Source organism: Nomascus leucogenys, chromosome 22a, assembly GCF_006542625.1.
Source record: "Nomascus leucogenys isolate Asia chromosome 22a, Asia_NLE_v1, whole genome shotgun sequence".
Classification (NCBI taxonomy): Eukaryota; Metazoa; Chordata; class Mammalia; order Primates; family Hylobatidae; genus Nomascus; species Nomascus leucogenys.
The window spans coordinates 56,843,437-56,900,592 of NC_044402.1; the positions used below are offsets into that span (position 1 = coordinate 56,843,437).

Genomic DNA, 57,156 nt, shown 5'->3' on the forward strand with positions numbered 1-57,156 from the left:
GCCAGTGCGAGACTCCGTCTGTAAAATAAATAAATAAAATAAAAATAGAGTTTTATCTTACAGTTTCAAGCTTCTACTTGGAAGTAACACGTATGGAGGCCCCTAGGGCCCCTAAGGTCTAGAATCCCGCCCGTGCGAGCCTGAGCGCCTTTCCTCCCTCCTTTCCTTCCGCAGGCGTCCTCGCCCTCCACGCCTCTTCTCCGCGGGGGCGGCCTGGGGCGCCGGGTCACGTGGCCGGGGAAGAGGGTTTATCCCGCGGCCTCTCGGAGCTCCGCCGCTGCTCTGCCGCCCAGGCCCATGGCCGCATCCCTGGCGCTCGTGGCGGGGGTCCTGGCGGGGGCGGTGCTGCCCCTCTGGAGCGCGCTTCCGCAATATAAAAAGGTGAGCCGGGGAGCGCGCCCAGCCCGCCGCGACCGCAGGAGAGGGTGGCCCCGCCGCCGGGGCAGTGGAGCCCGAAGGCGCCGGGCAGCCTTAAAGGGAGAGGTGGGTCCGGAACCACATCCAGGCGGGTAGCCTGGGGCATCCTCAGACGGACTTCAAAAGCCGCTTCGCTTTGCCCTGGCGGCCTCGGAGGGGTGAGAAATTGGCCTATGACCAGCACCCTCGCCCTCGCCACCTCCCCCGCCCGTGCCCCTTCCGATAGCCTCAGTCCTGGGCTCGCTTCCCTCCCCAAAGTGCTCACAGCCAAACCCCCCCTGCCTGCTCTGGGTTCTCCCCCTCTTCCTCCGCCTCCCCTCACTGTCTAGTAATTCTTCCAGGCACGAGGGCTCTCCCCTTTTCTCCTCTTTCTCTCCCTCTTTTTCGAGCCCGCAGCCCCTTCATTCTCATCCCCCAACTCCGCCCTGCAAAATGGGACTTAAGAGTACACACCCTATGGGACTCATGGAGGTGAGGGGGGTCCAGAAACGGAGAGGCTGAGGGAAAAGTGCTAATCCCCCTCTCCTCCTCTCCTCTGCTCCCCTGGGTCCTGCTGAGGGGCCGGGGTGGGGCTGGGGGGGAACCAGCCCCCCCAGGGAGTGACAACCTCATGACTTCTCCTGGACCCCTGGGCTCTTTGGCAATGGTGGGAACCCTCCCCTACCCTCCCACACAACTCAGGGATTGCCCCCAGCCTGACAGACATCCTGCCTGTCCCCACAGAAAATCACAGACAGGTGCTTCCACCACTCTGAGTGCTACAGTGGCTGCTGCCTCATGGACTTGGACTCTGGTGGAGCCTTCTGTGCCCCCAGGGCCAGAATAACCATGATCTGCTTGCCCCAGGTGAGGCCCTAGGATGGGGCAACTTCTGGCAAGTAGAGAAGCGGCAGAGGAGGTTAAAAAAAAAAAAAACACCTGGCCCCACCTGTTTTTTCACCTCTGTCTGGAAGTGCCCTTCTTCTTCTCCACTTGGCAAACTCCTATTCATGGTGCAAAACAACTCCAGCCACCTCCTCTGAGAAGGCTTCCCTCCTTGGAGCTCCTGTACCCTGGGGTCAGACCCTCAGCAGAGCATGTATCTCCCTAACTGGCCATGTCTTTTCTCTGCCTCTCCCAGTAGTTGGAACTCTTCAAGGGCAGGGATTGCATCATATTCATCTATGAAGCACCTACCCCCAGCTTAGTATCTGCACATAGTAGGTGCTCAATAAATGCTTATTTTTGTTTGTTTCGAGAAGGAGTCTTGCTCTGTCGCCCAGGCTGGAGTGCAATGGCATGATCTTGGCTCACTGCACCCTCTGCCTCCTGGGTTCAAGCGATTCTCATGCCTCAGCCTCCTGAGTAGCTGGGATTACGGGGGTGCACTGCTCTGCCTGGCTAATTTTCATAGTTTTGGTAGGGATGGGGTTTTGCCATGTTGGCCAAGCCGGTCTTGAGCTCCTGACCTCAGGTGATCCACCTGGCTTGGCCTCCCAAGGTGCTGGGATTATAGGCATGAGCCACCGTGCCCGGCCAATAAATGCTTGTTGAATGAATGAATATCTCTTCTCTCACATCACTGAGGCAGGGTAAGTAGGAAATGAACTTCCCCTTACTAGTCCCCATCTCCTTGCCACAGTGACATGATTTCTTGAGAGGAGCATGGCACTGTGGTGGCAGGACTACAGCTTTGGAGTTGGACCTGAGTTTAAATCCTGAGTTTTCCACACCCTATCTTTGTGACCTCAAGCAGGTCATCATGGCTCTCTGAGCCTTAGTTTTCTCATCTACAAGGAGAGGCTAAAGTACCTGCCCCACCAGGCTGTTGGGAAGATTATGTGGTCTTGGCAAGGAGAGTGTGCCGTCCAGCATGGTTGTCACTCGCTTTTAGGAATGCAGGGAGCAGAATGCTCAGTACGCCCTGTTCCTGTCTACCTGGCCCGGGGCCCAAACCTTTCTAAGATGGATGGGCCCCGCCTCTATGTCCTTGTGTGGGGAGTTGCCAATGCCCTAAGGAAGCATTAGGGCCCCTACCGTGGCCTGACCGTACAGCTGAAGTGGCTAGAGGGTTTTTATTTTTTTATTTTTTCAGACAGAGTTTTGCTCTTGTTGCCCAGGCTGGAGTGCAATGGCGTGATCTTGGCCCACTGCAACCTCCACCTCCTGGGTTCAAGCAATTCCTCTGCCTCAGCCTCTGGAGTAGCTGGGATTACAGGCATGCGCCACCATGCCCAGCTAATTTTTGTATTATTAGTCCATGACCATGTTGGCCAGGCTGGTCTCAAACTCCTGACCTCAGGTGATCCACCCACCTTGGCCTCCCAAAGCGCTGGGATTACAGGGGTGAGCCACTGTGCACAGCCTAAAGCGTCTTTTTATTATCACCACTTGATCTGCCCTATCTCATTTAGTCCTCACAACAACCCTAAGAGGTGGGTTACTATTACTGTCCCCATTTGACAGATGAGGAAACCGAGCTGGAGAGGTTCATTGACTTGCTGAAGGTCACGCAGTTATAAGCTGTAGAGACAGCCCAGCTCTGTCTTACTCCAGGCCTGGTACTCTTGGTTCTGGTCCCCAAGAAGTTTAAGTCCCCATCCTTCCTGCGTCCTGGTGACTCCCAATTCTCTTACCCACTCCCTGCAGACCAAGGGAGCTACCAACATCATCTGCCCTTGCCGGATGGGCTTGACGTGCATATCCAAGGACTTGATGTGTGTCCACCGGTGCCATATGATTTAGAGGAAGATGCAGGCTGGTGACTGCTCCCTTGGGGCCGTAGGCCCTGGGTGCCACCAACTTGCTCCAAATCCAGCTCCTGAGACATTAAAGTCACTTCCTGTCCTTGGCCTCTGTCTGTACTTTCTGGGCGAGGGGACCTGGTGGAGATTGTGCCAGTCCAGGGGGCAAGCAAAAGGAGAGACTGGAGGCATGAATGAGCTTCTCATGGGATTTGGCCCTGTCCAGAGGTCAGGGTAGAACTGCAGGAAGGGAATGGCGCAGGGAGGGTGTGGTGGAGCAGGGGCTGGGTCTGGGAAAGGGCCGATTCTCTGGTTGGAGGGCTGTGTGGGAGAGACGGGATTGAGGAATATGCCTGGAGAGTGTACGCTGGGGTGCCTATGGAGGGGTGTGTGGTAGGGAGAGACTAGGTGGAGGTATCTGAATGTTTTGTGGGGCGGGTTGGGGGGCACAAAAGGTCAAAGGACAAAAAGAGGTCATTAGAGAGTTGGTGAGAATGTGCAAAGTATAAATGCAGAAATGCCTGTGGTGGGAAAGGGACCTGGTGCATGGATGCCTCCGCTCTCTCAGGTATTGTTGGTTCACTGCATGGACAAAGAAACTGAGGCCCAGAGAAGCGACATGACTTGCCCTAGGTCATATCATTGGGGTAGCAGTGAGGCCTCTTTCTGCTGCAAGTATCTTAAAAACCAACCCAAATTGGTCTAGGTGAGGAGGGGATTTACTGGTGATCGGAAATGGAAGTCCAGAGGTCAGGCAGCCCTTAGGTAGGGCCAGAGCCAGCAGCTCTCGGGCTGAATTCCTTCCCAGTAGTCACAAACATTCCAGGTGTCACCTAATAACAGGTAGGATTTATTGAGCACTTCCTATGTTGCAGACACTGTGCAAAGTGCTTTCTGTCTCATTTAACTTAAAAATTTAAGACAGCACCCAGGCTGGAGTGCAGTGGCTCGATCGCAGCGTGCTACAGCCTCAATTCCCTGGGCTCAAAAGATCCTCCCATGTCAGCCTCCCAAGTAACTGGGACTACAGGTGTATGCCACCATGCCCAGCCAATTTTTTTTCTTTTTAATAGAGACAAAGCCTCACTATATTGCCCTGGCTGGTCTCGAACTCCTGGGCTCAAGTGATCCTCCTGCCTCAGCCTCCCAAAGTGCTAGTATTACAAGCGTGAGCCACTGTGCCTGGCCCAAAGTGCTTTCTTAACTGTATTGACTCATCTTTTTGCCACAACAGGGCTACAGTGGGTGTTACAATTATCCCTATTTTACAAACAGGGTATTGAGGCTTCTAGGGTAAGGGTTGGAACTGAGACTTGAACCCAGACAATCCTGCCCCAGAGGCCAGGCTCTTAACCACAAATCCACTATGTACATCAATACTGTGCCTTTCAGAGAAAGAAAACATCTCTGTTCCACAATTCTCAGCAAATACCCTAAGATCGGTTCTGATTGGATTGGCTTAGTCTGCCTGAACTAATTATTGTGGTGGAATTTGCTGATTGGCCTAACCTGAGTTTTGTGCAGGATGGGAAAATTCTGACGGGGTTGGGTGCTGGTTTTACATGGTGTTCCCACAGCTGGGAGGACACCCACATGGTCGGTGTGCAGGATATTTCGCTGGACCCTAGAAAAGCCACCACGACCTGTGGGCCATGATGCTACCCCAATGGCTGCTGCTGCTGTTCCTTCTCTTCTCCTTTCTCTTCCTCCTCACCAGGGGCTCACTTTCTCCAACAACATACAACCTTTTGGTAAGAAAGCTGGAGAGTGCAGTCACCTCCCCCTCCACTGTCCTAAGGCCTGTACTATTTGGAGAGGTGAGTGGGCATAGAGGCTAGTGTGGGAGAAGGCCAGAAGTGGGGGCAGCAGGGAGTGTTGGGTGGAAGATGTCTCGGAGGAAAGAGAAAACACCCTGGTCCTGGGAGCTGTGCCAGGGCAGTGCCAGGTGCTGCTGTCACAGAGGTGAATGTGAGAGAGCCCCCCTGCCCATGCGCACATGTGGTAAGGGAGACAGATATTCACTCATGCAACACATTTTTATTGAGCACCTACTATATGTAAATTATTTTTCTACATTTAGTGATAGGGCTGTGAGCAAGAAAGATAAAAATCCTTGCCCTTGTGGAGCTGTCACTCTAGTGTGTGAGGCAAAGAAGTAAAACATTACAATAGATGCTATTAATAATAGCATCTATCTCAGGTGATAAGCAAGGAAAGGGAAAATAAGAATCGGGCTGTGGGAGTGGTAGTGTGAGAAGGGTTTGCAGGTGTTTTTTTTTTTCTTTTTCTTTTTTTTTTTTTTTTTTGAGACAGAGTCTTGCTTTGTCACCCAGGCTGGAGTGCAGTGGGGCAATCTCGGCTCACTGCAACCTTAGCCTCCTGAGTTCAAGCGATTCCCCTGCCTCAGCCTCCCGAGTAGCTGAGATTACAGGCACCCACTGCCACACCCAGCTAATTTTTTTTTTTCCTGTATTTTTAGTAGAGACAGGGTTTCACCATATTGGTCAGGCTGGTCTTGAATTCTTGACCTCAAGCAATCCACCCGCCTTGGCCTCCCAAAGTGCTGGGATTACAGGCGTAAGCCACCGCACCTGGCCAGGGTTTGCAGTTTTAAATGGGGTGCTCAGGGAAGAGTTTACTAAGAATGTGAAATTTTAGCAAAGACCTAAAGGGAGGGAAGTCCTTCCTAACAGGCAAAGCAGGCAGGTCTCTGGGAGAAGAACATTCCAGGTGGAGGGAACAGCCAGGGCAAAGGTCTGGGGGTGGAAATGTGCTGGCATATTCAAGGAATAGCAAAGAGGAGTGAGAGAGAGGAAATCATGGGAGATGAGCTCAGAGAGATAAATGGAACAGAGTTACAATATTCTCATTTATTCAACAGTTATGCATTCAGCACCTGCAATGTGTAAGGATTTTAGTCCAAGGGGGCTAAGAAATACAGCAGTGAACATGAGAGCAGAAGATCCATGTCCTGGAGCTGAGGTTGCTAGCAGGAGGAGATAAATTATTTTTAAACATATAAATAAGATGATTTCAGAGAGTCATAAGCGTTGTGAACAAAGTACAACCAGGTGATGGGGACTGCTCTGCTGGTGTCCAGGAAGTCTTCAGCTGGAGGCAGGAGGGGGAGGCAGCCAGGCAAAGAGTGCAGGACAGGGTGCTCTGGGCAGAGGGCCAGCAAGCGCAAACGCCCTGGGGCCAGGCCAGGTGTGGATTCAGAGCCCCAGTGATGGCTCTGAATCCAGAGAATGGCATTGTGGGAATTATCTTTTAAAAAAGACTCCTCTAGCTATTCTGGGAAGAACTGACTTGAGGAGGTTGGGGAGGTGGAAGTGAGAGTGGGGATGGTGAGGGGGCACCTGGGGGAGGTCACTGGCAAGGATGGAAGCAGGGAGGCCGGGAGGCGGCTATAGCCAATCCTCCTTTCCTGCTTTATTTTCTTTATAGCACATAACCACACATAATAGGATTATACATATATAATATAAATATTACTTATTGTTATGTGTATAACATATATGGTAAAAATTACACCTTACTAGATGTCCAAATCTTGAGTTTACATAGAAATCAATGGATTTGAACCTATGCAGACCCCTTCATCACTACCATCAGAACAAGATATAGGACATTTTCATTACCCCAATAGGCTCACTCTTACTCCCCTAGTCAATAGCACCAAAGGCAACTGTCTCCTGACTTCCATTATTATAGATTAGTTTTGAACTTTGTATGATGAAATCACACAGTATGTACTTTAAAAAAAAATCTGGGCCAGGCTCAGTGGCTCATGCCTGTAATCCTAGCATTTTGGAAGGCCGAGGCAGGTGGATCACCTGAGGTCAAGAGTTCGAGACCAGCCTGACCAACATGGTGAAAGCCCTTCTCTACTAAAAATACAAAATTAGCTGGGCGTGGTGGTGCATGCCTGTAATCCCAGCTACTTGGGAGGCTGAGGCAGGAGAATCCCTTGAACCTGGGAGGCAGAGGTTGCACTGAGCCAAGAAAGCACCATTGCACTCCAGCCTGGGCAGTAGAGTGAGATTTTGTCTCAAAAAATAAAGGGCTGGGCACGGTGGCTCATCCCTGTAATCCGAGCACTTTGGGAGGCCGAGGCAGGCGGATCACGAGGTCAGGAGATCAAGACCATCCTGGCTAACACAGTGAAACCCCGTCTCTACTAAAAATACAAAAAAATTAGCCAGGCATGGTGGTGGGCACCTGTAATCCCAGCTACTCGGGAGGCTGAGGCAGGAGAATGGCGTGAACCCGGGAGGCACAGCTTGCAGTGAGCCGAGATTGTGCCACTGCGCTCTAGCCTGGGTGACAGGGTGAGACTCTAGCTCCAAAAAAAAAAAAAAAAAAAAAAAACACTTATTTTGCTCAACGTTTTGTCTGTGATACCCTATCATTTCACTTATGTATCTCTTCCCTGTCTTCCCTCTCTAGAGCTGTGCGTGTCCAATAGTGCAGTTACTAGTGTGAACCCAAAATATCTGAGACAGGTCTCAGTCAATTTAGAAAGTTTATTTTGCCAAGGTTAGGGACATACCCATGATACAGCCTCAGGTGGCCGGGGTGCACCTTGCTTTTTTTAAATTTTTTTTTGTTTTTTGTTTTTTGGGGTACAGCTTGCTTTTATACACATTAGGGAGACATAATACATCAATCAGTACCTGTAAGATTTACATTTGTTCGATCTGGAAGGGTGGGACAACTTGAAGTGGGGGGCATGACTTCTGTTCCAGGTCGTAGGTAGATTTAAACAAATTCTGACTGGCAATTGGTTGAAAGAGCTATTATCAGCAGAAGGGAATGTCTGGGTTAAGATAAGCAGTTGTGGAGAGCAAGGTTTTATCATGCAGATGAAGCCTCCAGTAACAGGCTTCATAGAAAATAGATTGTACATGTTTCTGATCAGATTTAAGGTCTTTGTTAATGTTAATGCTGGAGGGGTATTAATGAGGCATGTCCAACCCCCACTTCCCGTCATGGCCTGAACCAGTCTTTCAGGTTAAATTTTAGAGTGCCCTGGCCAAGGAGGGAGTCCACTGAGATGGCTGTGGATTGGTGGTGGTGGAAGGCTTCAAATTTTATTTTTGGTTTACACTAGCCACATATAGTTACTTAGATTTAAATTGATTAAAATTCAACAAAATTTAAAATTCAGGCCAGGTATGGTGGTTCATGGCTGTAATCCCAACATTTTGGGAGGCCAAGGTGGGAGGATTGTTTGAGCTCAGGGGATCGAGACCAACCTGGGCAACAAAGCGGGACTCCTGTCTCTTACTGGTGGAAGGTATCTGAGTTATTGGCAATGAATCTGTATGCATTTACAGCAACCTCAATTCTTGCCTCCTCAGAAGAAATAATTCGACTGAGGGGCATAAGGCAGAAAAAGAGACTGAGGCAGGTTTCAGAGGAGGAGTGGAAGTTTATTAAAAAGCTTTAAAGCAGGAAAGAATGGAAAGTACACTTGGAAGAGTCCCAAGTGGGCAACTTGAAGGACAAGTGCAGTGTTTAACCTTGGTCCTAGCCCTTTACAGTCTTGCCTACCTCCAGTGTCGTGTGCCTCTCTCCCCTGATTCTTCCCATAGGGTGAGCTGACCACATGTGCAGTGTCCTCCTTACCCTTGGGAAGTGAGCATACGCAGGGTGTTTAGGAAGTTGTACGCATGCCCATCTGAGACTTTCTTCCCTTTTCCAGTGGAGTGTGCCCCCGGAAATTTTTTTTTTTTTTTTTTTTTTTTGAGACAGTCTTGCTCTGTCACCCAGGCTGGCGTGCAGTGGCGCGATCTCAGCTCACTGCAAGCTCCGCCTCCCGGGTTCACGCCATTCTCCCTCAGCCTCCCGAGTAACTGGGACTACAGGCGCCCGCCACCACACCCGGCTAATTTTTTGTATTTTTAGTAGAGACGGAGTTTCACCGTGTTAGCCAGGATGGTCTCGATCTCCTGACCTCGTGATGCACCCGCCTCGGCCTCCCAAAGTGCTGGGATTACAGGCATGAGCCACCGTGACTGGCCCTGTCCCCGGAAATTCATACTCCATTTTTTCCTCTTAATGTGCATTCCCCGGGCTCACTCACCCAACACCTGAGATTTTATTGGAAGCCCTTTTTGCTTCTCTCTGGCCCCTGCTTTCAATGAACACTTTAATGTTAACAGCTGTGGACCATTAGGAGCCTCTCTCTCTCCCTGGAGCCTAGCTGCTAAATTATAATTTGTAGAGAGGCAATGTGATAACTGTTGAACCATCACCTGACATTCCTGATGGGTGGGGGAGAGCCCTCTCCTACCCCACTCATGCCTGTCTAACTACCTGTAACATCTCTACAAAAAATAAAATTAGCTGGGCATGGTGGTGTGTGCCTGTGGTCCCAGCTACATGGGAGGCTGAGGCAGGAGGATTGCTTGAACCTAGAGGTTGAGGCTACAGTGAGCCATAATTGCACCACTGCACTCCAGCCTGGGTGACAGAGTGAGACCTTGTCAAAAAAAATAAAAAGGAAAGGAAAGAAAGAGGGCTGGGCGCGGTGGCTCATGCCTGTAATCCTAGCACTTTGGGAGGCTGAGGCGGGTGGATCACCTGAGGTCAGAAGTTCGAGACCAGCCTGGCCAACATGGCGAAACCCCGTCTCTAATAAAAATACAAAAATTAGCCAGGCATGGTGGTGCACGGCTGTAATCGCAGCTACTCGGGAGAATTGCTTGAACCCAGGAGGTGGATGTTGCAGTGAGCCGAGATCGCGCCACTGCACTCCAGCCTGCGCGATGGGAGCGAGACTCCATCTCAAAAAAAAAAAAAAAAAAAAAAAAAGAAGAAAAGAAAAGAAAGAAAAAAAATTTAAATTCAGCTCCCCAGTTGCACTACCACATTTCAAGTGCTCAGTAGTGGCTAGTGGCTATTGGACTGAGCAGAAAAAGCACATTTTCATCACTGCAGAAGCTCTGTTGGACAGTGCTGCTCTGGAATGTCAGCTGCAGGTGGACAGGGATTTCTGTTTTTGTTGTTCCCGGCTGTATTCCCAGTGCCTGGAACAGTGCCTGGCACACAGTAGGTGCTCAGTATTTGCCTGTTGAATGACTATTGAAATTGTCAGAGATGATGGGTGGCTGTGATCAATAATGTTAATTACTGTCCTAAGTCCCAATACTGGGTGGAGGTCATTGATGTGTGTAGGGGGAGGGGGGGTGGGAATGCATGTAGGTGACCATCAAGCACAGGTGAAGGGTAAGTGTGAGTTTTCGGGAGAGAAGGCTCTGCAGCAGAATGAAGTGCAAGAGAGAGACAGAAAAGTCTAGACCACCCTGGTGTGTATGAGAAGCAGCCTATGTTGAGGGCAGCAAGAGTAAGCCTTTTAAAAACTGTTCAGTCCCCTCCAGGCACCCACCGTCTGCACAGACTTACCCCAGCCCTCACGTAGAGATCACCCTGCCTGGCAGGAGCCAGAGGTGACGGTGGGAACGCAGTCTGGGGAGGAGCCCCGTAGGGAGAAAGCCCCGGGCGCGGCGGCGAGGGCGGAAGGCGGTCGGTGGAGCCTGGCGGGGCCGTGTCCCTCCCTGCAGGAGCTCAAGGAGTATTGCATCCGGAACCAGGACTGCGAGACTGGGTGCTGCCGACGTGCTCCAGACAATTGCGAGTCGCACTGCGCGGAGAAGGGGTCCGAGGGCAGTCTGTGTCAAACGCAGGTGGGTATCGGCGCCCGGGGGAGCCAGAAGGGGATCCAGGGGAAGGGGGAGCCAGGGCGGGCCCAGATTCCTGGGGAGGAAAGAAGGGTAGGTGGGCGGAAATGCCCCGGAGCCTGGAATTCCCCCGTGGGACTGCACCTCCAAGCCTTCTGGGGGAGCCTGTGGACGGAACCAATATGGCAGCCCACCCTAGGGTCTTGGAATCCTGGATGGGGGCGGGAAGGCGATGCTTCACTCTCTAATGTGGGTTCACATTCTCCAGGGGTCCTCTCAGCAAATTCCGAAAGTAGTACAGTAAATGGGCACAGCTAGGTCCAGCCTCTGCCCCAGAGCCCCGTCTTCATCCAGCCCAGGAGTTCTGCTGTGGCCCCGGGTGTTCCTGGTGGAGTGTGGGCAGAGGCAGCCTCTGAGCTGGGTGTGTAGGGGAGGGAGTTGATTTGCCCACAGAAGGATTTAAAGACAAGACATGGAGGTCCTGCGATGGTGTGTCCATAGACTTAGGACAGGCAGATGGGTCAGTGACAGGCGGGGTTACAAGGGCTGGAGCTGGGAGGGCACTGAGCAATCCAGGAGCCAGCCTGGAGAAGGCAGCCAGAGGCGCCACTCTGAGCAGCTGGCAAGCTATCCTTTAGCCCTGGCTCCTGGCTGTGGGCAAGCACGTGGGTCCCGGAGCTGGGCTGGGCTGGGCTTAGGGGCTCAGGGAAGAGCTGCCGCCAAGGTCGAGGTCAAAGTCCTGTCTTTCCCAGGTGTTCTTTGGCCAATATAGAGAGTGTCCCTGTCTGCAGAACCTGACTTGTATATATTCGAAGAATGAGAAATGGCTTAGCATCGCCTATGGCCGTTGTCAGAAAATTGGAAGGCAGAAGTTGGCTAAGAAAATGTTCTTCTAGTGCTCCCTCCTTCTTGCTGCCTCCTCCTCCTCCACCTGCTCTCCTCCCTACCCAGAGCTCTGTGTTCACCCTGTTCCCCAGAGCCTCCGCCATGAGTGGAGGGAAGGGGGGGAGTGATGTGCCATCATTGAAATAAAGAGCTTTTTCAATGTTTGCTGCCCACAGAGTTGGGGCCTGGGTGGGCTGGGCTGGGGTGGGCATAGTACAGGTTTCTGGGGGGCGGGGAGGTGATATGAGGGAGGAAGCAGGAAGGGACACTGTTGGGCTTGGGGTCTTTCCCCAGTTGGGGCATGAATGAAAGTCCCCCAGAGGAGACCAAAGCTCCCTTCCCACCCCCAACCCCTTTTTGCCTTCAGCCCACTCTGTAATCTACCCCCCACCCCGGAAGCCCAGTTTACACCTGATACTCCAGTTCCACGACCTTAAATTTCAGAAATGTGAAAGAAGGTACACAAAACATCCATGTGTATAAAGAATTGATGATGTTTATTGAGCACTTACTAGGTGTTAGGAGCAGCTCTAGGTGCCTTACGCACATGATCTCATTTAATCCTACAACAAACCTGTGGGGTCTCTCCTGTAATCACCTCTGTTTTACAGGTAGGGAAACAGGTTGAGCAACTTGTTCAAGGTCACACAGTTGGAAAGTGCTGAATCTGAATCTTCTGGGAGGCAAGAGAAAAGAGGGACAAGAAAAGAAGAAAGGAAGGAAGGAGAGCCTAGGAAAGAGTGAGAAAGAAAGACTGGAGCAGCGACTGCAGTGTGGGGTTGGGGAGAGAATGAGTCAAGTAGAGTTTTAGGAAGTCTCAGTGTGTGGTGAGGCTTTTTGAGTTAGATGCTAGCTCGCTTGTTTGTGAGTAGTGCCTGTTATATTCAGGTTACATTTTGGAGTTAATTATTTCAGATTTTGGACCTAAGGTTCCACATTCAGCCACGAGAACTGAGCCAAATGTGCCCTCCAGGATGTTGGGCTTAGGATGCAAGGGCTGGGGAGTTTGGAGGTAAGCTATGGTTGTACTTAGAACACCCCCTTGTAAGTCACAGCAAAACGATGTGAACCATACCTTGGTAGAATATGCTGTCCTGTACTAAATGTATCAGACAGATAACCAGACTTCCATTGTGTTACGTGAGCTCTCCCCATTCAGAGAAAACCTATGAAATGACCACAGAAGGAGAGGTGGCAGGCTGGAAACCCAATGATACCCAATGTCTAAGAAGTTCCCAAGGATACCCAATGTCTAAGAAGTTAGAAGGGGAAGGGGAGAATACAGAGCCCAGAAATAAACCCAAGCCTGTACAGTCAATTAAGTTTCAACAAGGGCACCAAGAAGACACCCTGGGGAAAGGATAGTCTTTTCAATAAATGGTGTTGGGAAAACTGAATATTCACATGCCAAAGAATGGAATTGGACCCTTATAGCACACACAAAAATAAACTCAAAATGGATTAAAGACCTAAATATAAGACCCGAAACCATAAAACTCCTAGAAGAAAATATAGGGGAACTATTACATGACATTGATCTTGACAATGATTTTTGGATAAGACACCAAAAGCACAGGCAACAATAGCAAAAATAAACAAATGGGACTACATGCTGAAAAGCTCTGGACCGAGCACCGTGGCTCATGCTTGTAATCCCAGCACTGTGGGAGGCCGAGGTGGGTGGATCATCTGAGATCAGGAGTTTGAGACCAGCCTGGCCATCATGGTGAAACCCCATCTGTACTAAAAATACAAAAATTAGCCGGGCGTGGTGGTGCATGCCTAGTCCCAGCTACTCAGGGGGCTGAGGTAGGAGAATCACTTGAACCTGGGAGGTGGAGGTTGCAGTGAGCCAAGATCGCACCACTGCACTCCAGCCTGGGCAACAGAGCAAGACCCTGTCTCAAAAAAAAAAATTAATTTGAGGAAGTTTTATGGTTTGGTTTTGTCTTGTTTGAGACAGGGTCTCACTCTGTCACCCAGGCTAGAGTGCAGTGGCTCCATCTCAGCTCACTGCAGCCTCATCCTTCTGGGCTCAAGCGATTTTCCCATCTCAGCCTCCTGAGTAACTGGGACCACAGGTGTGCACTACCACGCCTAACTAATTTTTAAGATTTTTGTAGAGATGGGGAGGGGGGCGCGTCTCGCCATGTTGCCCAGGCTGGTCTCGAACTCTTGGCCTCAAGCAATCCTGCCTCAGCCTCTCAAAGTGCTGGGATTACAGGCATGAGCCACTGTGCCCAGCTGAAATTTTACTTTTTTCCAATGTTGAATATTTTCATCCAGGAATATAAAATGCTTTAAAACAAAGTTGTTAATTTTTTTATAAACATTTTTAGCCTGATACGGAAAAAAAAAAAAAAAAAAAAGGGAGTTGGGGAAGACACGTTGCTGACATGATTAAACTGGTTCCAAGTGTTGGGGGAGGAAAACTTTTCCTCTATCCTCTTTGGTTCAGTACTTGAAGGCCTGAGAATTAAACTGATAAAAGAGAAACGACCGATTTTTATTCAGAATGTAGGGAAGTTCAAGGAAGAGAGTGACTCTAGGAGGAAGTTAGAATTTGGGGGTTATATACCATCTCAATAGAAGAAGGGGAGGAGGAGAAAGGACACTTATAGGAAAGTAATTTTTAGGAAAGATGAATGGGCCCTTAGGAGAAAAGATGGGAGCTATGATAGTTTCGTGACCTGACTGTTTAGGTGTCGTGCCAACTATTCTCCCCTCCGGCAATGAGTCAATTTTCCCTGGTTTTGAGAAACTCCTGGGAGGGGGATTTATGACAATGGAGCTCTTTTGCAGGGCTCTGCATTTAGGCAGACAAAAGAGTTCAGAAAACAGCCTATTCTCATCCAGCCTGGGCAGCATTGCAAAACCCTGTGTCTAAAAACAAACAACAGCAACATAGCCAGGTAGTTGCACGCACCTGTAGTCCTAGCTACTTAGGAGACTGAGGCGGGAGGATCACTTGAGCACCAGGAGGTTGAGGCTGCAGTGAGCCATGGTCGCACCACTGCATTCCAGCCTGGGCGACAGAGCAAGACTCTGTCTCAAAAAAAAAAAAAAAAAAAAAAAAAAAAAAGAAAGAAAAAGGCCCATTTTCAAACGCTCAAAATAATTTTTATCCTTCAGCGGCATTTTCTAGACCCCTTCACAAGCCATGGAGATTCCGCTGCCCTATGGGAAAAGTAGTCATTGGTAGAAGCTGCCATTGTCAGAATCTAGAGAGATTTGTAGGGAATAAAGTACAGATGCTCCTTGACTTACGATGGGGCTACATCCTGATAAACACATTGTTTACGCTGAAAATATTGTAAGTTGAAAATAAGTTTAATAGGCCGGGCGCGGGGGCTCACGCCTGTAATCCTAGCACTTTGGGAGGCTGAGGCAGGCAGATCACAAGGTCAGGAGTTCCAGACCAGCCTGACCAACATGGTGAAACTCCGTCTCTACTAAAAATACAAAAATTAGCTGGGCGTGGTGGTGCACACCTGTAGTCCCAGCTACTCGGGAGGCTGAGGCAGGAGAATTGCTTGAACCTGGGAGGCAGAGGCTGCAGTGAGCCGAGATCGCACTATTGCACTCCAGCCTGGGCAACAGAGACAGACTCCATCTTCCCCACTCCTGCAAAAATAAATAAATAAATAAATAAGCCAGGCATGGTGGCACACGCCTATAGTTCTAGCACTTGGGGGAACTGAGGTGGGAGGATCACTTGAGCCCAGGATGTCAAGGCTGTAGTGAGCCATGATCATGCTACTGCATTCCAGCCTGGGTCACAGAGTGAGACCCTGTCTCAAAAAAAAAAAAAAAGCATTTAACACACCTAACTTACTGAACATCATAGCTTAGCTTAGCCTACCTTAAATGTGCTTACATTAGCTGGGCAAAATAACACAAAGCCTATTTTAGAATAAAGTGTCGAATATCTCATGTAATTTATTGATGTTCTACTGAATGCATATTGCTTTTGCACCATCATAAAGTTGAAAAATTGTCAGTCAAACCATTGTAAGTTGGGACCATCTGGTTCTTTGAGCTGTGGTTAGACTGTGCCTCTGCTGTGTAGGCGTGTGATGCTGAATTGCAGCAGAAATTGAGAGTCTACAGGAGCACTAGCCATTGGAAATAAAATGCAAGCTACATAATGATTGGGGTCTTGGTCACTTGCTCCTGCAGAGCCCAAAGCCCAACTCCCTGCTCACTTTTGGAGACCAGGGACATTTTCCTTATGCCCCCCACAGTCCAAAACATGGTGCCAGGCACACTGTGGTCATTCAGTGAACACATGAACAGGACGTGAATGCAGATTTCCGGGACTGAACGTGGCACCAAGAAGCATGACTCAGCCCTGCCTCATGGCCTGAGACCCCTCCTGGGTTAAGGTATTGAAAGCTCCTCTTGCTGAGCACATAATTCATATGTGGCAGACACCATTACCTGGTTTCCTAATAGCCATTACCCCTTCCCTGCCAGCTGAAACCCAATATTGTTTGGGCATCAATGAGCCTGGCCCCAGGAGAAGGATCTTATTCCCTTCGCTTTCCCAGCATCCCTTGCAGCTAGAGGTAGTCAGATAACCTAGTTCTAGCCACTGAGATATGAAGAGAAGTCAGCCTTGAGGATTTGAGGAAAGATAAGAAGAGGGTATGGGCCAGGCGCCATGGTTCATGCCTGTAATCCCAGCACTTTGGGAGGCCGAGGCAGGTGGATCACCTGAGATAAGGAGTTCAAGATCAGCCTGGCCAACATGGTGAAACCCTGTCTCTACTAAAAATGCAAAAAATTAGCCAGGCGTGGTGGCAGGCGCCTGTAGTCCCAGCTACTCGGGAGGCTGAGGCAGGAGAATCGCACGAACCCAGGAGGCAGAAGTTGCAGGGAGCCGAGATTGTGCCACTGCACTCTGGCCTGGGCAACAAGAGCAAAACTCTGTCTCCAAAAAAAAAAAAAAAAAAAAAAAAAAGGTATGCAAGAAGAAACTCTCTGCTCCTTCTCCCGCCTTCCCAGCCGCCAGCTACTCCATGTTTCCTGCCTTCGACTATGGTGAGAACGTGAAGTCAGGAGCTGCTGCTAAGGCATGTGGCAACCTTGAAGAGAAGGTCAAGAGAAACACAGAGCTACCAGCCACCAAAAGAATGCCAGCACTTCCTATGTCTTGGCTTTGGATTCATGAGAAATATACGTTCCTATTTGCTTCAGCCATAATTACTTGGGTTTTTCTGCTACTTACAGCTGAATGCAATCCTAACTCATAAGCCTGTGGTTACAGGAGGATTCACTGATCACAGAACTTCAAGATCCTGGGGCTGGGACGACATCGAAGTTTCATTCAGTTCACTGTCCCTCACTCTCTGTGGGAATCTCCTCCCTAGCATCTCCACCGAGGGGTCAGTGAGCTTCCACTTGCATACCTGGATGATGGGCACCTCAGTACTGCCTAAGGTAACTCATATTTGATGGCTCCAGGGGATATACAATTTTTATATTAAGGCAAAATTAAATTCCCTACAATTTCCACCCATTTTTCTTAGTGTGAATAATTGGGAAAGAAAAAGGAATCATAAGGCCGGGCATGGTGGCTCATACCTGTAATCCCAGCACTTTGGGAGGCTGAGGCGGTGGATCACCTGGGGTCAGGAGTTTGAGACCAGCCTGGCCAACATGATGAAACCCCATCTCTACTAAAAACACAAAAATTAGCCGAGCATGGTGGTAGGCGCCTGTAATCCTAGCTACTAGGGGAGGCTGAGGCAGGAGAATCACTTGAAACTGGGAGGCGGAGGTTGCAGTGAGCCGAGAGATCATGCCACTGCACTCCAGCCTGGGCAACAGGCGAGACTCTGTTTCAAAAAAAAAAAAAGGAATCATAGAAGCAGGGCAGTGGAGTTAGATGGTAGAGTGCCAACATTTTCTGATTATGTGACACTGGGCAAGCTCCTCTCTGAAACTTGGTCTCTATCTGTAAAGTGGAGATGAGAAATTCTCCCTCCTGGGATCCTTGTGAGCATTTGCTGGCAGAGAGTAAGCTCATAGCAACTGAGAGCGGTCTGACCCCTTAACACATGAGTTGTGTCAGCTAGCTGTCATATTTGAGAACTGTGTCCAGAAAAGAGGTGAGAGCCCAGGACTCTGATGCCTCTGATGCAGGGTGACAAACATGGGCCATTAAAACTCCTTATCCACAAGGGGGTGTGTGGGTGTGTGTGCGCGAATGCACATGTGCCCGCTTGTCTCTTTGAGAACCGGAGGGACAAGGAGGGCATCCCAGATAGGCGTGACTTCTCCCCAGAAAGGGAGGGCTTCCCAGGCTGGCTGGGCGTCCTTCACAGCTTTGTCTTCAGTCTCCAATCTGTTTGGCCACATCCTCTCCAGCCCCAGACCCATCCCTTGTTCTTCTGATCTGCCTGAAGCCTGCCCTGGTGGGCCAAAGGACTGATGCAACTTCAGAGAAGATGCTGACTCAGAAAGAATATGCAGGAGACTGGGAAAGGTTTGCAGGAGGCCTTTAATTGTGAAGAGCGCAATCAGAAAACAGAGGTGCTGGTCAAGGAGGTGGCCAGCCCGGGAGATGTGCTGGAGCAGGGGAGAGGTGCCCCTGCGCCTAGTGGCCTGCAGCATGCTGGGCTAGGTGTGAGAGTGGGTGGGCGGTCTCACTGCTTGGAGCGTCCAGCATCGTGGCAGATGCCAAAGTTGGTGTTGGTGATGGTGCCCACGATGGTCTTGTCTCCCTCACAGGTCAGGCCACGCTCACAGGGACACTTGTAGTAAATCCCATAAAGCGTCTGCAGAGGCACAGCCAATGGAGTCAAGGCTATGGAGGGATACTTGGGACATCAATTGTCCCCTGCCTGACCTAGAGAACCAGTAGGCCAGCCTGTGTTTTCGGGGAGTGCCTCTCCCACCTGCCTCCCCAGGGGTGCCGTGGGCCCTGGAGACCCCAGTTCTGACCTCTGCTCTGGCTCATTTGCTCTTACTAGATTGATCTCTCTGGGGAGCCTCTATTTACCCAGCCATGAAATGGGGATAACAAATCCCCACCCCCACCCATCTCACTGGTCACTCGGGAGGGTCAAGAGAGATGATGGGATGGGAAAGTGCTTTGACACCTGTCGACCCCCCTCTCGTCTCCTCAATATTCAGTGTCCAGGCTGACCCCCCTCCCTGATCCCACTCCCAAGTGTTCAGGGCCCTCCTCCCCGTTCTCCCCAACCCATGCCAAGTCCTCAGGCACGCACCTTGACAGAGCACTCGGTGTTCTCGCTGGCCAGGGATGTGCAGCGGGCCAGGCCCAGTGCACTCGAATGTTGGCAGCAATTGCTCTTACACTGGGCACTATTCATGCAGAGCTCACCGTTCTCCTGCTAGGAGCAGCCAGTCAGCCCAGTCCCCACTCCCTCAGGTCCCTTCTCCATTCAGACCTGCACCCGCCACTCACCACCCACTACCACTAACAGTGTCTCCCCTGGTAGGGATGTGTGTGAAGGAGTCCATTCCCTGGGTCTGGTGGCCTCTGTGCCCCCCACCCACCTGAGAAGTGGGCATGCGGTGACAGAGAAGCAGCCCTGCACAGAGGGTCAGGACCCCCAGGTTCTAGTACCAGCTGTACTACCAACTCCCTGCGTGACTCTGGGCAAGTCACTGCCTCCCAAGCCTCAGTGTTCCCATTGGGAATGTGCACATGAGGCTCCTAGACAAGCTCTCCAAACCTCTCTGGGTCCCACACCCCTTTAAGGAGGTGGTGAAAATTGCATCTCCCTGCAAGACTCCTTCCTCCCCCAACAGATCTGATCTATAATATCCAAGGGTCCTGGACCTCCGAGTCCAGCCATGGCCCCAAGTTAAGAGAGCTCAGAACCTTTCAACCGCATGGACGTTCTGGAAGGGCTTTCCCAGCCAAGACCCATGGTGGAGAGGTGGTGTGGGGCAGTGGTGGGGCCCCAGCTGAACCACTTTCCAGCTATGTGACCTCTCAGGCAGGTTGCTCACCCTCTCTCTGTCTGAAGACAGGGCTGACTCTGAAAACACCTCCCTCAGTGGTTATTAAGAGAACGGAATGAGTAAACATCTCTGAGGCATCTCGAACTGTGTTGGACACGCAGTAAGATGCCACTGTAAGTCAGAAGCTGGAATAACTGGCACAAAGCATTTTCTCAGGATGGAAGCCCAGGGCTCTGGATTTTTACAAAGCTCCCTCATAGGACCAGGCGAGGTGGCTCACGCCTGTAATCCCAGCACTTTGGGAGGCTGAGGTGGGCGGATCATGAGGTCAGGAGTTTGAGACCAGCCTGGGCAATATGGTGAAACCCTGTTTCTACTAAAAATACAAAAAATAGCTGAGCGTTATGGCAGGTGCCTGTAATCCCAGCTTCTCGGGAGGCTGAGGCAGGAGAATCATTTGAACCTGGGAAGCGGAGGTTGCAGTGAGCCGAGATTGTGCCACTACACTCCAGCCTGGTGACAGAGTAAGACTCCGTCTCAAAAAAAAGAAAAGAAAAAAAAAGGTCCCTCATAGCCAGATTGAGCTGCTGCTCTGAGCATGCTCCAGTTGGAGCTGGAGAGGTGCTGATCAGCCTTTCCTGTGGCCCCTGGGAAGAGGCATAGGACAGGACATGGAAGTAAACAGAGGGATGCAAGATGCCACTCCTCCCAGCCCCTGCCAGTTCAGGTGGGGACATCAGAGGTCAAGGTCCAAGCTTAGGAAGTCTTCATCTGGGGACTCAGGAGGCGCCTCCCGTGAAGACCCTCTTACCAGGTTGATAATGATCCCCCGGGGGCCAGGAGCTGCATAGGCCACAGAGAGGGCAACAAGCAGGAGGATCAGGATCTTCTCCATGGCGAGTGGGACAGCTGGTGTGGGTGCAGGAGACACAGCCAGCTGTGGTGATGGGGCTATAAAAGGGCCCTGACCTCACATGACCCACCTGCATCCCACAGGGCTGGCCGTGGGCACAGGCACAGCTGTGGCCAATCTGCTGTGGGGTGGGTCCTGATAAGGAAGCTGGGTGAGTACCTGGTGGCCTTTCTCGTGTGTGTGTGTGTGTGTGTGTGTGTGTGTGTGTGTGTGTGTGTTGGTGATAATTGTGTTGCATCATGGTTAAGAGTGTGGACTGTGTACAAGTTATTAGTGAGGCAAACTTACTATCTCTTCCAACTATTCTGCCTTTCATCTTATCTGTCAATTAAGGATAATTTAAAGAGTTGTGAGGGTTGAAATAATACACATTTATATGCGTTACATATATATAAACATGATTATATACAATTATAAGAATATATTTATATTGTATATTCCCATATGCCACATAAGCAGTGGGTAAGGGTGGCTGCCCTTGTGTCTTGAGCTCCTGGACAGTGCCTGGACGAGTCCAAGGAAAGAGAGGCACCTATGGTGTGAGTGCCTGCTTACATTCTGTGTACTCGGGGCCTCTCTCCCTCACCATAGTCAGGCCTTGCCTTTGGCCCACCCAAGACCAGATGTCTAGCAGTGTCAGACTCCAGGGACGAGGATTCCAGCCTCCCACCCCTCAACCTTCCTTCATCTCCTCAGGGGATTCCAGGCCATGCCCAGATCCCTGGGGCTGACAGCTCTGCAACCCCCAGCAGGCCAGGGTGTATGTGCTTTCACTTTGGCACCCTCCGCCTACCCTCACACCAGGGGGCTGCCTGCAGGCCTGACTCAAGGGCCCTTAGGAGGCCCTTCTTAAATGCCTCTCTCCCCTTTCCTTTCTACCTCACTTACTATCTGCAATTCCAGCATCAGATACTCACCCCTTTAGTTAAGATTTCCACTTACGCTGCCCCCTACCCAAGGCCACGTGGGCGCATGAGCAGTCGCTAGTCCTGGCTGAGAATGAAGAGGTCTTGTCAGCCTCGGAGCAGGGGCCTCAGGAAGCTGGGAAGGGCACAGCTGCCTGAGTTTGCTCAGGCATGGGAACAGAGCAGCTTTTCCTGAAGGACTAGTCATGGCAGCCAGAGGCCTCTGCCCTTCCCCTCTCCATCCCAGGAGGTAGAAGACAGCTCCACTGAGAGGCCCAGGCCTCAAGCACAGCTTTTAATTTAATTTAATTTAATTTAATTTTTTGAGACAGGGTCTCACTCTGTCACCCAGGCCAAAGTGCAGTGGTGCCATCTTGGCTCACTGCAGCCTCCACCTCCTGTGATCAAGCAATCCTACCCCTCAGCATCCCAGGTCTAAAACTCGTGGGCTCAAGCAATCCTCCCACCTCAGCCTCCTAAAGTGTTGGGATTACAGGTGTGAGCCACTGTGCCCAGCCTCAAGCACAGCTTTGATCCAGACCAAGCTGGCTTCAAAACTCAGCATTTACTAGAGCCACATGGCCTCAGACACATTATTGAAAGTGAAGCTCCCTGAACCTCACTTTCCTTATTTACCTTAGGGGGATAATGCCTCCTACTTCCTGAGGTCATGATTAAGACAATGCACGTGGAACACCTTCGGAAGTGCCTGGCACATGGCGGGTGCCCAGCCATGTAATATGACCCCCTTCCTCTCACCTTTACATCCCTGGGGTGTGGAATGTAGAGGAATAGCTGGAGGAACAACCAGGAGACTCTCAAAATGAGAAAAACCAATTTGGTTCCAGCGATGCAGAAATACCATTGACGAAAGAACACTATCCCCCTCTCTTTTATAAAACTCAATGTTTGAAAGCACGTTTTCCCATGAGCTCACTCTGATCCTTCCTTCTCTTTTCTCCACCTGCTTCCCACCCCTGGGACCTCTGTGAGGTGAGCCACAGGGAAGGGAATCACTATTCCCTTCTCACAAGTCAAGATGGAGACTGGCAAGGGAACCAGAGGAGTGATTTTTCTCCATGAAAAATCATGAAGGGAGCTGTGAAGGGAGCTGTGAAAACCATCAGCCAAGCTCACAGAGGAAAAAGGCTGGAGTTTTTCCCATTACAAATGAAGTGTAGCAAAGAGAACTTTGACATTGTATGTGCTTCTAAAAGGAAAGCAAAAATTAAGTACCTGTCAATGAAAAGAGTCAAACTCTGTACAATATTTGAATAGATTTATTCTGAGCCAAATATGAGCGACCATGGCCTATGACACAGCCCTCAGGATGTAACCGCTCAAGGGGTTCACCTTGCCCACTACCTAGACAGAGATGATTCATCAAGACAGGGGAATTGCAGTGGAGAAAGAGTATTTCATGCAGAGCCAGCTGTGCAGGTGCAGGAGACTAGAGTTTTACAGAGTTGTTGTTGCTGTTGAGACAGAGTTTCACTCTTGTTGCCCAGGTTGGAGTGCAATGGTGTGATCTTGGCTCACTGCAACCTCTGCCTCCTGGGTTCAAGTGATTGTCCTGCCTCAGCCTCTCGAGTAACTGGGATTACTGGCATGTGCCACCATGCCCGGCTAATTTTGTATTTTTAGTAGAGATGGGGTTTCACCATGTTGGTCAGGCTGGTCTTGAACTCCTGACCCAAGTGATCCACCTGCCTCAGCCTCCCAAAGTGCTGGGATTACAGGCATGAGCCACCACACCCAGCAGGGAGCAGAGTTTTTAAAGATAACTTGGTGGGTGGGGGGAAGCCAGTGAGCCAGGGATGCTGATTGGTCAGATATGAAATCATAGGGACTCAGAGCTGTCTTCGTGTGCCCAGTCAGTTCCTGGGTGGGGGGCCACAAGATCAGATGAGCCAGTTTATTGATCTGGCTGGGGCCAGCTGATCCATCAAGTGCAGGGTCAGCAAAATATCTCAAGCAGGGATCTTAGGAGTAGTTTAGGGAGGATCAGAATCTTGTAGCCTCCAGCTGCATGACTCCTAAACCATAATATCTAATCTTGTGGCTAATGTTAGTCCTACAAAGGCAATCTAGTCCCCAGGCAAGAATGAAGTCTGCTTTGGGAAAGGGCTGTTACTGTCTTTGTTTAAACTATAAACTAAGTTTCTCCCAAAGTTAGTTCAGCTTACACCCAGGAATGAACAAGGACAGCTTGGAGGTTAGAAGCAAGATGGAGTCAGTTAAGTTAGATCTCTTTCACTGTCTCAGTCATAATTTTGCAAAGAGGGGTTTCAGAATGAGGAGAAAACAAAGAAAATGACCCCCTTTTGAGCACTCCATAGCTTTGATGGCACCTCTACTTGCCAAAGTTTATGTAAAATGGAAATAACATGGTCCTTGTGCACATTTACATTAAGGAAAATGAGCCCTAAGGTTGACCTGCAAACTATAGAATTCCTAAGTCATCTTTTTCTCTATTTTTCTTTTCTGCCTGCTCTAAATCCTTCCCTTCCTCCCTTCCTTCCTTCCTTCCCTCCCTCCTTCCCTTCCTTCCTTCCCTCCCTCCTTCCCTTCCTTCCTTCCTTCCTTCCTTCCTTCCTCCCTCCCTCCCTCCTCCCTTCCTCCCTCCCTCCCTTCCGATGGAGTCTTGCTCTGTTCCCAGGCTGCAGTTCAATGGCACAATCTCGTCTCACTGCAACCTCTGCCTCCCGGGTTCAAGCCATTCTCCTGCTTCAGCCTCCTGAGTAGCTGGGATTATAGTCACCCGCCACCATGCCAGGCTAATTTTTTTGTGTTTTTAGTAGAGATGGGGTTTCACTATGTTGGCCAGTCTGGTCTGGAACTCCTGACCTTGTGATCCGCCCGCTTTAGCCTCCCAAAGTGCTGGGATTACAGGTGTTAGCCACCACGCCCAGCAATCTGCTGTTATTTTTCTGTTAAGATAAAAACCACTGTTTAGATCCAACAAGTTCTTTTTGCAAGCCAGTGAATTTGTATTTATCTCATGGCTAAAAGTTCTGAAGTTTTTCCTTCCTTCCTTCCTTCCTTCCTTCCTTCCTTCCTTCCTTCCTTCCTTTTTTTTTTTTTTTTTTTTTTTTTTTTTTTTTTTTTTTTTTTTTTTTTTTTTTTTTTTTTTTTTTTTTTTTTTTTTTTTTTTTTTTTTTTTTTTTTTTTTTTTTTTTTTTTTTTTTTTTTTTTTTTTTTTTTTTTTTTTTTTTTTTTTTTTTTTTTTTTTTTTTTTTTTTTTTTTTTCTTTTCTTCCTTCCTTCCCTCCTCCTCCCTCCCTCCTTCCTTTTCCTTCTTTCTTTCTTTCTTTCTTCTTTTCCCTCTGTGGCCCGGGCTGAAATCTACCCACCTCGCTGCTGCCCCGCACCACGGACTGGCTGGGACTGCGGCCGCGCGCCACCACCGCTGCCTGCTTTTTCTCCTTTGGCTGCAGGCACGGTTTCGCCATCTTGGCCACGCTGCTCTCCAGCTCCTGACCCCGAGTGCTCTGCCCGCCTCGGCCTCCCGAGGTGCTGGGACTGCAGACGGACGCTCACTCGGTGCTCGGTGTTGCCCGGGCTGGAGTGCAGTGGCGTGGTCTTGGCTCGCGGCAGCCTCCGCCTCCCAGCCGCCTGCCTTGGCCTCCCAGGGTGCTGGGATTGCAGCCCCTGCCCGGCGCCGCCCCGTCTGGGAGGTGGGGAGCGTCTCTGCTCGGCCGCCCCTCTGCCCGGCCTCCCCATCTGGAAAGTGAGGAGCGCCTCTGCCCCACCCATCGTCGGGAGTGAGGAGCGCCTCTGCCCGGCCACCCATCGTCTGGGAGGTGAGGAGCGCCTCTGCCCGGCCACCCATCGTCTGGGAGGTGAGGAGCGCCTCTGCCCGGCCCCCGGGGGGGGAGCCTCTGCCCGCCACCCATCGTCTGGGAGTGGGAGCGTGCCGGGGGGGAGGGGGGGGGGGGGGTGAGGAGCGCCTCTGCCCGGCCACCCATCGTCTGGGAAGTGAGGAGCGCCTCTGCCGCCGCCGGGAGTGTGAGGAGCGCCTCTGCCCGGCCACCCATCGTCTGGGAAGAAGTTGAGGAGCGCCTCTGCCTGGCCGCCCCGTCTGGGAAGAAGTTAGGAGCGCCTCTGCCCGGCCGCCCCATCCGGGAAGAAGTGAGGAGCGTCTCTGCCCGGCCGCCCCGTCTGGGAAGAAATGAGCAACGCGTCTATCCGATCGCCCCGTCTGGGAAGTGAGGAGCGCCTCTGCCCCGTCTGCCCCCGTCTGGGAAGAAATGAGGAGCACCGCTGCCCAGCCGCCCCGTCTGGGAAGAAGCGAGGAGCACCTCTGCCCGGCCGCCCCATCTGGGAAGAAGTGAGGAGCGTCTCTGCCTGGCCGCCCCGTCTGGGAAGTGAGGAGCGCCTCTGCCCGGCCGCCCCGTCTGGGATGTGGGGAGCGCCTCTGCCCGACCGCCCCGTCTGGGAGGTCTACCACAGAGGCCAGAAGCAATGTGGGGGCTCGACGTGGTGGCTCACGCCTGTGGTCCCGGCACTCTGGGGGGCCGAGGCGGGTTGATCACTTCAGGCTGGGAGTTCGAGACCAGTCTGGCCAACATGGCGAAACATATGAAAAATACAACAGACAAACCAACCAACCAACCCAGTGACAACAAAACAGGTCTACCCTGGAGTCATACTCTAATTTTTTCTATTTTCCTCTCTTTCTGATCCTTTATCCCACTTTCTTTTTCTTCCTCTTCCTTCTCCTTCTTCTTTGTCAAATGGAGGATTGAGCTGTTATCACTGATCCATATAAAGTCCCTCTCTCATTTAAATAAAAAAAAAAAGAAAATATATTTGTAAAAAACCAAAGATACATTGTTTATCATCTTTGAAGGATATACCTAAAATTTTGTATTTCATCATAACAAAAAATATAGGTGATCTTTAAAATTTGGAAGTATATTCTGCTAGTTAAATACCTTACATATATCTCTAAGTTTCTGCAAATGGCTTTTAGAACTTGAAGACAACAAACTCTATGAAGACTAAACATGAATTTTCAGAAAAATAAAAAAGGGTTGGGGCAGTGACTTACATCTGTAATCCCAGAACTTTGGGAGGCCAAAGTGGGCGGATCACTTGAGGTCAAGAGTTCGAGACCAGCCTGGCCAACATGATGAAACCCCATCTCTACTAAAATACAAAAATTAGCCGGGCGTGGTGGCGCATGCCTATAATCTCAGCTACTCCGGAGGTTGAGGCAAAAGAATCGCTTGAACCTGGGAGGTAGAGGTTGCAGTGAGCCAAGATCATGCCACTGCACTCCAGTCTGAGTGACAGAGTAAGACTCTGTCTCCAAAAAAAAAAAGAAAAGAATAATAAAGACTTGGGCCAGGTGCAGTGGCTCACGCCTGTAATCCCAGCACTTCGGGAGGCCGAGGTGGGTGGATCACAAGGTCAGGAGATTGAGACCATCCGGGTTAACATGGTGAAACCACATCTCTGCTAAAAATACAAAAAATTAGCCAGGCACGGTGGCGGGCACCTGTAGTCCCAGCTACTCGGGAGGCTGAGGCAGGAGAATGGCGTGAACCTGGGAGGCGGAGCTTGCAGTGAGCCGAGATCGCACCACTGCACTCCAGCCTGGGCAAAAGAGCGAGACTCCATCTCAAAAAAAAAAAAAAAGGAAGAATAAAGTTTAGTAGGTTCTTCTTCCAAGATCAATTATGAATCAACCAGCAATTGCTAAATTAATATAGTTAAATCATAATTTGAATAACTAAATTCTTAAAATGAAGAAATTATACACAACCACGTTTCAAACATGATAAAAACATCAAAGGTTAGTCAAACTTTATAGCTTTTTTTTTTTCTTTTTCTTTAAGAGATGGGGTATCACTGTGTTGCCCAGGCTGGTCTTGAACTCCTGGCCTCAAGCAATCCTCCTGCATCAGCCTCTCAAGTTGTTGGAATTACAGGCACAAGCCACTGCACCTGGCCTCAAACTTTATAATTTAAAATTACTTATACTGCTAACTTCATTTAAGTTGAATAGAAGAAATTATTCTTACGCTAAGTAAAAATCTGTATAAATTAGTGAATCAGTCTGTAAAAGTTTAACTGATTATTTAAATATCAGTTATATATTAAGTCTCTAACTATATTAAATCTGGACATTACCTATTCAGATGTATAAAACTAAGTTTAGGGCTGAGCACGGTGGCTCACGCCTGTAATCCTAGCACTTTGGGAAGCCGAGGCGGGTGGATCACCTAGGTTGGGAGTTTGAGACCAACCTGACCAACATGGAGAAACCCCATCTCTACTAAAAATACAAAATTAGCTGGGCGTGGCAGCGCATGCCTGTAATCCTAGCTACTCGGGAGGCTGAGGTAGGAGAATCGCTTGAACCCGGGAGGCGGTGGTTGTGGTGAGCCGAGATTGTGCCACTGCACTCCAGCCTGGGGAACAAGAGCGAGACTCCGTCTCAAAAAAAAAAAAAAAAAAAAACAAACAAACAAAAAAAACAAAAACTAAGTTTAAATTTTTCTGGTCAATACAACCTTTTTTTTTTTTTTTTGAGAGGGAGTCTCGCTCTGTTGCCCAGGCTGGAGTGCAGTGGTGCAGTCTCGGCTCACAACCTCTGCCTCCCGGGTTCAAGCGATTCTCCTGCCTCGGCCTCTCGAGTAGCTGGGATTACAGGCGCGCGCCATCACGCCCAGCTAATTTTTGTACTTTTAGTAGAGATGGGGTTTCACCATGTTGGCCTGGCTGGTCTCAAACTCCCGACCTTGTGATCTGCTCGCTTCGGCCTCCCAAAGTGCTGGGATTATAGGCGTGAGCCACCGCACCTGGCCAACACATCTTATAAGGATATTTTCCATGTCAATGAAAAGAGAATGGAATTGGAAGCTCTAAAATAATGTAAAAATATTGGAAGAATATTAAAAATAAGTATTTTATATATTTCTATAATGTATGTTAGCAATATGATTGATTCTCATAGGTACTTACTTAATCCTCCTAAAAATAACTTGCAACATAGAAAACAAATAATTAACACTAGAATATAGAAAGGTAATAAAGAAGACTGTGTCAATCGCAAAAAAAAAAAAAAGTTCTGAAGTAAAAGCTACAGGGTGTGTGTGTGTGTGTGTGTGTGTGCGTGTGTATTTAAAAGGCCTTTATAATTTCCATAATTTTATGTTTAATTGGCAATTATATCTGTTTTAATTTCCCTCTAGAACACCAGACTTTTCTCGCTGCACCTTATAATGTAAATTTTGCTATTTGGATTTCACCTGAACTGTTTCCTTTAATATGCAAATTTAAGGCTATTTAGCTGTCAACTGCCTAGGGTTGTGAAAGAGGTTGTCAAGAATTTGATAACTCCTGAGGTCAGGAGTTTGAGACCTCCCTGGCCAACATGGCGAAACCCCGTCTCTACTACAAATAGAAAAATTAGCTGAGGTTGGTGGGAGGCACCTGTAATCCCAGCTACTCGGGAGGCTGAGGCAGAAGAATCGCTTCAATTTGGGAGGCAGAGGTTGCAGTGAGCCAAGATTGCACCACTGCACTCCGGCCTAGGTGACAGAGTGAGACTCCGTCTCAAAAACAAACAAAAAGAATCTGAAAGATTAAAATAGGAAAAAAAAAGGTTTTTATAAATCTATAAGATGTACTTCTATAGGCATGCCTGATATGTCTATGTATTTATGGGTGGCGTGCACAATGTTTCACTACTGAAAATAAATAAAAGAGCTCTAATTGGCTTAAGAAAATAAAAGCACTTGAATCGAACACTTTATCAGGAAAAAAGAAAAGACTAGTCAAATGCTGTTTCAAGTTTATGTTATGTAAGTAAAATCTTTAATAAATAATCTAGCTTCAAAATTATTATTAATGTTGGGATTACAGGTGTGAGCCACCGCGCCCAGCCACTTTTTTACTGTTAAAAACAACCTGAGCCGGGCGCAGTGGCTCACGCCTGTAATCCCAACACTTTGGGAGGCCGAGGCGGGCAGATCACTTGAGGTCAGGAGTTCGAGACCAACCTGACTAACATAATGAAACCCCATCTCTACTAAAAATACAAAATTAGCTGGGCATGGTGGCACACGCCTGTAATCCCAGTTACTTGGGAGGCTGAGGCAGGAGAATCGCTTGAACCTGAGAGGCGGAGGTTGCAGTGAGCCAAGACTGTGCCATTGTACTCAAGCCTGGGCATCAAGAGCGAAACTTCATCTCAGAAAAACAAAACAAAACAAAACAAAGCAAACTTACTGGCTGGGCGCAGCTGTAATCCCAGCACTTTGGGAGGCCAAGGTGGGCGGATCACTAGGTCAGGAGTTCGAGACCAGCCTGGCCAACATAGTGAAACCCCGTCTGTATAAAAATACAAAAATTAGCTGAGTGTGGTGGCTCACGGCTGTAGTCCCAGCTACTCGGGAGGCTGAGGCAGGAGAATCACTTGAATCCGGGAGGTGGGTGGAGGTTGCAGTGAGCCGAGATTGCGCCACTGCACTCCAGCTTGGGCAACAGAGTGAGACTTCATCTCAAAAAAAAAAAAAAAAAGTGAAAAAGTGAAAAAGTGAAGGGCCAGCCTCAGCGGCTCACGCCTGTAATCCCAGCACTTTGGGAGGCCGAGGCAGGTGGATCACTTTAGGTCAGGAGTTCGAGACCAACCTGGCCAACATGGTGAAACCCCCCCTCTACTAAAAATACGAAAATTAGCTGGGTGTGGTGGCTCATGCCTGTACTCTCAGCTACTTGGGAAGTTGAGACAGGAAAATCGCTTGAACCCGGGAGGTGGAGGTCATAGTGAACTGAGATTGAGCCACTGTACTCCAGCCTGGGTGACAGAGCAAAACTCCGTCTCAAAAAAAAAAAAAAAAAAGGTGAAACTGACAAAACATATCAAAGGGAAAAAAAGTAATAGGAGAAAATATTAATATTATAATGCTAAGTGAAAAAAATGTATACAAAATTGTACATACGGCTGGGTGTGGTGGCTCATGCCTGTAATCCAGCACTTTGGGAGGCCGAGGCAGGTGGATCACCTGAGGTCAGGAGTTCGAGACCAGCCTGACCAACATGGAGAAACCCCGTCTCTACTAAAAATACAAAATTAGTTGGGTGTGGCGGCCATGCCTGTAATCCTAGCTACTCGGGAGGCTGAGGCAGGAGAATCACTTGAACCAGGAAGCTGGAGGTTTCCATGAGCCAAGATCGTGCCACTGCACTCCAGCCTGGGCAACAAGAGCGAAACTCTGTCTCAAAGGACAAAAAACAAAACAAAACAAAAAACTAGCCGAGAGTGGTGATACATGCCTGTAATCCCAGCTACTTGGGAGGCTGAGACAGGAGGATCGCTTGAACCAGAGAGGCGGAGGTTGCCGTGAGCCAAGATTGTGCCATTGCACTCCAGCTTGGGCAACAAGAGAGAAACCCTGTCTCAAGAAAAATAAAAATAAAATAAAATTGTACATACATCATCCAATTGTGTAAAGGAGTATGTTCAGAAGGGGGAAACTGCAGGGATTAACAGTGGTAATAATAATAATCACCAACATTTTTGAGTACTTTCTCTTTTTTTGTTAAAGCCCAGACTGGAGTGCAGTGGTGTGATCATGGTTCACTGCAGCCTCGACCTCCTGGGCTCCAGTGATTCTCCCACCTCAACCTCCCAAGTAGGTGCGACTACAGGCAAGCACCACCATGCCTGGCTATGCCTGGCTAAGTTGTGTATTTTTTGTAGAGTCGGGAGTCTTGCTATGTTGCCCAGGCTAGTCTAGAATTCCTGAGCTCAAGTGATCCGACTGAGCAGCCTCCCAAAGTGCTGGGATTAGAGACCACTAATGTACCTTTGAGCACTTTTTAAAAAAAAAATTGTTATTATTTTTTGAAATGGAGTTTTGCTCTTGTTGCCCAGGCTGGAGTGCAATGGCGCGATCTCAGCTCACTGCCACCTCTGCTTCCCGGGGTTCAAGCGATTCCACTGTCTCAGCCTCCTGAGTAGCTGGGAATACGGGCGCCCGCCACTACGCCCGGCGTAAGTGCATTTCCTGCATTTAATAGATGGAGAAACTGAGGCTCAGGAAGGAAGGTTAAGTCCATGGATGGTTACTTAGTAAGTAGCTCATTCAAATCCAGGCCTGTTGAACCCCAAAGTCCATGTTTTTAAGATTGTCTTGTCTTTCCTTAGCTCCGGAAGTTGATGTTATGATTTTTTTTTTTTTTTTTGAGACTTGCTCTGTCACCCAGGCTGGAGTGCAGTGGCGCGATCTCGGCTGACTGCAAGCTCCGCCTCCCGAGTTCACACCATTCTCCTGCCTCAGCCTCCCCAGCAGCTGGGACAACAGGCGCATGCCGTCACGCCTGGCTATTTTTTTTGTATTTTTAGTAGAGACGGGGTTTCACTGTGTTAGCCAGCATGGTCTCGATCTCCTGACCTCATGATCTGCCTGCCTCGGCCTTCCAAAGTGCTGGGATTACAGGCGTGAGCCACCGCGCCCGGTGGAATTTTTCTAGTTCTTTACACTAGCCATGTATTTACCTTAAAATCAGGAGAAATATGTATATATATAATATATGAAAACATATATATATACTTAAAGGGGAAAATATATAACACATAGAAAAAGGGGAGAAAGGCATTGTATTTGACAAAACACGTATGTTCAGGTCTGAGAAGGCTCATAAAGAACGTTGTCTGCTATACTTTGTAGTTGCTTCTGTTATCACACAATCAGTCTGCATATACAGGCGTTTTATATATATTTATATAGACTACATATATACATATATTATATATGTAAATATTCCACTGTCTTTGAGGACAGGGGCCCTGTCTTTTTTATCTGTGGTTTTGCTTAGATGTCCTCCAACATAACCTTAACACATAGTATGCTTTTGGAAATCGTTGACTGAATGCTAAGGACGAAAAACCAGTGACCAGAAGGCAACCAAGAAAGGCTTTGCTGACCTCGGAGTGGTGAAGTTGGAGGTTCTGGGAAGGCGACTAGGGAGTCAGGGAGGGGCGGGGTGGGATGGGATGTGGACAGCGCTTTTGCGGGGGAAAAGCGTTTTTGCGGCTGGAATTGAGCGGTAGGAATGTGTCAGTCACATCCCCACCTTCCCAATTCTTGTCATCTCGGTTCAGGAAGGTGAATGGGGTTCCGATTCCCCGCGGCGGGGGCCAGCAGTGGGAGCTCTGCCCCTTCCCCGCCTCTGCTGCAGGCCCCGCCCCTCGCCCAGAACCCCGGGGCGCTGGCCGCGGTGCTGAAACGGCGCCCTCCGCGGACGGAGGAGGGGGCGGGGCTCTCGGGAGCTGTGAGCCGGGAAGGGAGACGCGCAGGGCGGCGCCAGCAGGCCCGAGACCCTGGTGGGCTTGGGAGGAGGCAGGAGACTGGAGACAGCCTCGGCTAGAGCGGACACAGGCACCTGGCAAGCTTCCTTTGACCAAATCAAGGTTGTCCTTGTCCTATTAATCCTCTTCCTCTTGCCTTGAAGGGACCTCGCCTGGTGCCCTGACCTCAGCCTCCTCCCCAAACCCCGCTGGGGAGTGACCTGCTTCTAAGCCTCCATCCACAAAGCCACGGACTTGCAGCCCACGGGACCCCAGCCCAGGGCCTGCTGCCCTCACCATGGTGAAATTGCTGCCGGCCCAGGAGGCAGCCAAGATCTACCATACCAACTATGTGCGGAACTCGCGGGCCGTGGGCGTGATGTGGGGTACGCTCACCATCTGCTTCTCCGTGCTGGTCATGGCCCTCTTCATCCAGCCCTACTGGATCGGCGACAGCGTCAACACACCGCAGGCAGGCTACTTCGGCCTTTTCTCCTACTGCGTGGGTAACGTGCTGTCCTCCGAGCTCATCTGCAAGGGCGGTCCCCTAGACTTCTCCTCCATCCCTTCTAGAGCCTTCAAGACTGCCATGTTCTTTGTGGCCTTGGGCATGTTCCTCATCATTGGCTCCATCATCTGCTTCAGCCTGTTCTTCATCTGCAACACAGCCACAGTCTATAAGATCTGTGCATGGATGCAGCTGGCTGCGGGTAAGCAGGGATGGTGGGAGGGCAGGCAGGGTCCCACCCCAGGGCCATAGCTGCAGCTGCACCATCCCACCCTCTGCCGGGGCTCTGGGCCTTAAATTTAGCTGTTCTCCTATAGCCCAGTCCTACTCAGTGCTCTGCAGAAGATTCTGAGGAATTGGGAATCTTAGACTGGCAGAGGCAGAAAAGACCTTAGAGATCAAGCTGTCCAACCCTCTCATCCTACAGATGAGGTTCTGAGCCCAGAACCTGAGCCCAGAACCTCATCTGTAAGGGGAAGTGACTTGCCCAGGAGCACAGTTGCCGGTCCTGACTCCCAGGCCATCACATCAGTTTTTGCAGCTGTGAGAGAGAGAAAGAAGGAAGCTTCCATTGTTGGCCATGTGGAATAGGACTCAACCCCAGCACAAAGTAGTGACACCAGTCAAGCACATTCTAGATGCCTTCATCTCCCACCTCTGGGCTTTTGTTATTTTTAAGAGTGCCCAGAACTCTGTCCTCATTCTCTCTCTCCCACTCCAAACTGCTCTCAGATTCTAAGGTCTCTTGCTGATTTTGGAGTGTTACTATTATGCAGGGTATGACCTTGCCTATAGAAACTTTCATCTAAAGTCCCCTCTTTCACTGTGGAGTGAAAGTCGTTTTTCCTTGATTATGGGATTTTATACTTAAGGCAGCAAATGGAGTGATATTTTGTGAGGTGGAGGAAGCCATTTAGGGTCCTTTTGTTGCTGTTGTTGTTTGTTTGTTTTTTGAGACAGAGTCTCATTCTTTGGCCCAGGCTGGAGTGCAGTGGCATGATCTCAGCTGACTGCAGCCTCAACCTCCTTGGACTTAGGTGATCCTCTCACATCAGCCTCCCAAGTAGCTGGGACTCCAGGTGCGCACCACCATGTCTAACTAATTTTTTTTGTATTTTTTGTAGAGACGGGGTTTTGTCATGTTGTCCAGGCAGGTCTCGAACTGCTGGGCTCAAGCAATTTGCCCGCCTCTGTCTCCCAAAGTGTTGGGATTTCAGGTGTGATCCACAGCACCTGGCCTAGGGTCCTTTAAAACAATGTGGGGGCTGGGCACAGTGGCTCACACCCATAATCCCAACACTTTGGGAGAGAGCATCACTTGAGCTCAGGAGTTTGAGACTAGACTGGGCAAGATGGCAAGACCCTGTCTCTAAAAATAATAATAATAATAAGTAAAATAAAACAAATAAAACTGTGGGGTAGGCAGCTACTTGTGCCCTGAGGCAAAACCTCCCTGGTCCTTTTTCCTGCTCCTAGCTCAGAAAGGCTTCTTGGTCCTTGTGCCAAGTGGTCTTGCTCTTCTCTGTAGCCCAGGAAGAGGGTTAAGACCTTGTGCTGCAGCCTCTGGTACCTTGGTCCCTGCGCACGTCAGGGGCCACACACAAACTGTCCATGTCGGTGAGATGTCCAGGAGTAGTGCCGGGGACTGGAAACTAGAGTGAAACCATGTCATTGGTCAGAATGAGAAGTGCTGTCATCTTTAAGAGGGAGACTGAAACAGGCATCTGAATCTCAGACCACCAAACACGCAGATTCAAGACTGCAGAGTTGGAGGGGACCCCAGAGAGCTATATCCACCCCCCAACTATAGATGAGGAATCTGCTGTTGAGAGAGAGGACCAGACTTGGCCGAGGCTGTAGCAGATCAGCGGGCAACTGAGGACTCGGAAGAATTAGGGCAGCAGTTCCCAAGAAATTAGATGTATTCCTAAGATGTTTTTACTGAGCCACATATTTACATAAGTATAATGATTTATGAAATATCTTTACATATATTATCTGGAGGAGCCCCAGCACAACCCATTGAGGTGGGTATTTCTCTATTTTACAAAGAAGGCCCCTAGTGGGTAATTTGTCTTTGAGCATACAAGTAGGAAGGGATACAGCTTTGATTCCAAATCTTGCACCCAGACTACTCACATGGCTTCAGAGTTCCCAGCAAATCCCCTTGCCACCTCCCTGTTCTCTGTAGTCTCTCTGTATGATAAGAGACAGGCCAGGGCAGGGGTGGGCAGTGGGGAGCAAGGTAGGTGGTGGCCATGTCAAGAATGATGGTGGGGGCAGGCACAGTGGCTCATGCCTGTAGTCCTAGCACTTTGGGAGGCCAAGGAGAGGGGATTGCTTGAGGCCAGAAGTTCAAGACTTCAAGACCAGCCTGGACAACACAGTGAGATCCTATCTCTATTTGTGTATATATATATATCAATTAAAAATAATAATAACTAACATATACATCAATAAAAAATAATAATAAGGCCAGCTGAAGTGGCTCAGGCCTGTAATCCCAGCACTTTGGGAGGGCGAGGTGGGCAGATTGCTTGAGCTCAGGGGTTCGAGACCAGCCTGAGCAACGTGGCAAAACTGTGTCTCTACAAAAAACACAAAAATTAGCTGAGTTAATAAAAATATTGAGTATATATATATATATATATATGAACAAAGGGAAAATGAAGATTTAGCAGTTTTATGCCAAAGAGGAGTGAAATGGACTCTAATATGCTTGCCAGCTCTCCTTCCCTGTCAGGGTTATGGGATGCTGGAGACACAACCATTTCTCTCATTCTCAGGGCTGTCTGCAAACCCCCCTTCCCTGAAACATCCCCCAACAGGTGCCTGTATGAGCAGGCAGTGCCAGGAGGGGGAGGGGTTGCCAGGTCATCTGAGTCAGACACTATCTGGGTCGAAAAGCTGGAGACACTGATAGCAGAGTTGGCCAGGTGCCATCTCATGCAACATTTATGTTAGGGAAGGCAAGACTGGTGTCATGTTCCATTCTGTTGTGCTGTGGAAGGGGAAATGAGCCGAAGGGAGAGATGCAGAGTGGGCGGGTCCCATATCCAGCAGCTGGGAGATACATCCATTTATTAGTACCCTTGCTAAGAAGCCTGGGAGCAGGGAGGGGGCAGGGGCAGGGAGGACCGATGCTTGGGCGATGTGGGGCTGCAGCTTAACACGATTAATTGGGCTTCTGGGTGCAGGCTGTAGGCTGGGAGTTGTCCCAGCTCCTAGAAACACAGGTAGACCAAACTGCTTGTCTTCTCTGAGTCTTGGTAACCTCATGTCTTAGTCAGTTTTACTTAGTTCTATTTAGTCAGGGCTGCCATAACAAATTACCATAGACTAGGGGGCTTAAAACAACAGAAATTCATTTCCCACAGTTCTGGAGGCTGGAGGTCTGAGATCTGGGTGCCAGCATGGCATTAGCACGAGATCTCTGGTGAAGGCCTCTTCTAGGCTGTAGACTGCTGACTTCTTGATGTCCTCACGTGGTGAAAAGAGGATTACAGGGCTCTCTGAGGTCCCTTTTATTTATTTATTTGCATTGATGATTATTATTATTGAGTCAAGATCTCAAAAATTATTATTTTTACCCAGGCTGGAGTGCAATGGCATGAACACGGCTCATTGCAGCCTTGACCTCCCAGGCTCAAGTGATCCTCCCTCCTCAGCCTCCCGAGTAGCTGGAACTATAGGTGCATGCCACCACGCCCAGCCAATTTTTGTATTTTTTGTAGAGATGGGGTTTCACCATGTTGCTCAGGCTGGTCTGGAACTCCTGAGCTCAGGCGATCCGCCTGCCTCAGCCTCCCAAAATGCTGGGATTACAGGCATGAGCCACCACGCCCGGCCTTATTATTGTTTTTAATTGACATAATAATTGTACATATTTATGGGCTACAGTGTGATATTTTGATACCTGTATACAAGCTGGGCTTGAAATCCAGGCAGCCTGGTCTAATGTTTCCTAGCTTTTCCTACTGAGAAAATGAAGGTAATTAGCATATCCATCACCTCAAACATTTAAAACATTTCTTTGAGTTGGGATGATTTCAAATTTGCTGTTCCAGCTATTTGAAAATATACAATAGATTGTTGTTGGTTATACTCACTCTACAGTGCTAGAGAATACTAGAGCTTATTCCTCCTGTCTAGCGATACTTTTGTATCCATTAACCAACCTTTAGCTGCTCCCCCTCCCCTCTGGGGTCCCTTTGATAAGGGTTCCAATCCCATTCATGGAGGGCCCTAACCTCATGACCTAATCACCTCCCAAAGGCCCCACCTCCTAACACCATCACACTGGAGGTTAGGATTTCAACACAGGAATTCTGGGGGGAACAAACATTCTACTGTACCCCATCTGTAGAACATAGCAGCAGTACCCGCTTCAGGGGGGTTCTGTGAAGATGGGATAATAGAATGCATGTAAAACACCTTGCACATGGTAGGTGCTCAGTACCTGTGAAAAACACAAAAAACAGTCCGGGCACGGTGGCTCATGCCTGTAATCCCAGCACTTTGGGAGGTCGAGGCGGGCGGATCACGATGTCAGGAGATAGAGACCATCCTGGCTAACACAGTGATACCCCGTGTTACAAAAAAATACAAAAAAATTAGACAGGTGACATAATCCAGCATGCAACTGGGGAAGCCCCAGGCACAGCTGCCCTGTGGGCAGGGGGTAATCCCCCAAAAAATACAAAAAAAAGAAAATTAGCTGGGCTTGGTGGTGGGCGCCCATAGTCCCAGCTACTCAGGAGGCTGAGGCAGGAGAATGGCGTGAACCCAGGAGGCGGAGCTTGCAGTGAGCCAAGATCGCGCCACTGCACTCCAGCCTGGGTGACAGAGTGAGACTCTGTCTCGAAAAAAAAAAAAAAAAAGAAAAGAAAAACACAAAAAACAACTTTATCAGTGAGCATGAGAAGTGATGCCATAGTAACAAACCACTCCCAAATCTTGGTGGCTTAGAACAAAGGTTTATGTATTTCTTGCTTATGGTCCGTGCCAACTGGGGATCGGTAGGGGCTCCGCTCTCACTGCTGTCTCCTGGGACCCTCGCTAGGGGCATCAGTCACCATCAGCTGTCCTTGCATCAGAGGGAAGGGAACTCTGGGAGGTCTCCCACCGCAGCTAAGTGCTGTGGCCCGGAAATACACACATCTCTGCTCACATGTCATTGGCCAGAGGAAGGCAGATGGCCTCGCTTAATCTCAAGAGAGCAGAGCAAGGAAGTACAACTTTGCCTTGCACCTGGAATATTCGTGAGCAGCTCTAATGGCATCCATGTCACTGAGGTGGCTTCTGTCTGACTCCAATGTCAATAATAATGGCAGTGACTAACATTAATTGGCCACTTACCATGTACAAGACATCATAGTAAGCGTTTTCTGTAAATGATCACACTTAATCCTCACAGTGTGGCTATGAGTCAGATACTTTACAGACGACAGGACGGAAGTCAGAGAGGGTAAGTAACCTGGCCTGAGAACACTGTGCTGGCTTCTACTTAGAGCTTTGAGATGCCACAACTGGGGCTGACACCCACTGTCCCCAGAACCATGGGTGGACGGGTGGAGTGCTCGCAGGGGACTGTGGCACCAACACCCTGTTACCAGGTCAGAGGCCGTGGGCTATTTTCCAGAGCCCCCACAGGAAGATGGTGCAGGAGGGGCAGGGCCACGGGAGGAAGTGATGGAGAGAATGCAAAGCCTGGAAGGGCAGCTCCTTCCCACCTTCACCTCTGCCCTTGAAGCCAGGGGCCCTGCCAGGCACTGGAGGGCTGGACTCACATCAAGTCGGGGAAGGGCTGGCTACATAGGTTTCACCATGGAGCTGTGGATGGCTCCCTCTCCTCCACCGTGGGTATCTTCCTGAACACTTAGTTTATCACTGAACACGTAGGAAGTCTGAAATGTCACCACTAATTACATTCAGCCCCTGGGAGAGATGTCATGTTCTGGGGGTGGAGGGAATAAACTTTGAAGTCAGGAAAGTCAGGAATGGAGAATTCAGGCCTTGGCCCTGTCATAGCTGGATGACTGATGGCTGGTAAGTCACTTGGTTTCTTTGAGCCCTCAGTTTTCTAATCTGTAAAATGAGAATATTAATAGCCAGCCCACTTCACAGAAAGATGGTCACAGTCAAGATGGTACATGAAGTATTTTGTGGTCTATAAAGAACTATCTAAATAAGCTTCTAAAAAAATTGAAGGAAGCATGATACATTTAGGTGGGGAGGTGGGACCCTGATTTTTCCATTTACCGTGCATTTGTTTGACCTCCTGACCGTCTTTGTAGAACAAGCTGGGAGCAGGGAAGGTAACTTTAGGCCCGAAGAGGTGCTTCTCTGAGGGGCTCCTGAGTAGGGTACAACCTTGGGACGAGAGAGCCTCCAGACCTGTGGGAAAGCGGCACAGAAAGGGGGAGCACCCCCTGCCCGCGGGGCAGCTGTGCCTGGGGCTGGCTGCCCCAGTTGCATCCTGGATTATGTCACCTGTCTGTGCTTCACCCCAGCAAAGCTAAGGTGAGGGGGTGGTTTGATGGAAAGGGATGGAAGAAGTGGGGGGAAAGTGGGGGCAACAGAATTTTTAGCTGTAAATAATAAGTCAAGTAAGGTACAAGGTGGGATAATAACTCTCACAGTCAACTCTTACGGAGTGCCAAGTCTGTGCCAGGCACTGTTCTACACTCTTTTCCAGTATTAACTCATTTGAACCTCACTGTAACCACAACAGGAAGGTTGGGGTTATTATTATCTCCATTTTATAGATAAGGAAACTGAGGCAAACAAAGCTTAAGTATGGCTGGGCACGTTGACTCACGCCTGTAATCCCAGCACTTTGGGAGGCCAAGGCTGGCGGATCACTTGAACCCAGGAGTTCAAGACCAGCCTGGCCAACGTGGCGAAACCCCGTCTACTAAAAATACAAAAATTAGCCAGGCGCGGTGGTGGGCGCCTGTAGTCCCAGCTACTCGGGAGGCTGAGGCAGGAGAATGGTGTGAACCCGGGAGGCAGACCTTGCAGTGAGCCGAGATTGTGCCACTGCACTCCAGCCTGGGTGACAGAGCGAGACTCTGTCTCAAAAAAAAAAAAAAAGAAAAAAGAAAGCTTAAGTCGCTTGCTCTGAGTCACATCGCTAGGTAGCAGAGAGCTGGGTTTGAAATCCAGGCAGCCTAATCTAGTGTTTCCCAGCTTTTCCTACTGAGAAAATCACCTGGAAGAGTGCTTTTGAAAACAGGGATTATTGAACCCAACCATGACCTAGGAACTAGCATTTTTTTTTTTTTTTGAGATGGAGTCTTGGTCTGTTGCCCAGGCTGGAGTGCAGTGGCACCATCTCGGCTCACTGCAAGGTCCGCCTCCTGGGTTCACACCATTCTCCTGCCTCAGCCTCCAGAGTAGCTGGGACTACAGGCGCCCACCATCACAGCCGGCTAATTTTTGTATTTTTAGTAGAGTAGGGGTTTCACCGTGTTAGCCAGGATGGTCTCGATATCCTGACTTTGTAATCCGTCTGCCTCGGCCTCCCAAAGTGCTGGGATTACAGGCGTGAGCCACTGCACCCAGCCTCCAGGGGATTCTTAAATTTAGGGACGTGTAGCAACTGGACTATGCTGTACTGGGTAAGAGTGAGGAGGAAACCTGTTTGCTTGAATGGAAGGCTTTTGAAGGAAGCAGCCAGGGACAGTCTGGAAAGCCTTCCTGTATTCATTAAATCTAAGATACCTGAGTTGTAGGACACACTGTTATTCTATGTACTATAAAAACAAAATATATTGATAATCCGGCCATGGCCTGACACTTTCTTTTCCTTTTTCCTTTTTTTTTTTTTTTGAGATGGAGTTTTGCTCTTGTTGCCCAGGCTGGAGTGCAATGGTGTGATCTCGGCTCACCGCAACCTCTGCCTGCAGGGTTCAAGCGATTCTCCTGCCTCAGCCTCCCCAGTAGCTGGGATCACAGGCATGTGCCACCACTCCCTGCTAATTTTTTATTTTTAGTAGAGATGCGGTTTCTCCATGTTGGTCAGGCTGGTCTCAAACTCCTGACCTCAGGCGATCTGCCTGCCTCGACCTCCCAAAGTGCTGGGATTACAGGTATGAGCCACAGCCCCCAGGCTAGACACTTTCTTATTGAGCTTATTTCACAGATGTTGTAAGTACAAAGAAATGTACATCTCAGCAGTGATGAGTTCTTTGGGCTGGGACCAGATACCGGAGGGCTTTGAAGCCAGGGTAGGTGGTGCCTGGTTGAGTCCAAGGTGAGGAGAATGGCTGAGGTCCTGGGAGGACCACCTGGTGTGGTGGCAGAGCCTGCCTGGGCTGAGGGGCTCAGCTATGCCTCCGCCCCAACTGCTGGGTCTCGGGGGCCAGTTGCTTTAACTCTCAGAGCCTGTTTTCTCACCTGTGTTTTGCAAGAAGGATGGTAGAGGCTGCCTCTCGTGCCTCCTGAGGCTGTTAACAGAAGGAGAAGGGAGGTGACAACATAACAGCAGTGCAAGGTGGGGGAGGTAGCAGGCTGGGCACACTCGGCCTGATGCCATCTGCACCCCTCCTTCCCCCTCAGCCACAGGCCTAATGATTGGCTGCCTGGTCTACCCTGATGGTTGGGACTCAAGTGAGGTGCGGCGCATGTGTGGCGAGCAGACGGGCAAGTACACGCTGGGCCATTGCACCATCCGCTGGGCCTTCATGCTGGCTATCCTCAGCATTGGTGATGCCCTCATCCTCTCCTTCCTGGCCTTCGTGTTGGGCTACAGGCAAGACAAGCTCCTCCCTGACGACTACAAGGCAGATGGAACCGGTAATTACCCAACTCCACAATGGTGTCCCCTGCCTGGAGACCCTGGGATGTGGGTGGGGGTTCATCTTAGCCAGTCCTCTAAGGCTTGGCCCCTGGCCAAGGGACGGGGACACCAAGACTAATCAGACACACCCCTTGTCCTCCCTGAAATCAAAGGCCAGTGGAGGGTCGCAAGCTAGCAGGTGATAAGGCGATTGCTGATAAAGGAATGTCCGCCTCACCCCTTTACACTCTCAGAGGCTATAGGGGAGAGAGCTGCAATCCAGCCTTGGGGGCTAAGTGTGGTCTCCCCTAGAAGGAGGCACTGAGGCTGGGTCTCGAAGTAATATTCCTGGGAGTTTGTTGGTGGAGATGGGGAACAACAGGAGATGAGTTGCTGGGGAGGGAGTACGACCTTGAGAACAGGCCAATGAGGGTGCAGAAGTGACAGCTCCTGCAGTGTAGCTGGTGGGAGCCCGAGATCCCTGGAGGAACAGCAGCCTTGGTATTCTCGTAATGTTCGTCCTGTTTCAATTCCCTCCCATCCAAATCCTACCTGTCAGTCATAAAAGTCAGCTGTAGCTGATCCTTGAGGCCCAAGCGCACCCTCCAGGAAGCCCTCCCTGATTGCTTCCCTTTACTCCCTTCTTCCTAGGGTGCCTTTCGCTTCTGTTTCTCATTGGGCTTTTCCCCTGCCTGTCTTGGGCTAACTTTTTCAGAGCATAAATTTCTTCCCCGAGTCAAGAGCAAGGCCTGTCTTGCACCCCTGTGAATCCCCAAATGCCTGATCTCAGCAGGTGGCCATCAATGGGGACCTGTTACACCTCAGAGACCTCTCCAGTCTCTTTTCCCCATAGCGGTCTTCACATTAGCCCTTGGATTAGAAGCAGCAGCCAAACTCCTCTGTCCACTATAACCAAGGACTCTTCCCACATGAGGAACTTGAAGCCCAAAAGGGAGAGTCACTCAGAAGTTCCCAGAAAGGCAGTGGCAAAGAAGAACCCAGAACTCAGGTCCTCTCTGGCCAAGCCCAGGGCCCACTGCTCCATAAGGAAGTGATAGGAAACATTTCATCCTTCTTTGGGAGTGAGAGAAGGATAACCACCTGTTATGTGGTTAAAGATGAAAACAGGCCGGGCACGGTGGCTCATGCCTATAATCCCAGCACTTTGGGAGGCTGAGGTGGGCGGATCATGAGGTCAAGAGATGAAGACCATCCTGGCCAACATGGTGAAATCCCATCTCTACTAAAAATACAAAAAATAGCTGGGTGTGGTAGCTCGCAGCTGTAGTCCCAGCTACTCGGGAGGCTGAGACAGGAGAATCTCTTGAACCCAGGAGGCAGAGGTTGAAGTGAGCTGAGATTGCACCACTGCACTCCAGCCTGGATGACAGAGCAAGACTCTGTCTCAAAAAAAAGAAAAAAAAGAAAAAGAAAACAAATTACTAGAAAGAGCTGGGCCAAGGAGGAGAGAAGGAGATTTCTTCCCATCACAGTAGGGTAGATTCCTATAGTTCCTGGGTCAGGGAAAGGCCTAGGTCCTGGATCCCTTGAGGATTCTATAAAGGGAAGAAAAAACCAACTAGTAGGGCTGGTTGCAGAGGCTTATGCCTGTAACCCCAGCACTCTGGGAGGCCAAGGCAGGCAGATCACTTGAGGCCAGGAGTTTGAGACCAGCCTGGCCAACATGGTGCAACCCCATCTCTACTAAAAATACAAAAATTAGCTAGGCTTGGTGGTGGGCGCCTGTAATCCCAGCTACTTGGGAGGCTGAGGCAGAAGAATGGCATGAACCCAGGAGGCGGAGCTTGCAGTGAGCCGAGATTGCACCACTGCACTCCAGCCTGGGCAACAGAGCAAGACTCCATCTAAAAAAAAAAAAAAAAAAAAAAGGAAATAAACCCAAACATTTATGTCCAATTGATTTTCAACAAGGATGCCAAGACTATTTAATAGGAGAAATAATAGTCTTTCCAACAAATGGTGCTAGAACAATCAGATCTCTATATGTGAAAGAATGAAATTGAACCCCTACCTCATACCATATACAAAAATTAACTCAAAGACCTAAATGCAAATATAAAACTATAAAAATCTTAAAAGAGGCCAGATGCGGTGGCTCATGCCTGTAATCCCAGCACTTTGGGAGGCCAAGGTGGGCGGATCATGAGGTCAGATCGAGACCATCCTAGCTAATACAGTGAAACCCTGTCTCTACTAAAAACACAAAAAATTAGCCAGGCGTGGTGGCGGGCACTTGTAGTCCCAGCTACCTGGGAGGCTGAGGCATGAGAATGGTGTGAAACCGGGAGGCAGAGCTTGCAGTGAGCCGAGACTGTGCCACTGCACTCTAGCCTGGGCAACAGAGCGAGACTCCATCTAAAAAAAAAAAAAAATCTTAAAAGAAAAAAATAGATAAATCAGCTTTCATTAAAATTTAAATTTTTTTTTGTTTCAAAAGACACCATCAAGAAAGTAAAAGGACAGCCCACAGAATGGAAGAAAATATTTGCAAATTATAATTGGATAAGATCTAGAATCCAGAATATATTAAGAACTCCTACAACTCAACAATGAAAAGACAGACTACCCAATGCTTAAAATGGGCAAGAGATTTGAATAGACATTTCTCCAAAGAAGATATACAGATGGCCAATTAGCACACCAAAAGATGCTCAACATCATTAGTCATTATAAAAATGCCAATCAAATCCACATTGAGATACAATTTCACACCCACTAAGATGATTATCATAAAAAAGGTGAATAATAACAAGTGTTGGTGAGCAAGTGGAGAAATTGGAACCCTTATTCACTGCTAATGCAAATCTTTTGCAACTGCTGCAGAAAGCAGCCTGGCAGTTCCTCAAATGGTTAATCACAGAGTTACCATAGGACCCAGTAATTCCACTATTGGGTATACACACAAGAAAATTAAAAACAAATGTTCACACAAAAACTTATACACAAATGTTCATAGCAGCATAATAGCCAAAAATGGAATACAATTCAGTAGTTTTTAGTATATTCCATCTCCTGATGAACAGATAAACAAAATGTGTATATCCATGCAATGAAATATTATCCAGCCATAAAAAGGAATGAAGTAGTAAGAATTGCTACCACGTGGATGAATCTTGAAAACATGTTAAATGAAAGGAACCAGACACAAAAGACTGGTTTCCATTTGTATATATGTGATTCAATTTCTATAAAATATTCAAAATAGACAAATCCATAGAGACAGAAAGCAGATTAGGAGGTGGCTAGGAAGGAGGGGAAACAAGAGTGACTGCTAATGGGCACAGGGTTTCTTTTTGGGGTGATGAAAATGTTTTAGAATTAGTGATGATAGTTGCACAATCTAGTGAATATACTAAAAGCCATATATATATATATATATTATTTTTTTTTTTTTTTTTTGAGACAGATACTGGCTCTGTCACCCAGGCTGGAGTGCAGTGGCACGATCTCAGCTCACTGCAACCTTCACCTCCTGGGCTCAAGTGATCCTCCCATATTAGCCTCCCAAATAGCTAGGACTACAGGCCCACACCACCACACTTGGCTTTTAAAAAAAATTTTTTTTTGTAGAGACGGGGTTCCACCACGTTGCCCAGGCTAGTCTCAGAATCCTGGTGTGCACCTTGGCCTCCCAAAGTGTTGGGATTATAGGCATGAGCCACTGCACCCAGCTTGTTAGTGAATTATATTAATTAATAAAAAAAAGGATTGTGCTGAGGATCTCTTAGCATATATAAAGCACTAACAATGCCTGCACATTGCAAGTGATTAATAAATTAGTTCTCCTTTTTTTTTTTTTGATGCCACAGTAGCAGGTCTGATCTCTCTCCTTTCTGTCTTTCCAGCATATTCACTTTTTTTTTTTCTCTTTGAGACAAAGTCTTGCCCTGTCATCACCCCGGCTGGAGTGCAGTGGCATGATCTGGGGTCACTGCAACCTCCGCCTCTCGGTTTCAAGCGATTCACCTGCCTCAGCCTCCCAAATGGCTGGGATTACAGGCACGTGCCATCACGCCTGGCTAATTTTTTGTATTTTTAGTAGAGACGGGGTTTCACCTTGTTGGCTAGACTGGTCTCAAACTCCTGGCCTCAAGTGATCCACCTTCCTCAGCCTCCCAAAGTGCTGGGATCATGGGTGTGAGCCACTGCATCAGGCCATATTCATTTTTTATATCACCCACCTGCCCAACCAATAACAGCTAATGTGCTTCAGTTGCCAAACAATGCCTTTAGGCACTGGAAGTACAGTGGTTAAGGGAAATCTAAGTTGGAGCTTATGGTCTGGTAAGGGAGACAATCATGCGATACAGTTACAGGCTGATAAATGATATGAACAAAAAAGTGCAAGCTTTCTTGAGAGTAAGAGGATTCTGATGTAGTTTGGAGATGGAGTAGTGTGCAGGAAATTATCCTAAAAAGGAGACTTGGTAGTAACGTATACTGTTCTCCCCTTCATTACAGAGGAGGTGTGAAGCAGCTGAAGGGTCGGTGAGTAATTCTATGGGAGGGTGGTCTGCGTGCCCTTAGAAGGGCTGGGGCTCTCTACTTCCTTACCGAATCCTCAGGCAGCAGGACACCAGGGGCTGGGCTGTAAGGCTGTGATGCTGCTTGGGGAGAGAGGAACAACACCCCACTGGGGCAGGAGCTGTTTGGCCTCTGAGACCTTCACTGGGGAGCAAACAGGAAGCCTTTAGTTTTACCTGTGTCTTTTTTTTTGAGACGGAGTTCCGCTCTTGTTGCCCAAGCTGGAGTGCAATGGTGTGATCTTGGCTCACTGCAACCTCCACCTCCCGGGTTCAAGCCATTCTCCTGCCTCAGCCTCCCGAGTAGCTGGGATTACAGGTGCGTGCCACCATGCCTGGCTAATTTTTTGTATTTTTAGTAGAAGCGGGGTTTCACCATGTTAGCCAGGATGGTCTCCGTCTCCTGACCTCAGGTGATCTGCCTGCCTCCGCCTCCCAAAGTGCTGGGATTACAGGTGTGAGCCACCGCACCTGGCCTTACTTGTGTCTTGAAAGGCGGAAAAAGATCAGGGAAAGAAGAAATAATTTCAAACAGGCAGGTGGTTAGTTTCACAAATTCATGTTTTATGGAGCCTGGCACACAAGAACAGACTGTTTTTAGAAGTCATTACTGTAATTTGGACCCTTATTTTCAGAAAGAATTTTTAAGTGATTTGTAAGAAACACACTAGAAAACCTAATAAAATAGAAAATAAAAGTCATAGAGAGAAAAACAAATATTCAAAAAAGCTAGGCTAATAGTATTACTGTCTTGAGTATTAAATTTAGCTCTGATTCCTGATAGCCGAGGCAAAAAGAAAAACAGTAAGTTAACCAGTTTTAATATCTGGTTTAAATAGAAGCGCAACATATTCATTTATCTTTTAAGTTTCCAAACATTTGTTAAATGTGATTTAACAGGAACGTTTAGGAATGCATTTTAAAAAGAAAAAGAGGACCAGGCGTGGTGGCTCACGCCTGTAATCCCAGCACTTTGGGAGGCTGAGGCAGGTGGATCACGAGGTCAGGAGATCAAAACCATCCTGGCTAACACAGTGAAACCCCGTCTCTACTAAAAATACAAAAAATTAGCTGGGTGTGGTGGTGGGCACCTGTAGTCCCAGCTACTTGGGAGGCTGAGGCAGGAGAATGGTGTGAACCCGGGAGGCGGAGCTTGCAGTGAGCCGAGATTGTGCCACTGCACTCCAGCCTGGGTGACAGAGCGAGACTCCATCTCAAAAAAAATAAAATAAAATAGAATAAAATAAAATTTAAAAAAAAGAAAAAAGAAACCCTCACAACAGTGTTGCCTCCCTAACAGCTGCCTTGAGGACCTACAGCCGACCAGGCACTTTGTGTGGGAAGGAGGGTTTAGCTCCATTTAAGCTGTTTTTATTTTTGCGAAATACCTTCTAATCCTTGACCACATATACTTTAAAAATAATCATACATAAAATTGTCACCTCCACCTCCCGCACTTATTAGAGCATGATTCTCAAACTTCAGCATGCATACAGTCATCTGGGGATTTGTTAAAATGCAGATTCTGCTGGGTGCAGTGGCTCATGCCTGTAATCCCAGCACTTTGAGAGACTGAGGCAGGCAGATCACGTGAGGTCAGGAGTTGGAGACCAGCCTGGCCAACATCAGGAAACCCCATCTCTACCAAAAATACAAAAATTAGCTGGCTGTGGTGGCGTGCACCTGTAATCCCAGCTACTCAGGAGGCTGAGGCAGGAGAATTGCTCGAACCCAGGAGGCGGTGCTTGCCGTGAGCTGAGATCCCATCACTGGACTCCAACCTGGGTGACAGAGTGAGACTCAGTCTCAAAAAAAAAAAAAAAATGCAGATTCTGATTCAGTCGGTTGGGTGGGTCTGGGACCATAGACCCTGCATTTCTAACCAGTTTTTGGGTGACAGGCTGCTCAAACAGGAATCACATTTTGCATAAAAAAGCATTAGAGCATAATCTGTGTGTGTGTGTGTGTGTGTGTGTGTTTGACACGGAGTTTCACTCTTGTTGCCCAGGCTGGAGTGCAATGACACGATCTTGGCTCATGGCAACCTCCGCCTCCCGGGTTCAAGCCATTCTCCTGCCTCAGCCTCCCAAGTAGCTGGGATTACAGGCATGCGCCACTATACCCAGCTAATTTTATATTTTTAGTAGAGATGGGGTTTCTCCGTGTTGGTCATGCTGGTCTTGAACTCCCGACCTCAGGTGATCTGCCCACCTCAGCCTCCAAAAGTGCTGGGATTACAGGCGTGAGCCACCGTGCTCAGCTCCCTTTTTTATGTTTTTGCAATATTTTTAATTTAGGTTATTCAAAGCCAGAAACTCCACAGCACTGGTGTACCACAATTGTTTTTTTGTTTTGTTTTTGAGCCAGAGTCTTGCTCTGTTGCCTAGCCTGGAGTGCAGTGGCACAATCACAGCTTATTGAAACCTCAACTTCCTGGCGCTCAAGTCATCCTTCCACCTTAGCTTCCTGAATAGCTGGGACTACAGGTACATACCTCCTGCCCAGCTATAATAATTTTGTTTTGTTTTGTTTTGTTTGTTGTAGAAACGATGTTTTGTCATGTTGTCCAGGATGTTCTCGAACTCCTGGGTTCAAGTCATCCTCCTGCCTTAGCCTCCCAAAGTGTTGAGATTACAGGCATGAGCCACTGCGCCTGCCTGGTATACCATTTTTTAAACCAGACCTTGGTTATTAGACATTTAGGGTTGCTATCATAGATAATAAAACTTTCTGCTGCTGTTGATAATTTCCCAAGTGGCATTACTGAATCAAAGGGCAACCACACCTCTATGTTTGCCTTCTTTTTTCTCACACTACATTTTAAAAGACCTAAGTTTTTACTTGAATGACAGTCAGTACTATCTTACACATGAATGAGGAAATTTGCATGTCTAGGTAGAACTGAAGTCAAAATTTGAGCATACATAGGGAAGTGTTTATTTATTTATGTATTTTTGATACATAGTTTTTTTGTTTTGTTTTGTTTTTTGTAATTTTTTTTGAGATAGTATCTCGCTCTGTCATCCAGGTTGGAGTGCAATGGTCTGATCTCAGCTCACTGCAACCTCTGCCTCCCGGGTTCAAGTGATCCTCCTGCCTCAGCCTCCCAAGTAGCTAGGACTACAGGCACCTGCCACCACGCCTGGCTAATTTTTTGTATTTTTAGGAGAGACAGGATGGTGTTGATCTCATGACCTTGTGATCTGCCCGCCTTGGCCTCCCAAAGTGTTGGGATTACAGGCGTGAGCCTAATTTTGGTATTTTTAGTAGAGACAGGGTTTCACCATGTTGGCCAGGCTGGCCTCGAACTCCTGACCTCAAGTGATCCACCCAGCTTGGCCTCCCAAAGTGCTGGGATTACAGGCATGAACCACCACACCCAGCCTATACTGGTTTTTAAAATGTCAGATTTTAAACTCTTGCAATCTTTTGTTCTTTTGTTTTTCTTATACCACAGGTCATCTATTTCCCAGACAGTGGAAAACTAGGGAATCAAATTCTTCAGAGATAAGAACTTGTTCTTCGAAGTTTCCTTGTTCCTGGCTGCTATAGGCCTGAAGCCTGAAGCCTTTTATTATAACACTAAAACTGGACAGTATCCTGAGACAAGACCTCCTACTGTACTCTTTCTGGGGAAGCAGAACTGCAGTGACCCACTTCAAAGATATTCAGAGGCTGAGTGGTGCAGGGAGTGCTCACTTGCTGGGGATGGGATCCAAGGCCTCTTCTTAGTTCTGCACAGCAGCAAATCGCTTCACCTTGTTGAGGCCTCTCCTCTGTAAAGCGAGAGGGCTAAATGGGTCCATCTCTAGGGGCCTTCCCTCCCAGGTCTGTGTCTGACAGCACACACAAACACACACACACACACACACACACTCTCTCTCTCTCTCTCTCTCTCTCACACACACACACACACAAATGCCCAACCAGCTCTAAGAGGGCTACTGAAGAGGTGGCTGGATGTGTGCTGGGTCATTTTTAGGGTGAGGTGTAGGGGGTCTTTTGCTTCTCCCTTCTCATATTTTGTTTTCTTATATGCTCAAGGTGGGTAAGGAATGGAGGGGCCATCAGAACCTGAATCCTTTAACATCCACCAGGAAGTTTTATGAAGAGTGGGTGATAGGATCTAAAATCTCTGGAGACTTTTTTCCTCCCGGGAACCAAATAACACATTTCCTTATGGTGCCCACACTGACTCAACCAGAACTGGCTACCAGCTTCAGAAATGTGTTACTTACATTCAAGTAATTTGTTATAGGAATAGATGACTTTTTTTTTCAAAAACTTTGGATTTGGCATATAGTCATCTATAGGGGGATTGGTTCCAGGATCCCCTGCAGATGCCAAAATACATGGATGCCCAAGTCCTCAGCTAAAAATGGTGTAGTATTTGCATATAACCTATGCACATCCTCCTGTATACTTTAAATCATCTCTAGATTACTTATAATACCTAATACAATGTAAATGCCATGTAAATACTTGTACTGTGTGGCTTTTAATTTGTATTTGTTGTTGTATTGTTATTTATTTTTGAGACAGAGTCTCGCTGTCTTGCCGAGGCTGGAGTGCAAAGGTGCCATCTCAGCTCACTGCAACCTCTGCCTCCCAAGTTCAAGCGATTCTCCTGTCTCAGCCTCCTGAATAGCTGGGATTACAGGCATGTGCCACCACGCCTGGCTTATGTATGTATGTATGTATGTATTTATTTATTTATCTATCTATTTATTTATTTATTTTTGAGACAGAGTCTCGTCCTGTTGCCCGGGCTGGAGTGCAGTGGCATGATCTTGGCTCACTGCAACCTAAACCTCCCGGGTTCAAGCAATTCTCCTGCCTCAGCCTCCCGAGTAGCTGGGATTACAGGTGCCCACCACCACGCCTGGCTAATTTTTGTACTTTTAGTAGAGATGGAGTTTCACCATGTTGGCCAGGCTGGTCTGGAACTGATCTGCTTGCGTCAGCCTCCCAAAGTGCTGGGATTACAGGTGTGAGCCACCGTGCCCGGCCTGTATTATTATTCTTTACTGGCTTTTCTTCTTGAATATTTTACATCTGTGGTTGGTTGAATCTGCTTAGTGGAACCCGCAGATATGGAGGACCAGCTACTAAATAGTGAATCTTCAGTTGGCCTCCAAAGGGGAATTCAATTTAGGTCAACAGTTCATTGTAGCAAAAGCCAAGACCAAAATCGATTCTTTAGGCTGTCCCCTCCCTGGGGGGTGGTGCATAAAAACAGGGTTTTGTTGATTGTCTGCAGTGAACAATTCTGAGGAAAAGATGTTTTTTCTGGTCCTTGTCCATTTAGTTAGTAAAGAAACTACCTGGGTGTGCTGTTCTCTCATAGGTGAAGTGTGGGTAAAAAGCCGAACAGATGAATCTTGTTGCTTGATCAACCGATCAGTGATACAGGAACGTTTTCCTATCTTTGGCTGTCAGCTGTGTGTTTGGCCAATGCACTGTGACAACCTGCTCAGTCACTAGGAATGAGTATCCCAGTGTTGTCACAGTTAAATTGGTGGTGGAAACTTCCATAATGGGATTTGATCTTGTCACTTGGTCCATGGCAGCTAGTTTATGATAATGATCACATTTGTGTGTGTATATATATATATATATATATATATATATATATGTTTTTTTTTTTTTTTTTTGAGACAAAGTCTCACTCTCATTGCCCAGGCTAGAGTTCAATGGCGCGATCAATGCCATTGCACTCCAGCCTGGGCAGCAAGAGTGAAACTCTGTGTCAAAAAAAAAAAAAAATTAATTCACAGTCCAGTGTCTACTCAAGCTTGATGAATGACAAAATTTGACAAATTCTGTAGCTTAGTGACTTTTCTATCGTTTATCTCATAATTTACTTTTTGAAGAGGTACAAAAAAAATTTCCAGAAGTCTATCCTTGGCCAGGCGTAGTGGCTCACGCCTGTAATCCCAGCACTTTGGGAGGCTGAGGTGGGAGGATCACTTGAAGCCAGGAGTTCAAGACTAGCATGGGTAACATGGCAAAAACCCATCTCTACAAAAATTACAAAAATTAGCTGGGTATGGTGGTGCACGCCTGTAATCCTGGCTACTTGGGAGGCTGAGGTAGGAGGATCACTTGAGCCTGGGAGGTTGAAGCTGCAGTGAGCCATGATTGTGCCACTGCACTCCAGTCTGGGCAACAGAGCAAGACCCTGTCTCAAAAAAAAAGTCTATTCTCAAAATATTTCACTGCAATGGCAACTTTAGTGGTCTGCAGAAGCTGCTAGAGGGCTTAAGGTGCATCTGCCTATAACCCACACCTTGCTCTTGCCAGAACAGTGAGTTTCACAAAAGTAGGAGTCGATGTTTACTAATGATCAGTGCTGGGGAGGGATCTGCAAATCTTTTTATGAGTCAAATGACTCAGTATTTCATCTTGTGCTTTATCTTCAAAGAAAGTCAGAATTCAATCTAATAACAGCAATGATTTTGGTTCAGATACATAGCTAATGTTTTACCAGCTCTTTTCAAGGGATTTATCTTTAAATTCTTAAAGGCATCTCAAATCTCATTAACCTTTGAAAGCATATAAAAGTTACTTTGGGAGGCCATGGCAGTTGGATCACCTGAGATCAGGAGTTCAAGACCAGCCTGGCCAACATGGTAAGACCCTGTCTGTACTAAATATACAAAAATTAGCTGGGCATGGTGGTGGGTGCCTGTAATCTCAGCTACTCAGGAGGCTGAGGCAGGACAATTGCTTGAATCCGGGAGGCGGAGGTTGCAGTGAGCTGAGATTGTGCCACTGCACTCCAGCCTGGGAGACAGAGCGAGACTCCGTCTCAAAAAAAAAAAAAAAAAAAAAAAATCAGTAATGATCAGTAATGTCAGCACTCCTCTTATGAAGTCAATCTTACTCTTTTCTCACTTTGGCTTGCCTCTCTCTGCTTTGGGCTGTTCTGTAGAGTCAGTTATGGTGCTCAAGCTTCACTGACAGCCCTGAGTAGATATGGTCAAAATAGGAAGGGCCAGTCATTTATAGGTGAAATGTGAACCTGAAGAATATCCTCAGTGCTCATGACCTGACGATCCTGTTACCTACTGCTGCTTAACAAATTACTCCAGAATGCAGTGGCTTAAAACAACATACATATCTCAGTTTCTGTGGATTAGGAATCCTGACAAGGTTTAGCTACGTGTTTTTGCCTCAAGGTTTCTCACAAGCTGCAATTGTGTTGGATCCACTTCCAAGCTCAGTGGTGGTTTGCAGGATTGTTTTTCACAGTTTGTTGGGCTGGAGGGTCTCAGTTCTTTGCTGGCTGTTAGCCTCTCCTTAGGGTTACTCATATGGCAGCTTGTTTCCCAGAACAAGGGTTTGAAAGGAGATCAAGGCAGTGTGCATGGGCAGAAGCCAGACCATTTGTAACTGTCTCAGAAGTGATATCCCATTGTTTCTGCCCTATTCTATCAGAAGAAAGTTCAGCCCACACTGAAGGCAAATGGATTATATGAATACCAACAGGCAGGAATCACAGGGGCCTTTTTAAAGGTTTTCATAATTACTTAAATTTTCTGTGGAAATGGGCATTTATCAGAATTTTTTTTTTTTTTTTTTTTTAAGACAGGGTTTTGCTTGCTTTGTTGCCCAGGCTGGAGGACAGTGGTGTGATTACAGCTCACTGCAGCCTCAACTTCCCAGGCTCAGGCAATCCTCCTGCTGCAGCCTCCCAAGTAGCTGGGACTACAGGCATGCGCCACCACACCTGGCTGATTTTTGTCTTTTTTGTAGATAAGGGTTTTGCCATGTTGCCCAGGCTGGTCTTGAACTCCTGAGCTCAAGCAATCCATCCACCTCAGCCTCCCATAGTGCCAGGATTGCAGGCCTGAGCCACACCTGGCTATCAGAATGCTTTATCAGGACAGAGATTAGATTCTGGTATCCTTATATGTTGATGGATACATGTTTGTTTTGTTGTAAATTAAGTTGATGAAGATGAATGGTTAAGGATTCCACCCTTAAAACCCATCTCACTTTTGTCATCTATCTTCAAAGGATTTATAATAAGGTCTACTAAATTTATTTCCAATATCAACCACTCTCTCCTCTATCCTAGTGAATCCAAAGCAACCAATGCAAACAATCACGTCTTAGTGGCACAACTATTAACAACATAGCTCATATGGCAGGTAGCTGCCATTCAATGCACTTCAACAGTCTAATTCTGCCATTTGGAGGGCAACGCTTGTTATTGTATTAAAATGGGCAAAAACTAGATCTAAATTAAGGACAACAGGCAGAGATTACTATTTTAAAAAGTGAACTTGGAAGGATATAAAATCAAGTTGAACATCATATGTATTAGAAACTCTCCTCCCTTTACAAGAAATGGTGCAGCCTGTAAACACAACTACGTACTGAAGTAAACTTGCTTAATTCTCTGGTTGAATTTTTTTTTTTTTTGAGTCAGAGTCTTGCTCTGTTGCTCAGGCTGGAGTGCAGTGGTACAATCTCCACTCACTGAAACCTCCGCCTCCCAGGTTCAAGCAGTTCTCCTGCCTCAGCCTCTCGAGTAACTGGGATTACAGGTGTGCAGCACCATGCCTGGCTAATTTTTAAATTTTTGGTACAGATGGGGTTTCACTATGTTGGCCAGGCTGGTCTCGAACTCCTGACCTCAAATGATCCACCGGCCTTGGCCTCCCAAAGTGCTGGGATTACAGGCGTGAGACACTGTGCCCAGCCCCAAATTTCTAAACACTTAACATTATCTCAAGTGTCCTGGCCTTTAAACTGGGGTATTTCTCTTGTATCATAAAGACTTGGTGTGGATTAATATTTTTGCAAGGGCTTCAAGATAAATGTGTATTACACCTGTAGTTTTTATTTTTTTGAGACGAAGTTTTGCTCGTTGCCCAGGCTGGAGTGCAATGGCGCCATCTTGGGTGACCACAACCTCTGCCTCCCGGGTTCAAGTGATTCTCCTGCCTCAGCCTCCCAAGTAGCTGGGATTACAGGCGTGTGCCACCATGCCCAGCTCATTTTTTTGTATTTTTTTTAGCAGAGATGGGGTTTCTCCATGTCAGGCTGGTCTCGAACTGCCGACCTCAGGTGATTCGCCCGCCCTGGCCTCCCAAAGTGTTGGGATTACAGGCGTGAGCCACCGCACACGGCCTACACATGTAGTTTTTAAACTCCAACTTTTATTTTACTGGAATCTACCTTCCCAAACCTCCAACTTAAATGTCTTTAACACAAAAACAAACTTCCTTCTCAGTTGGCCTCAGGTTTATAGTCACTTTTCTATATTAATATTCTGAAGATTTCGTAAGAGCTTTATGCTACCAATGCTTTGCTAACTCCCAAATTGCACTGACTATTCAAGCTTCTCTGGTGCCTTAAGGTCTTATTAAAATTTTTTTTTTTTTTTGGTAGAGATGGAGTCTCATGCTGTTGCCCAGGCTGGAATGCAGTGGCGTGATCATAGCACACTGCAGCCTTGAAATCCTGGGCTCAAGCAATCCTCCTGTCTCAGCCTGAGTAGTTGGGACTACAGGTGCCAGCCAACACATCTGGCTAATTTTAAATTTTTTTACAGACACAGGGTCCCACTATGTTGCCCAGGCTGATCTTGAACCCCTAGGCTCAAGTGTTCCTCCTGCCTTGGCCTCCCAAAGTGTGGGGATTACAGGTGTGAGCCACTGCACCCGGCCATAAGGCCTTATTTTAAAGCAAATATAAGTTCAATTATCAGCAAATCACCAATTTTCTGTGATACAATAATCTAAGGGCAAAGCAGTTTCCTTATAAGGCTAAACTGGTAAGAGTACAGGTTTCAAAAGAAAAGAATGGGCAGTAACAAAGTCCACTTATAAGCTGGGACTGCTCTGCAGCAGCTAAACAGTTTCCCTGTGGACACGAGAACAAATTCTGAATTAAAGGGGGTTGTAAACCCACCTGTTTGTTGGCTCTTTTGAGATAGCTACAAGCTCTCCTAAAACAGCACTAAGGTTTCCCCAAACTCTGGGAATTCTAGGTCCATATATTTAACACAGGTGTAGGAGGGCCTGCCTAGGTTGGTCAGTCTGGTGAACAAACTGGTTTAATGGATTCCAACAGGTTACATTTTAACACTATGAAAACACTGTGTTCTAAGTATTGCACAATTAAAACAAATTAACTAGAACAATTTATGTAGTTCAGGTGTAGGTGGAGAAAGACGAATAACACTAAAAACTACCACAAATAAAAATGAAAATTAAAAACTAGACAAGTTTATGAAGCAAAAAATAACAAATTATCTCTGGTATATAACGAGTCCTGACCAAGTCATCAAATACAGAAGCACTTCAACAGAAAGCTGGAAAATTTACACAAATAATCAAAAAATGCAAATACCTATGAAAACAAGTTTATGACCTCACCAGTAATCCAATATGCAAATTATAACGATATTCCTGTGGGGAGGGGGCAGGGCACAAACCAGTGATTCATAATAGGCCCGTTCATACACTGGTGTATACAGAAAAACAGTCCGACCATTCTGCTAGTTGTCCAGGTAAGTTACGCAATATTTATTTATTGA

At 48.1% G+C, this 57,156-nt stretch overlaps 4 protein-coding genes across 9 annotated transcripts; 3 read left to right on the forward strand and 1 right to left on the reverse strand.

Moving 5' to 3' along the window:
• The first annotated feature begins 275 nt into the window (after positions 1 to 275).
• Positions 276 to 3,243, forward strand: CLPSL2 (colipase like 2). 3 transcript variants are annotated; one of them, XM_003278859.4, is made up of 3 exons: positions 276 to 483; positions 1,141 to 1,263; positions 3,046 to 3,243. In XM_003278859.4, the coding sequence occupies exons 1-3, from the start codon at positions 298 to 300 to the stop codon at positions 3,139 to 3,141; spliced, it is 405 nt and encodes a 134-aa protein (XP_003278907.2). In that variant the 5' UTR covers positions 276 to 297; the 3' UTR covers positions 3,142 to 3,243. The 3 variants fall into 3 exon arrangements, with proteins under 3 accessions (XP_003278907.2, XP_003278906.2, XP_012358558.2); XM_003278858.3 differs by having other exon boundaries at positions 283 to 381; XM_012503104.2 differs by lacking the exon at positions 1,141 to 1,263 and having other exon boundaries at positions 283 to 483.
• Positions 3,244 to 4,700: 1,457 nt separating this feature from the next.
• Positions 4,701 to 17,226, forward strand: CLPSL1 (colipase like 1). 2 transcript variants are annotated; one of them, XM_030803465.1, is made up of 3 exons: positions 4,701 to 4,891; positions 10,709 to 10,831; positions 16,718 to 17,226. In XM_030803465.1, exons 1-3 carry the CDS (start codon positions 4,793 to 4,795, stop codon positions 16,763 to 16,765), a joined length of 270 nt encoding a protein of 89 aa, XP_030659325.1. In that variant the 5' UTR covers positions 4,701 to 4,792; the 3' UTR covers positions 16,766 to 17,226. The 2 variants fall into 2 exon arrangements, with proteins under 2 accessions (XP_030659325.1, XP_030659324.1); XM_030803464.1 differs by lacking the exon at positions 16,718 to 17,226 and adding an exon at positions 11,578 to 11,874.
• A 970-nt stretch (positions 17,227 to 18,196) lies between these two features.
• Positions 18,197 to 20,592, reverse strand: CLPS (colipase). 3 transcript variants are annotated; one of them, XM_004087116.2, is made up of 4 exons: positions 20,460 to 20,571; positions 20,064 to 20,161; positions 18,946 to 19,068; positions 18,197 to 18,492 (listed from the first exon to the last, which is right to left on the reverse strand). In XM_004087116.2, the coding sequence occupies exons 2-4, from the start codon at positions 20,103 to 20,105 to the stop codon at positions 18,361 to 18,363; spliced, it is 297 nt and encodes a 98-aa protein (XP_004087164.1). In that variant the 5' UTR covers positions 20,106 to 20,161; positions 20,460 to 20,571; the 3' UTR covers positions 18,197 to 18,360. The 3 variants fall into 3 exon arrangements, with proteins under 3 accessions (XP_004087164.1, XP_004087165.1, XP_003278909.1); XM_003278861.4 differs by lacking the exon at positions 20,064 to 20,161 and having other exon boundaries at positions 18,198 to 18,492; XM_004087117.1 differs by lacking the exons at positions 18,946 to 19,068; positions 20,064 to 20,161 and having other exon boundaries at positions 20,460 to 20,592.
• Positions 20,593 to 32,787: 12,195 nt separating this feature from the next.
• On the forward strand, positions 32,788 to 51,074 carry LHFPL5 (LHFPL tetraspan subfamily member 5). Its single transcript, XM_030802732.1, has 4 exons — positions 32,788 to 33,480; positions 41,841 to 42,077; positions 46,543 to 46,569; positions 50,062 to 51,074. The coding sequence occupies exons 1-3, from the start codon at positions 33,069 to 33,071 to the stop codon at positions 46,551 to 46,553; spliced, it is 660 nt and encodes a 219-aa protein (XP_030658592.1). The 5' UTR covers positions 32,788 to 33,068; the 3' UTR covers positions 46,554 to 46,569; positions 50,062 to 51,074.
• Positions 51,075 to 57,156: the final 6,082 nt, after the last annotated feature.

Coding starts and splice junctions, on each gene's coding strand:
- CLPSL2 (XM_003278859.4), top strand. CDS start 298: ATGGCCGCATCCCTGGCGCTCGTGGCGGGGGTCCTGGCGGGGGCGGTG. Junction 484..1,140: donor GGGCAGCCTTAAAGGGAGAG/GTGGGTCCGGAA, acceptor CTGTCCCCACAG/AAAATCACAGACAGGTGCTT. Junction 1,264..3,045: donor CCATGATCTGCTTGCCCCAG/GTGAGGCCCTAG, acceptor CACTCCCTGCAG/ACCAAGGGAGCTACCAACAT.
- CLPSL1 (XM_030803464.1), top strand. CDS start 4,793: ATGATGCTACCCCAATGGCTGCTGCTGCTGTTCCTTCTCTTCTCCTTT. Junction 4,892..10,708: donor CAACAACATACAACCTTTTG/GTAAGAAAGCTG, acceptor CCCTCCCTGCAG/GAGCTCAAGGAGTATTGCAT. Junction 10,832..11,577: donor GCAGTCTGTGTCAAACGCAG/GTGGGTATCGGC, acceptor TGTCTTTCCCAG/GTGTTCTTTGGCCAATATAG.
- CLPS (XM_003278861.4), bottom strand. CDS start 20,543: ATGGAGAAGATCCTGATCCTCCTGCTTGTTGCCCTCTCTGTGGCCTAT. Junction 19,069..20,459: donor GGGGGATCATTATCAACCTG/GTAAGAGGGTCT, acceptor TGCTCCTAGCAG/GAGAACGGTGAGCTCTGCAT. Junction 18,493..18,945: donor ACACCGAGTGCTCTGTCAAG/GTGCGTGCCTGA, acceptor GTGCCTCTGCAG/ACGCTTTATGGGATTTACTA.
- LHFPL5 (XM_030802732.1), top strand. CDS start 33,069: ATGGTGAAATTGCTGCCGGCCCAGGAGGCAGCCAAGATCTACCATACC. Junction 33,481..41,840: donor ATGGATGCAGCTGGCTGCGG/GTAAGCAGGGAT, acceptor CTTCCCCCTCAG/CCACAGGCCTAATGATTGGC.